At 33.9% G+C, this 55,000-nt stretch overlaps 1 protein-coding gene across 1 annotated transcript; it reads left to right on the top strand.

Moving 5' to 3' along the window:
* Positions 1 to 31,034: 31,034 nt before the first annotated feature.
* On the top strand, positions 31,035 to 35,849 carry LOC132733222 (uncharacterized). The gene is made up of 2 exons (XM_060719824.1): positions 31,035 to 33,191; positions 34,868 to 35,849. The coding sequence occupies exons 1-2, from the start codon at positions 33,061 to 33,063 to the stop codon at positions 35,583 to 35,585; spliced, it is 849 nt and encodes a 282-aa protein (XP_060575807.1). The 5' UTR covers positions 31,035 to 33,060; the 3' UTR covers positions 35,586 to 35,849.
* Positions 35,850 to 55,000: the final 19,151 nt, after the last annotated feature.

Here is a 55,000-nt window from a genome sequence, read left to right as displayed (position 1 = left end):
GCAACCCTAAGCAATAAGCTTTATTATATGCACAAGTACAAGTATCAGACCTGGGAAAAAAAAATTTGATTAGATTTTCTTCCCAGGTTCGATACTCGTGCATGTGATTATATGATGATGACTCAGGTATCCTTGTATCTGGTAAAATAAATCTTAAGATTGGTTAATTGACTATAAATTGTCTTTGCATCTTGGCAAGACAGTGTCTATTCTTTTTAGTTTAAGTTTCAACTTAAACTGGGCCTAGCCTCCAGGTCACATGAAATGGTACGGCTATAAAGTACACATCTTTTATTAAGTATTTAGGTCAAATTCTTTTGGCGTCGCCCTTTGATAACTCAGGTATCCTTGTATGTGGTAAAATAAATCTTAAGATTGGTTAATTGACTATAAATTGTCTTTGCATCTTGGCAAGACAGTGTCTATTCTTTTTGGTTTAAGTTTCAACTTAAACTGGGCCTAGCCTCCAGGTCACATGAAATGGTACAGCTATAAAGTACACATCTTTTGTTAAGTATTTAGGTTAAATTCTTTTGGCGTCTCCCTTTGATGCTTTGCATCAATGCTTTTCTTGTTGTCTTTTTTTGAATAATTTCATTTTCTTGCGCAATAAAACATTTTTTCCCTAAATGAGACTTGGTTTTCCTTTAGCTATAAGCTGGAAAATGTTTAATTATCCCCCGTCGAAAAGATGGTTGGGGATATAAAATTAGTCTCCGTCCGTCCGCCTGTCCTTCCGTCAGTCTGTCCTTCCGTCCTCATTTTAGTTCGGACCATATCTTAAAAAGTATTTGAGGTATCAACTTGAAGCTTCATAGGTGGATAAATCATAGGAGAAGTGCAGTGCACAACAATGATGATTCTACCCTACATAATTTTTCAGTTATTGCCCTTTGTTATCTTTCAAACTTAATTTTTGTCCAGAGCATAACTCAAAAAGCCATCTCACTCAGGAGGTGTGCAGTGCAAAAAAGTGATAACTCTACCCCTTCATAGTTTTTGAGTAATTGCCGGGCTTTGTAATTTTGCATACTTTATTTTTCACCTGAGTGGAGCATAACTAAAAAAAATCTTTGAGATGTCAACATGAACTTCATTGGTGGATTGATCTTATTGAGGAGGAATGTTGTGCGAAAGAATGATAACTGTACCGATTATAATTTTTTAGTTATTGACATTTGTTATTTTTCATACTTTTTGTCCGGAGCATATCTCAAAAAGTGTTAGAGGTAGATCTTACTCAGGAGGTGATAACTCTACCCTTCATATGATTTTTTGAGTTATTGCCCTTTGTTATTTTTCATACTAAATTTTTCACCTGAGTGGAGCACATCTCAAAAAGTGTTAGAGGTAACACCTTGAAACTTCATAGGTGGATAGACCTCATTGAGGAGGAGTGCTGCACACAAGAGTGATAACCGAGCGTGCATTATTTTTCAGTTATTGCCCTTTGTTATTTTTCATACTAAATTTTTGTTTGAGTATAACTACAAAAGCCTTTGATATATCAACATGAAACTTCATATATAGATAGATCTCACTCAGGAGGTGTTCAATGCATAAGGGTGATAACTCTACCCTTCATAATTTTTGAGTTATTGCCCTTTTTTATTTTTCATACTAAATTTTTCACCTGAGTGGAGCATATCTCTAAAAAAGCTTTTGAAATGTCAATATGAAACTTCATAGGTGGATATATCTTATTAACGAGGACTGTTGTGCACAAGAATGTTAACTCTACCCTTTATAATTTTTGAGTTATTGACATTTGTTATTTTTCATACTTTTTGTCCAGAGCTTATCTCAAAAGTGTTAGAGGGAATAACTTGAAACTTCATAGGTGGATAGATCTCATTGAGGAGGATTGCAGCACGCAAGAATGATAACCTACCGTGCATTGTTTTTCAGTTATTGCCCTTTGTTATTTTTCATACTTAATTTTTGTCCCAGAGTATAACTACAAAGGCTTTTGAGAACCATCATAGGTGGATAGATCTTACTCAGGAGGTGATAACTCTACCCTTCATATTTTTTGAGTTATTGCCCTTTGTTTTTTTTTCATAAAGTTTTTCACCTGAGTGGAGCATATTTCTAAAAAAGCTTGTGAAATGTCAACATGAAACTTCATAGGTGTATAGATCTTATTAAGGAGGAATGTTGTGCACAAAAATGATAACTTTACCTATTATAATTTTTGAGTTATTGACATTTGTTATTTTTCATACTTTTTGTCCGGAGCTTATTTCAAAAATTGTTAGAGGTTACAACTTTATCACTACAAAAGCCATTGAAATATCAACATGAAACTTCATAGGTAGATAGATCTCACTCAGGAGGTGTGCAGTGCAAAAGAGTGATGACTCTATCCTTCATAGTTTTTGAGTAATTGCCCTTTGTACTTTTTCATACTTAATTTTTCACCTGAGTGGAGCATAACTCAAAAGGTCTTTGAGATGTCAACATGAAACTTCATTGGTGGATTGATCTTATTGAGGAGGAATGTTGTGCGCAAGAATGATACCCTTTATAATTTTTTGAGTTATTGCCCTTTGTTATTTTTCAAACTTTTTGTCCGGAGCTTATCTCAAACAGTGTTAGAGGTATTAACGTGAAAACTTCATAGGTGGATAAATCTCATTGAGGAGGAGTGCGGCACACACCTTCCGTGCATTATTTTTCAGGTATTGCCCTTTGTTACTTTTCATACTTAATTTCGTCCAGAGCATAACTACAAAAGCCTTTGAGATATCAACATGAAACTTCATATGTGGATAGATCTCACTCAAGAAGTATGTACACAAGAATGATAAATTATTCTGCTCTACTACATATGCATGGCTCTTGTAACAAGTTACATTACAATACTTAAAAACCTTCTTAACAAGTTAACCTGTCAATTAAACTCAATGCTATTTGTAGATACCTTAACATTATACTTAACTGTTTGTTTTTGTATTTTTTCTTTTTTTCGCCGTGACAATCACATTGCTGCATTTCCCAGCAATTTTTTACTTGTGTATAATGCTATTGATTTTTACTTACCGTTCACTGAATATAGACATTATTTTTGTAAAACAATTTAATAATGTAGATATATATCATATTGTCATGTTATAGTAATTATATTTAAAAGAAACGGAAAACTTATGAAAGAAAAACATAAATCACAAATTGGAAACAGTTCGCCATTACAATTGTAGTGAAAGCTTCCAGCATTAATTGTGCATTAGTTGTACCCCTTAGTTAATCAAACACCATTTATCTCCATCAGTAAAAAGTGTAGGCCTAATGATTGATTTTGGGCTTGTGTGATTAACTTGATTCAGCAATGTTTGCATGTCACAGTAACGGTATGAATTTGAGATTTTTTTGTAACATTTCATTAAATTTCCTCCATTTTATTATAAAAATGAACATTTTTACAACATCATTTGATATTTTGAAGTTTAAATAAATAACAACTAAAAGATGTATCTGAAATGTGGTACATCCGAAATCACATACTTTTTCATACATGACAATGATGACATTGTTGATTCAGCAAAATACAGTCAAGACTGTCATATGTGACTTTCCAAGGGACCTTCAAAAAAAAGGTCACATATGACAGGGAGTCTCTTAATACTGTCTCAAAGAAAATTAAAATACCATCTGTAACCAATTGCAAATAAACATAGGTACTTTAAATATTTGATGTAAATATAATAAGAATCCATGTAAAACAAATATAATTAATTGCATATATATCATGTAAGATTACATTTTTATTAGCTCACCAGAGCCGAAGGCTCAGTGTGAGCTATCAGTATCAAAGGGGGATACTCCGGCGTCCGTCTTCCGTCATCATGTGTCAACAATCGTCTTCTTCTCTAAAACTGCTGGGCAAATTTACTTCAAATTTGGTCTGTAGCATCCTTTTGACAGTCACACTTGAATTTGCTCATGTCATTTCAATTGGCCCCTTTTAGGGGTCAGCAGAGCTAAAAATAGAAATACTTTAGGGGTCTCTAGGGCTAAAAATAGAAAAACCTTAATAAACATCTTCTTCTACAGAACCAATGGATGGATGATCACCAAACTTTGTCTGTAGCATTCTTGGGTAGTCTTTTATCAAGTTTGCTCATATTAATTTGATTGGCCCATTTTAGGGGCTGCTAAAGCTAAAAATAGAAATACCTTTAAACGTTTCTTTCTACAAAGCTAATGGATGGATGATCACCAAACTTTGTCTGTAGCATTCTTGGGTAGTCTTTTATCAAGTTTGCTCATATGAATTTGATTGGCCCCTTTTAGGGGCCACTTAAGATAAAAAAAGAAAATCGTTTAAACACCTTCTTCTACTAAAGTAAATGATGGATCATCACCAAACTTTGTCTGTAGCATTCATAGGTAGCCTTTTAATAAGTTTGCTAATATTAATTTGATTGGCCCCTTTTAGGGGCCGCTATAGCTAAAATTAGAAAAACCTTTAAAGGTCTCTTTCTACAAAACTAATGGATGGATGATAACCAAATTTTGTCTTTAGCATTCTTAGGTAGTCTTTTATCAAGTTTGCCCATATTAATTTGATTGGACCCTAATAGGGGCTGCTAAAGCTAAAGATAGAAAAAACTTTAATAGTCATCTCCTACAGAACTAATGGATGGATGATCACCAAACTATGTACCGGTAGCATTTATAGGCAGAGCTGCATTACTGGTACTGGTACTGCAGTATGTACTGCAGCGATTTTGCAAGTACTGGTACTGATACTGAATTACTCTTACAAAATTTTGCTACTACAGGTACTGGTACTGCATTACTGTTTTAAAAAGTGCTACTGCATTACCCAGTACTTTTGGTTTTGATAAATATTAAAAATAGCATCAATTTTTCTCATAAAATAAAGCTGTAAATTACATTAACTATATTTTACTTTTGTGAAAAAGCAAGTTATCAAATCTAAAGATAATTTGCTGCAATATTCCTTCAAATGTTAACATAGTATTCATCATAAAAAGCACCAAAGACTTTAAGTAAAAAATTGAATTAAGATAAACATACTCAATAACTCTTAACCCTAAAATATCCTTATTAAAATCTGTTATTACTTTGTATTTACTATTAAAAGAGCAAAATGAACACTAATTAATTTCTTCTATTCTAAATAATCCCATTTCAAGTGAAAAAAGTGATATTGTTAGCACCATAAAAAGTTGTTATTTACTTTGGTATAAATTGAACAGAGGTATGAAGTTGTGAAAGGCAACAAAAGACTGCTGTGTTTTAAATGAAAGATGTTTGCATTGTATTTATACAGTTGACTGGTTACTAAACAATAGATATGACATGAATATATGTTGTAAATATTGTTTGTAAAAAGTATGTTAAAACTATAAAGTTGTAAATATGTTATGTTAACTTTAAAGTAAATTATGATTTTATTTCTTTGCTGAATAATACTTGCAATTATTTGTTTGACACTGTATTTATTCCAACTTTGATGAATATATAAAAGTAATGGTACTGATACTTAATTACTTCACCAAAAAAAGTACTGGTACTGCAGTACCGAGCTAAAATCTAGTACTGGTACTGGTAATGGTACTGCATAATTTGCCAAGTACTGGTACTGGTACTTAAGTACTACACCCTGAGTACTGATGCAGCTCTGTTCATAGGTAGCCTTGTATCAAGTTAACTAATATAATTTAATTTGCCCCTTTTAGGGGCTCCTAGAGCTAAAAATAAAAAAATACCTTTGAACATCTCCTCCTACAGACCTGATAGATAGATGATCACCAAACTTTGTCTGTTGCTTTAATCAAATTTGCTCATATTAATTTGATTTGCCCCTTTTAAGGGCTTCTAGAGCTAAAAATAGATAAGTCTTTATTTTATAGCCTCTGATCCCCTTTCAACTTGGGGACCATACGCCGCTTTTCATGGAATGGTACGGAAGTGTCACATTGAAGGTTCCATGATAACCGCCGTATGAACACATCTGCGGATGTTTCTAAATTCAAAAATTTACTATTCCATGTTTAAATGTTGAATTCTGAAGCCGGTGCTAGGGGGCGTGGACGGTAACTTGCACTTTCCAGTACCGTCCATGAACAGGCTCTGAATCAAACCGAGCCTGCAACATTTTCGATTTTGCCGTGTTGGGCTTTCTTTAGGGATTCTGTATTTATCTATTTTATGATCATATCCGTGTTATTTGTGCCGTGTGGTGGCTGTAAAAAGTCTCCCCGTACATGTAATCAATGATGTTATATTTTCGATCCTTGAAGATCGTTCAGCACGACATTATTGTTGTGCTTGTGGTATTTTTAGTTTCAACTTTTCGGCATTTTCTAGTTGGGTGGTTCCAGTATTCCTACTTGAATAATGTTGAATCACCCTTGGGATATGTTGCCTGCTTTTTAAATTTGTCTTTTGACGTCTTATCTGTGATATGCAGGCTTCATAGCCTCTGATCCTCTTTCAAAATTCCATTTTAATTAGTCTGCCCATTGTTTTCTCGTTTAGGGCACACGCTTTTTATTACTTGGGGACCATACACCGCTTTTCATGGAATGGCACGGAAGTGTCACATTGAAGATTCCATGATAACCACCGTATGAACACGTCTGCGGATGTTTCTAAATTCAAAATTTTACTATTCCATGTTTAAATGTTGAATTCTGCTTAAGCTGGTGCTAGGGGGACTGGACGATAACTTGCACTTTCCAGTACCGTCCAAGAACAGGCTCAATCAAACCGAGCCTGCAACATTTTCAATTTTGCCGTGTTTGGCTTTCTTTAGGGATTCTGTATTTATCTATTTTATGATCACATCCGTGTTATTTGTGCCGTGTGGTGGCTGTAAAAAGTCTCCCCGTACATGTAATCAATGATGTTATATTTTCGATCCTTGAAGATCGTTCAGCACGACATTATTGTTGTGCTTGTGGTATTTTTAGTTTCAACTTTTCGGCATTTTCTAGTTGGGTGAATCCAGTATTCCTACTTGAATTATGTTGAATCACACTTAGGATATGTTGCCTGCTTTTTAAATTTGTCTTTTGACGTCTTATCTGTGATATGCAGGCTTCATAGCCTCTGATCCCCTTTCAAAATTCCATTTTAATTAGTTCTGCCCATTGTTTTCTCGTTTAGGACACGCGCTTTTTATTACTTGGGGACCATACACCGCTTTTCATGGAATGGCATGGAAGTGTCACATTGAAGGTTCCATGATAACTGCCGTATGAATACATCTGCGGATGTTTCTAAATTCAAAATTTTACTATTCCATGTTTAAATGTTAAATTCTGCTTAAGCTGGTGCTAGGGGGCGTGGACGATAACTTGCACTTTCCAGTACCGTCCATGAACAAGCTCAATCAAACCGAGCCTGCAACATTTTCAATTTTGCCGTGTTGGGCTTTCTTTAGGAATCCTTATTTATCTATTTTTTAAAGATTATCTTGTACAGAAGTAAAAGATTGATGATCGGCAAACTTTGTCTGTTGTGAGTTTATGTTGTCTTCTATCAAATTTTCTCATATTAATTAGATTAGCTAAAATGCCCCAGGCCATGGCATTTCGTAAAATTATAGTTTAAAGATATACTATGCTCATCATTGGGTAAAATATTTTTATCACATAACTTTATTGAAATGTATGTAATTTTTACCAAGTATTTCCAATTTAAACAAAAGAATGTATAATTATCTATTGGAAGCTGTGTGCCCTATTACCGGTCTAGTAAAATTGGTCTCTTTATAAAAAATAAGTGCCAGTTTTTTAATGACACTATATATTTATATTGTAACCTCCTATAGTTTGTAGAATTTAAAACACAGCTTTGTGTGAAGTTGAAACATGTTTATTTTATATTTACAAAGAGACTGTGTAGCAATTTTAAAAATGATCAAATATGAAATTTGATGAAAGGAAAACAACTTATGTTGGATTGTCTTTCATAAATGTGATCTGTTATGCAATTATTCTAAGCTGGGAGTAATGACCTGTTTGCTGATGAAATTATTTGAGGTCATGACCAATGGGAAGAGAAAAATTGATATTTACAAAATCACTTGAACATAATGATTAACAACAAACTTTGTAGTGATGATTTATCATAAATGTTTTCAGAAATAGGTAATACTTAATTGAAAAGGTAGTATACATGCAGCTATGTAATACAGTAAATGCTTTTTTTTCAAGTTTGAACACTTTCACATTGAATCAATTATTATGCTTTGTATCTGAACTGTAAACATATCTGCACATAGTTTTTCATTTTACATGCTAAAATAAAACCCTGATCCCAAAACTCACTAGACATGCACTATGGCAAAGTTCAATGGTATGGAAAAAATAAAGTTCTGATTTTTAGCTCACCTTGCACAAAGTGCAGGTGAGCTTTTAGGATGGCCAACCAAATGGCGTCCGTCGTCTGTCGTCCGTCCACATTTTAAATATTCTAAGGACATCTTCTATGATACCGCAAGGCCAATGTTAATGAAACTTGGCAGGAATACTCTTTGTATGAAGCTCTATCAGATTGTTCAAAGAATTTCCATTTCATGCAGAACTCTGGTTTGCCATGGCAACCGAAAGAAAATTCTTTAAATATCTTCTTTTAAAGAAACTGTAAGAGCTAGAGCTTAGATATTTGGCATGAAACATCTTCTAAATGAGTGTCTACCAAGTTTGTTCAAATAAAAGCCCTAGGGTCAAAATTGGCCCCGCCCCAGGGGGTCATTGATTTTCCCTATATGCATATAGTAAAAAACTTAAAAAAATCTTCTTTTAAAGAACCCAAAGAGCTAGAGCTAAGATATTTAGCAATGAAAATCTCTAATGGGTGTCTACCAAGTTTGTTCAAAATAAAAGCCCTGGGGTCAAAATTGGCCCGCCCCAGGGGGTCATTGATTTTCCCTATATGCATATAGTAAAAACTTAAAAAATCTTCTTTTAAAGAACTCAAAGAGCTAGAGCTAAGATATTTAGCATGAAAACATGTTCTAATGGGTGTCTACCAAGTATGTTCAAATAAAAGCCCTGGGGTCAAAACTGCCCCCGCCCCGGGGTCATTGATTTTCCTTATATGTGTATTAGCAAAAACTTAAAAATCTTCTTTTGAAAAAAACCCAAATAGCTTGAGTTTAGATATTATACATGAAACATCTTTAAGTAAATATCTACAAAGTTTTGTTCAAATAAAAGCCCTGGGGGTCAAAACTGGCCCTGCCCCAGGGGTGTCATTGTTTTTAACTATATGTGTATAGTAAAAACTTAAAAAATCTTCTTTTAAAAAACCCAATGAGCTAGAACTTAGATGTTTAGCATGAAACATCTTCTTATGGGTGTCTACCAAGTCTGTTCAAATAAAAGCCCTTGGGTAAAAATTGGCCCGGGGGGGGGGGGGGGGCTATATACAGGTGAGCGACCTCAGGGCCATCATGGCCCTCTTGTTTTCACAAAGCATAAAATCTGCTCTAGATATTGGATCATAACACTGATTGCATCAGAAACTGTCTATAGGGTCATTGGTAGGTCAGTGACCCAGGAAATAAAATTAGGCCAAAAGAAAGATTTTGTTTTCTGCACTTTAATAACAAAGATGAGTTTTATGCTCATTTTTTTTATATTAAATTCTGTTAAAAATTGTTTTAATTTTTTCAATCTTTATTGAATTGGATTCAAACTTGGAGAAAGCACATTTCAATTAATTTTGGGAGACATTGTTGAACCTGATATTTCATGTGCATAGTTGAAAGTTGATATCAGTTGAGATATCAGATATCACTTATGTGATTTTTTAGCTCGACTATTCGAAGAATATGAGAGCTATTGTAGTCGCCCCGGCGCCGGCGTCGGCGTCAGCGTCCGCGTCGGCGTCTGCGTTGGTTAAAGTTTTTTGTAAAGTCAAATATCTCAATTATTACTTGAGATATTCAATTGAAACTTACAATACTTATTTATAGTAACAAGGTACATCAGATTGACAAGTTGGATAACTCTGCCTACAATATTGACAGAATTATGCCCCTTTTTAACTTAGAAATTTTGGTTAAATTTTTTTTGTAAAGTCAAATATCTCAATTACTGCTTGAGATATTCAATTGAAACTTACAATACTTATTTATAGTAACAAGGTACATCAGATTGACAAGTTGGATAACTCTGCCTACAATATTGACAGAATTATGCCCCTTTTTAACTTAGAAATGTTGGTTAAAGTTTTTTGTAAAGTCAAATATCTCAATTATTGCTTGAGATATTCAATTGAAACTTACAATACTTATATTTATAGTAATAAGGTACATCAGATTGACAAGTTGGATAACTCTGCCTACAATATTGACAGAATTATGCCCCTTTGGAACTTAGAAATTTTGGTTAAAGTTTTTTTGTAAAGTCAAATATCTCAATTATTGCTTGAGATATTCAATTGAAATTTAAAATACTTTTTTATAGTAACGATGTACATCACTTTGCAAAATTGCATAACTCTTCCTGCAATTATTTGCCCCTTTGAAACTTAGAAAATTTGGTTAAAAGTTAAAGGTCTTCAAAGATATTTACTTGAAACTTTACACATGCACTTAGGGTCATAATTGGAGGGTCATAATTGTATGTCACTGACCAAGTTCCATATCTCTATCTTGCATTAAGGCTGATTCATATCCCCTTTTCTACTTAGTCTCTTGGTTAATGTTTACATGCAAGTTTTACATATCTCAATAACTATTAAAGATATTTATTTAAAACTTAACATATGCATTTAGGGTCATAATTGTAGGTCACTGACAAAGATCCATAATTCTATCTCGCATTTAGGCTGATTTTTCTCCCCTTTTTCAACTTAGAAATTCATGGTAAAGTTTTGCTTGTAAGCTGTTATCTCAATAACTACTGAAGGGTTTGTGCCTGTTTTGGGACAATTTTATGCATTCATAATAATAAATCAGTGATTTACTTGATAAAACATCTTAATAACAAGCCTTTGTACCTTTTCTGTCAAATTTATGTATTCATAGGTAATAAGTATTATTATACTCAATAAAACACCCTTGTGACATTACCTTCCGAATAGTCAAGCCAAGACTCTCTCTAAGGCCTATAACATGAATTTATAAAAAAAAATAGCCCTTTTGTGAACTTAAAAAATTTAACATTATCAAGGCTCCTTTACTATCAAGCACTTAGAATAGTCAAGCGTGCTGTCCTACCGACAGCTCTTGTTTATGTATAGACTTGATATTTGGACAAGGGGTGTAATTTCTGAATTGAATTTTCATATCGGCTGACCTGCTTTAGTGCTCGCCAATTTTTTTAAGCCAATCACCAACGAGGATTTTTCAAATTTTCAGGTTTCAAATCTTAATAGAACAGATTTGATATAAACTGGACGTTTTATATTATAAAACACAAGTGGGCGGAGCACTAAGCCGGTTAGAGTGCATATTGGATGTTCTTCGTAAATAAGAAAGCTACAGTCGCTTCGCAAGCTTCGCTCCTTTTTAGCTTTCTTATTTACGAAGAACACCCAATATGCACTCTAACCTATACTTGATTTCTTTGATATCATTTGACCTACTTTCTTGTTTATTGACATACAGACTTGTTATTTGGACAAGGGGTGTAATTTGTGATGCTGAATTGAATTTTGATATCAGCTGACCTTCTTTTGATATTTTTTACATTGTTTTACCTATTGTCATTTTTAGGTACAGTTATATTAACATATAGAATGTATAAAAACATTGTTACTTCAAACATCTTCACCTTACATATTTTGCATGTGACATTTTGTGTATTCATTCACAAAAGTTATGAAAAAAAGTACCCCTGCTCTATTGATCAATTATTCTGCATTTATTTTACATAGTCTCATAGGAATACACTTACAACATAAATATTTTTAATAAAGCCTTTCCAAAATACTACAAAATATTTCAGTTTATAAAGTGGACAGTGAATGGTGGGCCATATGAGTGATCTAGGGTCATCTTGGCCATATGGTTTATTATGAAGGAAAAAAACAATCAATGTTGTGAAAGTATATAGCTACATGGGCAAGTTAAAGTTGAGCTTTCTAACACTAAAAAACAGTTGTTTCTGGTGAGCGACTAAGGGCCATCATGGCCCTCTTGTTTTTATATAAGATTTATATTGAATCATTTTAGTACAAATAAACTTGCATTTAATCCATTCAAAATCCTTAAAATAAATATCATACTTTAACAGCCAAAGTTTTTTCTCTTTAAATGGAAGGTGTCATCATTTTCACTGAGAATTTATGTAGCCATAGAAAGGTGAAATAAAAATATGCTGCCTTAAAAATCTTCCGTTGGCACTCCATGAACAGTAAAAAAAGTCTGACACAAATCTTAATCCAGTTTGCTCAGGTCATAATGTACTTCACACCTCAATTTGTAAACACACATCGATTGCATCATGCTTACCATATTTGGCAGTACAACTCCAGATGCTACATCACTTGATACCTGTATACATGTTAACTGTGTAACTGATGGAAAGTTGTGTAGAGGTTGTTTGAAGTGTACTGACAACTGGATAATAATTGGACCTAATTATTTTGGCCCTTTGGGTGTTAAAACAGGTATTATTTATCTGGTTGAAACTGATTTTTACCTCTTTCAAAGCTAGTTTCAAACATTGCAAATCTGTGATTCTTTGAGTTTCTATTGCCTAATAATTTTTTTTTTATCTGCATCATTGCTTACTTTTTATCAAATTCAAAGACCCAATGCCGACAACAAACTCAAGGCGGGGTTACATGTCCCAACAAAAATTGATATGTCACACATTCAGTATCGAACGCTGTCATTGGTTAAGCACCTGCAATACTGACACTGATTGACAGGTTTATCAAAGGAGAATTGTCATACATTGATTTGTTTATTCCAAAGGCAGCTGAAGTGTGTCGTAGTAACTATCAATACAATTATCCGTTAGACCCCTGCTGTTTAATGGGGAGATATTACTTCAGGCATATATAGTTGTAAAAGTTGTTTAAGTCTATTGTTTAATTATGTATTTTGGTAAAAATGATGCATTAATTTTTTTGTTGGTTGAATTTTTGAAAATCGGGGGATTTCGATCCCACGACGGGAGATGAGACATGGTCGAAAATCGGGGTTTTTTGCCCCGGCGGGGGATATGGCATGTATGCAATATGATGCCTGACTGATTAAAACAACAAAAGAATGGAACGATTTCCTGTGCTCTTTTCACACTTTTTCTGCTTCTAAGCACAGTTATAAATCTACATGAAAAAAAATCATCAAAAATACTATATGATATATTGTTAGGTTTTAACAGGGGGCCATAAAACAGGGTGGCAGTTAAGTTTGTATTTGTTGCCATCTTTGTTGTTATCTTATAGAAACTGTTAAAGTGTGCTGTAGTTTCAACAAAAAATGACTTTTTAATCCATATTGTTTAAACATTGTGTAGGATATAGACGCAACAAATTGTGCTTGAAAAATGGAAAAACGTGCTTAAAAAGTGCTTAAAAAGTCCTTAAATTTTGATACTGGATGTCTGTACGAACCCTGTTTACTGTATTATGAGCTTACCTTTTTAAATCATCATTATACCCACACACAACAAAGTTGAAAGGGGGTATACTGGAATCAGCTTGTCAGTCTGGCCGTTAGGCGTCCGTCGGTTTTTCTTTGTCTGCCCAATAACTTAAGATTCCTTTGACCCACAGTCTTCATATTTAGATTGGTCATGATTAGTAAATGACCCCTTTTGATTTTGAGGTCACCAGGTCAAAGGCCAAGGTCACAGGGATCTTGACTTAAAAAAAAACAACTTGTCTGCCCATTTACTTAAGAATCCTTTGACCCACAGTCTTCATATTTGGTATTGAGGTTAATCATGACCTTAAGATGACCCCTATCAATTTTGAGGTCACTTGGTCAAAGATCAAGGTCACAGAGGCATTGACTTAAAAATCTTTTCCGCCCAATAACTTGTGAATCCTTAGACCCACAGTATACATATTTGGTATTGAGATTGGTCATGATTAGTAGATGACCTCTATTGATTTTGAGGTCACTGGGTCAAAGGTCACGGTCAAAGGGGCCATGACTAGAAAAAGCTTTTATACCTAATAACTTTAGATTCCTTTGACCACAGTCTTCATATTCAGCATGGACATTGGTTTTGACAAGTAGATGACCAGTATTGATTTTTAGGTCACTGGGTTAAATGTCAAGGTCACAGGGACCTTGACTTCAAAAAAATTGTCTGCCCAATAACCTAAGAATCCTTTGACCCACAGTCTTCATATTTGGCATGGAGGTTAGTTATGATCATTAGATGACCCCTATTGATTTTGATGTCACTGGGGCAAAGGTCAAGGTTACATGGGCCTTTAGTTTTCTAAAAGCTTGTCTGCTCCATTGCTTAATAATGCCTGTCCATGGTGTATTGATTTTGAGGTTTCACATTTGAAGCATAATTATGTTCTCATATATTCATCATAAAATGCCCCCAGACAAAGCTGCATGAATGATGGGCTATTCAAGTCATGCAGTGGCAGTTTCAGTTTTGTGGTCAGTAGGTCAAAGGTAAAGGTCACTTTGATCTTTGTCACTAAAAGCATGTAGAATACATAACTTAGCAATGCACTGGCTTACTACCCTCAGATTTGGCAGGGAGGTTGTCTTTGAGCTCTTAATGACCTCTGTTGATTCTGACAAAGTGGTATGAGGCGGTATTCACACCATGACATTGGCAGTTCTATTTTCAAAAAATAACATATTAATTGTTTTACGTGGGGGTGTCCGTGGCCGAGTGGTTAAGGTCGTTGACTTCAAACCACTTGCCCCTCACCGCTGTGGGTTCGAATCCCTACATGTACTTTGGATTCTTTCATGTAAGGAAGTCATCCAGCTAGCTTACGGAATGTCGGTGGTTCTACTCAGGTGGCCGTTCGTGCCTGAAATAATGCACGGAGAGGCACCTAAGGTCTTCCTCCACCAGTAAAGCTGAAACGTCGCAATATGACCTATACTGTGTCGATGTGATGTAAAACCCAATCAAAACAACAACAAAAATTGTTGTACTCTTCATCAAACATATTTTTGGAGGTTTATGATAATTCCCTCATCGCACATGGTAGAGGGTGGGGTTCTATATATTAGTCACTTTGTTTGGTCCCATCCAATCAGTAAACAAGGTTGAGATTTGACTGGTACATTATTCCTGAATACAGAGCCCAACAGTGTAATAACAGTTAATGTCATAACTTCAAATATACATGTAGATCATATATTTACTCATGTCTTTTTATTTTTAGGTATATGGGTGTCTCTGATTTTAAAAGTGTACTGTTTTCCAGATAGATGTGGTAAGGTCCTTTTTATATTTCATCTGAGATTATGGTATTTTTATATGCTCCCTGAAATATGTGAAGGATAGTCACTAGTTTGTTCTGCTTTCCATTTTTATGCCCCCGCCATGTAATGGCCGGGGCATATAGTGTTACCCTGTTCCGTCATTCCGTCCTCCGTCATTCTGTCATCATCAGTTTCCGTTCATTATCTTAAGAACGGTTGGGCATATTCAACTCAAATTTGACATATGGATATGTCATGAGAAAATACAGGTCAAGTTCGAATTTGGTCATGGTTCGATGATTTTTGGCAGAGTTATGCCCCTTTTACTTTAAAAATAATATGAAATTTCAGTTTCCGTTCATTATCTTAAGAACGGTTGGACACATTCAATTCAAACTTGACATATGGATATGTCATGAGAAAATACAGGTCAAGTTCGAATTTGGTTATGGTTCGATGATTTTTGGCAGAGTTATGCCCCTTTTACTTTGAAAAAAATATGAAATTTTCAGTTTCCGTTCATTATCTCCCCAATGGTACAACACAATCAACTCAAACTTGACATATTGATATGTCATGAAAAAATACAGGTCAAGTTCGAATTTGGTCATGGTTCGATGATTTTTGGCAGAGTTATGCCCCTTTTACTTTGAAAATAATATGAAATTTTCAGTTTCCATTCATTATCTCCCTCAAGGTACAACACATTCAACTCAAACGTGACATATGGATGCGTCAAAGGAATGCGCAGGTCAAGTTCAAATTTGGTCATGGTTCAATGATTTTTGGCAGAGTTATGCCCCTTTCACTTTGAAAGTAATATGAAATTTTCAGTTTCCGTTTATTATCTTCCCAATGGTACAACACATTCAACTCAAATTTGACATATGGATATGTTTTTGAAATGCTCAGGCCAAGTTCGAATTCGGTCATGGTTCAATGATTTTTGGCAGAGTAATGCCCCTTTTACTTTGAAAATAATATGAAATCTACAGTTTCTGTTCATTATCTACCCAACAGTGTCACATATTCAACTTTAATTTGACATATGGATATGTCAAAGGAATGGGCAGGTCAAGTTGGAATTTGGTCATGGTTTGATGATTTTTTGGCAGAGTTTGTCTCTTTCACTTTGAAAATAATATAGATACATCTTAGGAATAAGCAGTTTAAGTTGGAATTTGGTCATGGTTCAATGATTTTAGACAAACTTATCTTTCCTGAATGTTGGAAAAATTTTGAACTTTCAGTTTCACCACTCATTCTTTTAGCCATTATTTTGGCTACAAATATGCAATATGCTATTTCTAAAAGGTTAAGACTGAATAATTTCAGTGCCTTGAACATTGTATGGAAATGGTTTGTGTTAACATTGAAAAGTTTTAAGGGCTTTGAACTTAAAATGAAAAAAATAATTAATGCACCATCTGAAATTTTGGCTGCATCCGTGGCATGATGACACATTTCTAGTTCCATCTGTCCTGTCATCAGTGTCTCTTAGCAACTTTATTATTTTTCAGATTTTTATGCCCACCCCCCCCCCCCCCCCCCCCCCCCTTTAAAATTGTTTTTGCATTTGTCTGTCTATTGGTCAATTCATCAGTCCATAGACCAGTTTCGGTTCATTATCTTAGTAATGGTTGCGCACATTCAACTCAAATTTGACATATGGATATGTCATAAGAAACTACAGGTTAAGTTCGAATTTGGTCATGGTTCTATGATGTTTGGCAGAGTTATGCCCCTTTCACTTTGAAAATAATATGAAATTTTCAGTTTCCGTTCATTATCTTTTCAACGGTACAACACATTCAACTCAAACTTTACATATGGATAGGTCAAAAGAATGCACAGGTCAAGTTGAAATTTGGTCATGGTTTGATGATTTTTGGCAGAGTTATGCCCCTTTCACTTTGAAAATAATATGAAATTTTCAGTTTCTGTTCATTATCTACCAAACAGACTGTTACATATTCAACTCAAATTTGACATATGGATATGTCAAAGGAATAGGCAGGTCAAGTTGGAATTTGGTCATGGTTCGATGTTTTTTTGGCAGATTTATGTCCCTTTCACTTTGAAAATAATATAGATACATCTTAGGAATAAGCAGTTTAAGTTTGAATTTGGTCGTGGTTCAATGATTTTGGACAAACTTATCTTTCTTGAATGTTGGAAAAATTTTGAACTTTCAGTTTCAGCAATCATACTTTTGTTGAAATGTATGTAGCCATTATTTTGGCTACAAATATGAAACATGCTATTTTCAAAAGGTTAAGACTGAATAATTTCAGTGCCTTGAACATTGTATGAAAATGGTTTGTGTTGACATTGAAAAGTTTTAAGGGCTTTGAACTTAAAATGAAAAAAATAATTTGTGCAAACAAATTTGGAACTAAATATTATAACATCTGAAATTTTGGCTGCTTGCGGGGGCATCCGTGGCATGATGACACATTTCTAGTTTCTTAATTATTAAAAAATTTTGCTTATATTTTTCAATTATTGATAGAATGTCAAGCTCCTGTGATAGATCTTACTCTCAGAATGGATATCTAACGAAAAAATCTTTTTATTACGTCAACAATAATTTACATAGCATAAATCTATCGCGCTTTTATCCCCCGCCGAAAGGTGGCGGGGGATATAGAAATAGTCTCTGTCCATCCGACCTTCCGTCCGACATTTTTGTCCGAAGCATATCTCAAAAAGTATTTGAGGTATCAACTTGAAACTTCATAGGTGGATAGACCTCATTGAGGAGGAGTGCAGTGCACAAGAATGATAACTCTATTTGCATAATTTTTGAGTTATTACCCTTTGTTATTTTTTCAAAATTAATTTTTGTCCAGAGCATAACTCAAAAAGCCTTTGAGATATCAACATGAAACTACATAGGTGCATAGATCTTACTCAGCAGGTGTGCAGTGCACGAGAATAATAACTATACCTTTCATAATTTTTGAGTAATTGCCCTTTGTTAGTTTTCATACTTAATTTTTCACCTGAGTGGAGCATAACTCAAAAAGTGTTTGAGATCTCAACATCAAATGTCATAGGTTGATAGATCTTATTGAGGAGGAATGCTATGCGCAAGAATGATAACATTTTGCTATATAATTATTGAGTTATTGCCCTTTGTTATTTTTCAAAATTAATTTTTGTCTAGAGCATAACTCAAAAAGCCTTTGAGATATCAACATGAAACTTCATAGGTGGATAGATCTCACTCAGGAGGTGTGCACTGCACAAGAATGATAACTCAACCTTTCATAATTTTTGAGTTATTGCCCTTTGTTATTTTTAGCTCACCTGTCACAAAGTGACAGGGTGAGCTTTTGTGATCACTTTTCGTCCGGCATCCCTCCGGCGTCCGTCCGTCCGTAAACTTTTGCTTTAAATGACATCTCCTCATAAACCACTAAGCCAATTTCATCCAAACTTCACAGGTATGTTCCTTTGGTGGTCACCTTTAAAAATTGTTCAAAGAATTTAATTCCATGCAGAACTCTGGTTGCCATGGCAACCGAAAGAAAAAACTTTAAATATCTTCTTTTAAAAAACCCAAAGAGCTAGAGCTTAGATATTTAGCATGAAACATCTTCTAGTGAGTGTCTACAAATTTTGTTCAAATAAAAGCCCTGGGGTCAAAATTGGCCCTGCCCCAGGGGGTCATTGATTTTCCCTATATGCATATAGTAAAAACTTAAAAATCTTCTTTTAAAGAACCCAAAGAGCTAGAGCTAAGATATTTGGCATGAAACATCTTTTAATGAGTGTCTACCAAGTTTGTTCAAATAAAAGCCCTGGGGTCAAAATTGGCCTCGCCCCAGGGGGTCATTGATTTTCCCTATATGCATATAGTAAAAACTTAAAAAATCTTCTGTTAAAGAACCCAAAGAGCTAGAGCTAAGATATTTAGCATGAAACATCTTCTAATGATTGTCTACCAAGTTTGGTCAAATAAAAGCCCTGGGGTCAAAATTGGCCCCGCCCCGGGGGTCATTGATTTTGCCCTATATGCATATAGTAAAAACTTAAAAAACTTCTTTTAAAGAACCCAAAGAGCTAGAGCTAAGATATTTAGCATGAAACATGTTCTAATGGGTGTCTACAAAGTTTGTTCAAATAAAAGCCCTGGGGTCAAAATTGGCCCCGCCCCGGGGGTCATTGATTTTCCTAAATATGTGTATGGCAAAAACTTAAAAATCTTCTTTGAAAAAACCCAAATAGCTAGAGTTTAGATATTAAGCATGAAACATCTTATAGTAAGTGTCTACAAAGTTTGTTCAAATGAAAGCCCTGGGGTCAAATTGGCCCTGCCTCAGAGGTGTCATTGTTTTTAACTATATGTGTATAGTAAAAACTTAAAAAATCTTCTTTTAAAAAACCCAATGAGCTAGAGGTTAGATGTGTAGCATGAAACATCTTCTTGTGGGTGTCTACAAAGTTTGTTCAAATAAAAGCTGTTGGGTTAAAATTGGCCCTGTTGGGGGGGGGGGGGGCACAGGTCATTGTTTTTCATTATATGTATATGTAGTAAAAACTTAACATCATGAAACATCTTCAAATGGGTGTCTTCCAAGTTTGTTCAAATAAAAGCCCTGGGGTTTAAACTCGCCCCGCTCCGTGGGCCTATATACAGGTGAGCGACCTCAGGGCCATCATGGCCCTCTTGTTTATACTTAATTTTTCACCTGAGTGGAGCATAACTCAAAAGTGTTTGAGATGTCAACATGAAATGTCATAGGTGGAAAGATCTTATTGAGGAGGAATGCTGTGCACAAGAATGATAACTCTTCCCTATACAATTTTTGAGTTATTGCCCTTTGTTCTTTTTCATACTACTTTGTCGGGAGATTATCTCAAAAAGTATTTGAGGTATCAGCTTGAAACTTCATAGGTGGATGGATCTCATTGAGGAGGAGTGCAATGCACAAGAATGATAACTCTACCCTGTATTATTTTTGAGTTATTGCCCTTTGTTATTTTTCAAAATAAATTTTTGTCCAGAGCATAACTCAAAAGGCCTTTGAGATATCAACATGAAACTTCATGGGTGGATAGATCTCACTCAGGTGTGCACTGCACAAGAATGATAACTCTACCTTTCATAATTTTTGAGTTATTGCCCTTTGTTATTTTTCATATTTAATTTTTCACCTGAGTGGAGCATAACTCAAAAAGTGTTTGAGATGTCAACATGAAATGTCATTGGTGGATAGATCTTTTTGAGGAGGAATGCTGTGCGCAAGAATGATAACTCTTCCCTATATATTTTTTGAGTTATTGCCCTTGTTCTTTTTCATACTATTTTGTCCAGAGCTTATCTCAAAAAGTATTAGAGATATCAACTTGAAATTTCATAGGTGGATAGACTTTTCTAAGGAGGGGTGCAGCACACATGAATGATCACCTACCCTGCATTATTTTTTCAGTTATTGCCCTTTTTTAGCTCGACTTTTTTTTTTTAAAGTAGAGGTATTGTTATAGTCAGGTCGGCGTTGCCGTTGCCTTTGCCGTTGCCGTTGCCATCCGAAAACTTGTACCTGGATCATAACTTTTTTATTTCTTGGTGTATTGTCTTCATACTTGGCCACAACAACCCTTGGGACAAGACCTTTCAGTAGACCACACTAACCTTGACCTTCATCCATAAATGACCTTGACCTTCAAGGTTAAAAGTCCAATTTTTGCTTGTTCATGCTGTTATTGGCTGTTACTTTGTTATTTTTGAATGGATTGTCTTCAAGCTTGAACATAATAATCTTCAAGGATATCTCTTAAAAATAACCAGTCAGACCTTGACATTCACTCATCAATGACCTTGACTTTGAAGGTCGAATTATTGAAATTTTCATTTTTTTGGCTATTATTGGCTGTAACTTTGTTATTTTTGAATGGATTGTCTTCAAACTTGAACATAATAAGCTTCAAAGATAACTGTTAAAAATATACCGAAAGACCTTGACCTTCACTCATTAATGACATTGCCTTTGAAGGTCAAATTATTGAAATTTTCATTGTTTTCATTGCGTAATTTTTTTCTATTTTTGAGATTGCGTCATTTTTTCTATTTTTAGAAATTGCGTCATTGTTGCTATTTTTAGAAATTGCGTCATTTTTTTCTATTTTTAGAAATTGCGTCATTTTTTTTTCTATTTTTAGAAATTGCGTCATTGTTTCTATTTTTAGAAATTACGTCATTTTTTTCTATTTTTAGAAATTGCGTCATTTTTGTCTATTTTTTGATATTGCGTCATTGTTGCTATTTTTAGAAATTGCGTCATTTTTTTCTATTTTTAGAAATTGCGTCATTTTTTCTATTTTTAGAAATTGCGTCATTTTTTTTCTATTTTTAGAAATTGCGTCATTGTTGCTATTTTTAGAAATTGCGTCATTGTTGCTATTTTTAAAAATTGCATCAATTTTTCTATTTTTAGAAATTGCATCATTGTTGCTATTTTTAGAAATTGCGTCATTTTTTTATTTTTAGAAATTATGTCATTTTTTTCTATTTTTAGAAATTGCGACATTTTTTTCTATTTTTAGAAATTGCGTCATGTTGCTATTTTAAGAAATTGCGTACTGTTGCTATTTTTAGAAATATGCTTAATGTTTCTATTCATATATATACAAAATATATAAACAAAACTAATGTGACAAGACAGACCAACTTAATTTATAAAAAGGAAACGTCAATATATGTTCAAACCTTTCTATGTTTGCGTTTAGAAAAAGTAAAAAGTCGAGCGTTGCCCCCGCCCGGCGGTGGCTCTTGTTATTTTCAGCCATCAGTATTCACATAGGTTTCAAATCTGTAATCACTTCAGCCATCAGTTTTCATTTCCGAAAGACCTCTTAATATTGAATTATTCTGATATTTGGCATGAAACATCTCCTAGTGAGTGTCTACCAAGTTTGTTCAAATAAAAGCCCTGGGGTCAAAATTGGCCCCGCCCCGGGGTCATTGATTTTCCTATATGCATATAGTAAAAAACTTAAAAAAATCTTCTTTAAAGAACCCAAAGAGCTAGAGCTAAGATATTTTAGCATGAAACATGTTCTAAATGGTGTCTACCAAGTTTGTTTTAAATAAAAGCCCTGGGTCAAATTTGGCCCCGCCCCGGGGGTCATTGATTTTCCCTATATGCATATAGTAAAAACTTAAAAAATCTTCTTTTAAAGAACTCAAAGAGCTATGGCTAAGATATTGAGAATCAAACATGTTCTAATAGGTGTCTACCAAGTTTGTTCAAATAAAAGCCCTGGGGTCAAAATTGGCACTGCCCCGGGGTCATTGATTTTCCTTTATATGTGTATAGCAAAAACTTAAAAAAATCTTCTTTGAAAAACCCAAATAGCTAGAGTTAAGATATTAAGCATGAAACATCTTTTAGTGAGTGTCTACAAAGTTTGTTCAAAAAAAAGACCTGGGATCAAAATTGGCCCCCCCCGGGGGTCAATGATTTTCTTTATATGTGTTTAGCAAAAACTTTAAATCTTCTTTGAAAAAACCAAATAGCTAGAGTTTAGATATTAAGCATGAAACATCTTCTAGTAGGTGTCTACAAAGTTTGTTCAAATAAAAGCCCTGGGGTCAAAACTGGCCCGGCCTCAGGGGTGTCATTGTTTTTAACTATATGTGTATAGTAAAAACTGAAAAAAAATCTTCTTTTAAAAAGCCCAATGAACTAGAGCTTAGATGTTTAGCATGAAACATCTTCTTATCGGTGTCTACCAAGTTTGTGCAAATAAAAGCCCTTGGGTTAAATTGGCCCTGCATGTTTGGGGGGGGGGGGGGGTTGGGGGCCTATGTACAGGTGAGCGACCTCAGGGCCATCATGGCCCTCTTGTTACTTTTTTTCACAACAACCTGTTGTCCCTCGCCAAAAGGCTGCAGGGAATATAGAAATAGCCTCCATCCTTCCATCTGTCCGTCTCCGACAAAAATGTCCGGAGCATATCTCAAAAAGTATTTGAGGTATCAACTTGAAACTTCATAGGTGGAAAGGAGTGCAGTGCACAAGAATGATAACTCTACCCTACATAATTTTTCAGTTATTGGCCTTTGTTATTTTTCAAACTTAATTTTTGTCCAGAGCATAACTCAAAAAGCTTATGAGATATCAACATTTAACTTCATAGGTGGATAGATCTCACTCAGTAGGTGTGCAGTGCACAAGAATGATAACTCTACCGTTCATAATTTTTGAGTTATTGCCCTTTGTTATTTTTCATACTTCATTTTTCACCCCAGTTAAGCATAACTCAAAAAGTGTTTGAGATGTCAACATGAAACTTCATAGGTGGATACATCTTATTGGGGAGGAATGCTGTGCACAAGAAAGATAACTCTTCCCATTATAATTTTTAGTTATTGCCCTTTGTTATTTTTCATACTTTTTGTCTGGAGCATATCTCAAAAAGTGTTGTGAGTTATCAACTTGAAACTTCATAGGTGGATAGATCATAATTATTGAGCACAAGAATGATAACTCTATCCTGCATTATTTTTTAGTTATTGCCCTTTGTTATTTTTCATACTTTATAACAACCTGAGTGGAGCATAACTCAGAGTCTTTGAGATGTCAACATGAAACTTCATAGGTGGAAAGATCTTATTGAGAAGGAATGCTGTGCACAAGAACAATGACTCTTCCTATTATAATTTTTGAGTTATTGCCATTTGTTATTTTTCATACTTTTTGTCAGGAGCTTATCTCAAAAAGTGTTTGAGGTATCAACTTGAAACTTCATAGGTGGATAGATCTCATTGAGGAGTAGTGCAGCACACAAGAATGATAACATTACCCTGTATAATTTTTGAGTTATTGCCCTTTGTTATTTTTCATGCTTAATTTTTGTCCAGAGCATTACTAAAAAAGCCTTTGAGATATCAACATGAAACTTAATAGGTGGATAGGTCTCATTGAGGAGGAGTGCAGCACACAAGAATGATAACTCTTCCCTGCATAATTTTTCAGTTATTGCCCTTTATATTTTTTCATGCTTAATTTTTGTCCAGAGCATAGCTATAAAAGCCTTTGAGAAATCAACTTGAAACTTCATAGGTGGATAGGTCTCATTGAGGAGTAGTGCTGCACACAAGAATGATAACTCTTCCCTGCATAATTTTTCAGTTATTGCCCTTTATATTTTTTCATGCTTAATTTTTGTCCAGAGCATAGCTATAAAAGCCTTTGAGAAATCAACTTGAAACTTCATAGGTGGATAGATCTCATTGAGGAGTAGTGCAGCACACAAGAATGATAACTCTACCCTGCATAATTTTTCAGTTATTGCCCTTTAAATTTTTTCATGCTTAATTTTTGTCCAGAGCATAGCTATAAAAGCCTTTGAGAAATCAACTTGAAACTTCATAGGTGGATAGGTCTCATTGAGGAGTAGTGCAGCACACAAGAATGATAACTTACCCTGCATTATTTTTCAGTTATTGCCCTTTGTTATTTTCAGCCATCAGTATTCACATAGGTTTCAAATCTGTAATCACTTCAGCCATCAGTTTTCATTACCAAAAAATCTCTTAAAATTGAATTATTCTGCTCTACTACATATATATTCTTCCAATGAGCAAACACATTCGGCAAGGGATGGCCATGTTGACATGACTCTTGTTATATCTTTCTTACCAGGTTTGCAGGAATATAATAGTTTTTGCGTGTGATTTCTAACGTCAGTTTCTGTTGTTAAAGTTGAACTTATAGAATAGTTTTAGCGCATGAACATCACACCCTAAATAAGAAAGATAACATATTGTATACCATCGGACCTTTTAAATATTTTTGAATAGACTTGATATATATTAATGGACACAATTCAGAAAACTCCAGAATTAAGTAAATTAAACATAAGCAATTAATAGGTTATTGTATTATTTTTCTTTAATATACATGGTCTTGATCATTCTTTCCTTGTATGATATATTTATGATAGTGTTATTAGTCCCCTACCGGTTTACTAGAGGGGACTTTAGGTTTACCCTTTGTCCATCTGTCCGTCAGTCCGTACAAACCCAGAGATACTTTTGTGACTTGGAGAACAATTGGTAACAGTAAATTCTCTTTGATCCTATTCATTCTGTTTTACTTGTGTGTCTTTCTTTAAGCCTTGTGTGACTAAAAATGACTAAAAATATCAAAGGAAAAGTCACATAAGTACCATTTTGTAAGTATGTCCGTCTGTCCGCACTACCGAATAGGGATAGGCTCAGGCCATCTAACTGTAAACAGAACAAAAAAGAACGATAGAATTCATTCCGCAACAATAGAATAAGGGGCCATGGCCCTCTATTAAACAAAAGAAAATAACAATAGAAATGGCCCTTTATCCTTATTCGGTCGGTCGGTCGGTGGATCCTATGATAACGCAAAAAGTACTGAAAATATTTTTATGAAACTTGAAATATGGGTAGATAGCAGTCTGAAGATTATGCTCGTCTTTTTCTTTGCTTCCTATGTTGAAAAAAATGGTTGCAATCATTATGACATCAAATAGGCTTAAAACATAGCAAAATAACAATATTTGTGTTTAGTCAAAAAGAGCTGGAAAATGTTATGAAACTTAAAATATGGATAGGTGGCAGTATGAAAATTATACACATCATTTAATCTTGACTATAGGGAGTTTTATTTACCCTAACAAACATTGGCAACCTCGTCAAGATTTCTGATTCTTGTTTTTATTTTAGGCTTTTACACTATATGTTTTTTATTTCTTAAGGTATTTATTTCAAACTTCAAATATAAGTTGTCATCAACCACATCATATGTGACAAGGTTTACAACTCTAGCACAAAAATTGTCATAATTGCCTTCTTTGAACTTAAAATTTTCATGAAAAAAGTGTTTTTTTAAAATAACTTCTTTATTATGTAAAATGTATCTTCTTCAAACTTCATATATATGTTTCTTATTATCAATCAAATCATTTGTGAGAAGGTTCAATATTCTAGCATACTCTATTTCCAGAATAAGGTACACCTTGAACTTAGATTTTTTTTTTCGAGAAATTGGTATATTTTACTCCAACTTCTTCATTACTTATAGGATTTACTTCAAACTCCCACATCATGATAATATGACAAGGTTTATAAATCTAGCATCCATATTTCCAGAATTATGTCCTCCTTTAACTTCAATTTTTCTTATTCATTCTATCAACTTTCTTTTACTTCAAATTCAAAATAAACATTCATTATCAACACCTTCATTACTAATTGTTCTTTGTTACACTCACATCATGTATGATGTCTTGCATCTTTATTTCAAGAGTTATCTCCTTTTTAAGAATTTTGCTTTTAAAAATGTTATATTTTGGTAACAGGGATGTTTAAAAAATTGTCATTCAGTCTGTCTGTCTGTCTGTCTGTCTGTTCATTAAATCTGTTTCCTGTGATCACTTTTCCAACAAATTTACTTAAAATAGAAACATTAGTGAATGGCCAACGGCCCTTCAAAATGTTGCTGGATTCTAACCAGTAGGGGACATATGGATTGCTTGCAATACTATGATAATTGCTTGTTCCGTTCAATTTACTTACATACGAAGGAAGGTCATAGAAGAATATTGTTTTAGTCTTGTAGTGTTCAGGTTCTGTCCTTTATGACGTATTGTGTAAGTCAAGATACACGCTTAATTGATAAGTCACTTCATTGATCTTTTTCTCTTAAAATGAATATAAAATACGACAGAATATGAACATACTAGTAATTAAATGTAAACCTATTTAAGTCTGCTGTTTGTTTTAAATTATGAAGTTGTATTTTACTTCAAATGTTTTCAATTGGTGATTATTTTAAAACGCAATATTTAGTTTGCTAGTAAAATTAACCTTTAGACACAATCTTTGTTCACCTTTTTGTGCCCCCATGTTAGTGGCGGGCATTTAGATTTACCCTTGTCCGTCCGTCCGTCCGTCCGTCCGCACTCACAGGAGAGTAATTATGTGGCTAGAGGGACAATAGGTAACTGTTCTTTCTCCTTGATGTCATTCATTCCGTAATGCTTATATGTGGCTATTTTCTTTTGCGTGGCTAAAAAGAACAATAGAGAGAACAAAGGAGTAGCCACATAATTACTCTCCTGTTAGAACGTCCGTCTGTCCGTCCGTCCTTCCGTCCGTCCGTCCGTCCGTTCACTTTTGTGTCGCACGTAACTCAAAAAGTATTTGACCTAGAGTCATGAAACTTTACAGGAATGTTAATCAGCATGTGTAGTTGTGCACCTGGGTATTTTTGTCTTGATATTATTAGTATTTTCAGAGTTATTGCCCCTGACTTAGTAAAATTTTGCAATTTTCAACTTGTGTCGCATATAACTCAAAAAGTATTTGACTTAGAGTCATGTAACTTTACAGGAATATTGATCAGCATGTGCAGTTGTGCACCAGGTATTTTCGTCTGGATTTATTTTGTATTTTTAGAGTTATTGCCCTTCACTTAGAAAATTCTTGCAATTTTCAACTTGTGTCGCAAGTTACTCAAAAAGGATTTAAACATAGTCATTAAACCTTATGGTCAGGTTGCTCAGCATATTTAGATTTGCACCTGGGGTTTCGCTTGTGGATTTATCCAGTATTTGTAGAGTTATTTCCCTTGACTTAATAAAAAGATTGACAGAACAGTGGTGCGGTGGGGGCACCCGTGTCCTATGGACACATCTCTAGTTCATGTTAATGATACATGTAACATTTAGATATTGATCAGTAAGTGAATAACAAAAATAAAATTTTTGTAATTACTGAAAACTTTTCATGCTTATTGTGAGACGAACCTAAATGACGTTAGTATGGGCGCCGCCATTTTGAAATGGATGTCACGTCAGGTTACAACTTAAGTCAACGGGAAAAAGTGTTATTTTAACATTTTGACCTACTGACTTTATGAAAAAAATGAAAAACATGCCTAGAGATATTGACATCAGGGTTAACATGACATTTATTTAAATGACTTTACTATTATATTTAACAAAAAATGGAATATTCAAATTTGGTGGGACAGACTATAGTAACTTAACTATAAATGTCTTTTTTTGACAAATACCGTTTATGTATAAGTCCTCTGAAGGAAGTTGAATGTTTTTATGTTTGCTAACTCTCATTTTTCATAGACTTTAACAGTGTTAAAATGTTTTCGACAAAAGGAATCTTCATATGAAAAGTTTGCGTCTCTATCTGACTTAAAGTTTTTATATTCTATTAAAGAAGCCTTAGAAGTAGCCGGACATTGACATATTTCCTCCCTCAGGTTGAAAATTCCCTAAAAGTTCAAAACTTTCCTACCAAAATTGATTTAATTAAACAGAAATCAAAAGGAGCAATTGATGCTGTCATATTGGGTAATTGTGATAGGTGAGAAATGCCGAGTATAACCACATGAGCAATATTTGCATATTTTTTTACTGCAAGCATTTTGCACCTAAATAAATATTATCTATAAAAGTATTTAATTGTTGATAACACGTGGTTTTAAAGAGTTTATTGTAATTAATTGTTTATACTCCCCTGAGCAAAAATAACGCAAAGTTGCTGTTTGTGTGCTATTTTTCCTCTAAAAAAGAGATATGGCAGCATCACATAGTCGTACCAAAAAAAAAAACCACCCTGATAAACATAATAATGTCAATGGTTAAAAACTAGGTTCTCCGCGAAACCCCTTCCACCACCCTGTTTTGTCCTTGAAATGGTGTCTGGGTATTCTTCAGATTTATATAGTTTGTTATGGCCGAAAACAAAATCAGTAGTGTTAGATAACTATTTTCTTTAGACACAAGTGTTAATTATATTGTATTCTATGAATTATTTAATTTAAACAATATTCATTAGATTTATTATGCTCCCCGAAAAATTTCGGGGGAGCATATAGTCGTCGGGTTGTCCGTCCGTCAGTCCGTCCATACGTACGTCCCGAATTCGTTCCCGGCCCATAACTTTGTTATTTGAAGTCCGATTATAAAACACAGAAATGATCATTATATTGAGACGACGTGTCGCGCGCAACATTTGGCTCGCTACCTTGAAGGTCAAGGTCACAGCATGACCTTGCAGCAAAATCGTGTCCGGTCCATAATTTCATTATTTGAAGTCGGATTTTAAAAATTTTTCACAGAAATGATAACCATATTAAGGTGACGTGTCGCGCGCAACATTTGGGTTGCTACCTTGAAGGTCAATGTCACAGCATGACCTTGCAGCAAAATAGTGTCCGGCCCAGAACTTTGTTATTTGAAGTCGGATTTTAAAACTTTTTCACAGAAATGATCACCATATTGAGACGACGTGTCGCGCGCAACATTTGGCTTGCTACCTTGAAGGTCAAGGTCACAGCATGACCTTGCAGCAAAATCGTGTCTGGCCTATAACTTTGTTATTTGAAAATGGATTTTAAAAATATTTCACAGAAATGATCACCATATTGAGACGACGTGTCGCGCGCAACATTTGGGTCACTTCCTTGAAGGTCAAGGTCACAGCATGACCTTGCAGCAAAATTGTATCCGGCCCATAACTTCGTTATTTGAAGTCCGATTTTAAAAATATTTCACAGAAATGATCATCATATTGAGATGACGTGTCATGCACAACATTTGGGTCGCTACCTTGAAGGTCAAGGTCACAGCATGACCTTGCAGCAAATTCGTGTCCGGCCCATAACTTTGTTATTTGAAGATAGATTTTAAAACTATTTCACAGAAATGATCACTATATTGAGATGACGTGTCGTGCGCAACAATTTGGGTTTCTACCTTGAAGGTCAAGGTCACAGCATGACCTTGCAGCAAAATCATGTCCGGCCCATAACTTCGTTATTTGAAGTTGGATTTTACAACTATTTCACAAAAATGATCACCATATTGAGACAATGTGTAGTGCACAACATTTGTGTTATTTTTACACTTTGAACTTTTTCTGTGACATAACTGACACTACAAGAGGTATACCTTCCTGTGTCCAAAACCTATTCGGGGAGCATCACCCGGTTCAACCGGCTCTTGTTTGCAGTGGCAATTGGTTGTAACAGGTTAAAAGTTTGTAAGCAATCTTGTTGCAGATGCTGTAAAAGATCTCTGTTTTTGATTGTATTGTGTTGAGTAATAAAAAAACAGACTATTTGGTTTTGTCAGTCTGTCAGGGAAATTTGTATATGCAATTTTAAAAGGACAAAATGCAATTGACATAATGTTATTATTGGTCATCAGAGTTCTGTCACTTACTTGAAGTTACCTGCCATTGTTGGATTTTGAACCTGACAGGAACTTTGCATTCTTTCAAGCTACAGTACTTACACAGCTTTTCCAGTTAAATGATTTTTGGCTGAGTTGTGGCCCTTGAATTAAAAAAGGCGTTTTGGCATGTTAATGATTTTTGTGTTGCCAGCTACACAGTAGCTGATAAATGCTTCAAAGTTGTCACAACTTCTGTGTCATGTGTCTGTCCCTTCGTCTGTTTGTCCAACACAAACTTGTCCGGACCACTCCTCAACAACATTTGGGGGAATTTCATCCAAACTGCAGGACTGACCAGTACCAAATTTTCAAGTTTTATGATTTTTGTCAGAGTTATAGCCCTTTGATATTTTTTTGTTTTTTAATGTTTTGTCTAGATTTATTCTCTTTATAAACTACTAATGCAAGTAGAATGAACTTTACTGGATTGATTAATATCTCAAGAACTTATGCATTTATGCAGAGTTTTCTAGTTGAATGATTTTGGGCGCTGTTATGACCCTTGAATAAAAAATGTGTTTTGACCTGTTAATAGTTTTAGCTCGACTATACGAAGTATATGGAGAACTGCCCTACTTGCCCTGTCGTGGCGTCTGCGTCCAGATTAAAGTTTTTGTGCAGTAAAATGATTTTTCATTATAACTTTAACATTTCTTAACCCTTTCCCCCATGAGCATATTGTGAAAAATGGCCATTTTCACTGAAAAGCCTCCTCTTACAAGTTCAAACTGCTATGAAACTATGAAACATGCTTCAATACTAATCAAACTTGGCACAAATGTTGACTGGACCATTGCCTTTGTAACGACATGCTCAGTCTGAAATTTCCTGTTACCATGGCAACGAGGGGACATTTCAAAATTGCCAAAAATCACTATTTTGCCTCGTTATTTTTTCCATCAAAATTTATTTCAAAGTGCTGCAACTTCTCAAGGGTTTGAGATAGAGTCAAAGGCTTTTCAGCGTTGGTCATTTTAAGCCTCTCACAAGTCCAAAATTTTCTTGGCGATGAGGAGGACTCCGCCCCCCTTTCAAACCACCAAACAGAAGGGGGCACACCCCCCTTCTGGTAACCTCCTGATGTATCTTTTGGATGGGGGGCCGCGCCAAAAAAGTGCTCACTATTTTAGCAACATTTCTCAAACGAAAACATGTGTTTGGGGCCCGAATAGGACATTTTTTCACTATTTTAGGCCTAAAAAAGGGAGGGGGGGTCGAAAGTGCGTTGTTTCGCGTATATATGTGGTAAAGGGTTAAGGTATCAACTTCAAACTTCAAATATATGTTCCTTATCATCAACCACATCTTATGTGACAAGGTTCATAACTCTAGCACCAATATTTTCAGATTTATCTCCCCACTCAGAATTTTCCTTACAAAATAGTATTTTTTACTGTTACTTTATTTCTTAAGGGATCAACCTCATACTTCAAATATATGTACATTATCATCATCCCCGTCTTATGTGACAAGGTTCATAACTCTAGCACCAATATATTTAGATTTATCTCCCCTTGAACTTAGAATTTTCCTTAAACAATAATATTTTTTATTATTACCCCTCACTTTTTTCGTAATGTTAATTTCCCATAGGCCTCTGGGAGTTATTCTTACTGTTAATGCAAGTGTACCATGTGACTAAGAATTTTGTACTGTTACATAGGTAACAGTATTTTTTAACAGTATAAAATCTGGTCACGTGGTCTATTTTCTAAATATTGAAATGGCCGCCATCTTCTTTCCTCGATTTAAGGTTTTATTTTTAAATTTTAATACGTAGTGCCATTACAACAGTAAATCAGGAGGGACCATGAACCACCGAAATTAGTTGTTTGTAACCTAAAATGCTTTTCGTGTCTAAAACCGCTTTGGGTTGAATGATAAAATTGCAAGTCGTGTCTGGTTAGCAGCAGAAAACAAAATCGCATGGATTGCCTGCACAAAAATGGAACAAGCAAATAAACAGTTTAAATCTACAACAAAGAATATTTACAAAAATTATTAGTTGCAGCTGATTCAGTGAGCACCAAACGAGTTATTGATCGTTCCAAAAAGCTCTTCAATGATTTTCTGGTGAGCGCATCGATTGATATTCCTATCAATGAAAGAATTTCTTAATGAACATGTTGAACTTTTCCTTGCTTCCATTAGAAAATTAGATGGAGATGATATGAACAAGAAATCATTGGACAGTGTGAAATATGGACTTTCAAAGTTTCTGATGATTGACTTCAAAATTGACTTGAGCAGTTCAGATTTCAGTGGCACAAAAAGAACCTACACAGCAAAAGTAAAACAACTGAAAATGATGGTAAAGGATCTGTACAACATAAAAGTCTTATAGAAATTGCTGACTTAAAGAAGCTGAATGATGTTGACTGTGCACAAGAACCGTAACTCTGTCTTGCCTAATTTTTTATTTATCCCCCTGTGGACTTCAGAGCCATGTCTGGTTCTTTCTTATGTGGTATCTAATCAGATGTGGCCAAGAAAATCTACGCTCTATGACAAAGTCTACATTCTCTATTGGTGCCACTGGTTCGGGTCGAAGATACATTGAACAAGTTATTGATGAGGCTGACAAAAATCACAGGTAGATTTTAATTTTAATATAAAGTCTAAGTTGATTTTACTTCAAGAATTGATATCTTAATCTGGATCAAATTATTTAGAGAAAATATATATCCTCATCTGCCCATGATTCGACACCCTAAGCATTCAAATGTTATATAAACGATTGAAAAGAAAATAAATCACAATAAAAATGTCTTGTTAATTTATTTATTATCCGTTCACATTGATTCAGTATTAATTTTCTAATAAAAGGCTTAAGTATAAGCTATAAATCGTAGTAAGTAAAGGTTATTGACCTTTCCCATCCGACATTTTCAATGGTCCTTGTTTCGTCACCACGCACCTGCAACGCACTTTACTTAAAATATACATTTCCGGTAGCATGTTTCTAAGAAATTTCTTACTCATTAAAATGTAAACAAAGCAGACGAAGTTAAAAACTTTTGATAACAGTCCGATAAAAATGAAATGATGATAAAAAATTTATTTATACCGTAAGTATTTTATCCTTAATTTCTGTCTAAAAATTGTTGCTAAATGAAAATTGCCGATACATGTAATGTACACATTAATTGATTTTCTCACTATTTTGGTACCTCCGAAATGATTGGGTGATAAAATAAAACAGTGACAAATCAAGGGCAGGTCAAATTTAGGGCACTCAACGGTATGTTCGATCATTATAAAAATGTAGTAAGACGAGCAAGTTACTGACTTCATCATTGCATTTATATATTATTGAAAAAATGCACTACGGCTAGCCTCAACAGTGCGTATAGCCTAGATATACCTGCCTACGACTACAACTTTCGGCTAGCAGTACGGACCTGTATGGCTAGCCACTTCCTTATTACTATACATGTATATAGATACATACATTTTGTAGTACAAATATAACATTAATAAATCACTGACAGAAAAGTATACTTTATGATTTTATATCAAAACAATTTTGTTTTGTTTGTTTTCTGTGTTTATACACAGGGATGTCATGGTTAGAAAAAGTATTCACCATTAAATGGCGATGTAATAACCAACCATACTAATAGAATACTTGGGTTTTCAACTTTAACTTTTTTTTCTTTCTTTTTTTTATGACAACATACAAATGTATGCCATTTTGTTGTACTCAAAATGATTTAGCTTACAATACATATCCGAATACGGAGTAACTATTTTCTGCTAGGGTGGTACTGTATTCTATCAGATCAGAAAAAATACATTGTTGAGTGTAACAACTCAGATACAAACAATTGTCATATCTTGTCATAAAAAAACTTAGGTAATATTTAGAATCAATTTAAAACTTTTCCGCCTTTTAGTCAGATACTTATTATTATTGAATTTTTTAACCAGTTTTTAGCTAAAAACCGACTGAACCCGTTAAACAGATAAACCTGACACATCTAGTTTCACCCAGCATTCGATCGGATTTATTAGCTTTCCGGAATAGCTTACAAATTACTATTAATTACCAATTTCTCTAAATTTGACAACTATCATTCCAACTCAATTTCTATAATTAAAACATCATTCTAAATTTTTCTGTTTGTAAAATTTTGCGAAAAAGCAAAAATTGTGTTTTGATAAAGACTGTCGCAATTAAACAATAAATTAAAATCACTTTAAATATATTGCTAGTTTATAAAGAAATATTTATTTATTTAGGCTAATTTTTATATTTTTATTTTTCAGTGGAGATGTACACCCAGACCAAACAATTGGTGAAGGGAAATTGTATGATTGGGGTGAAAATCCAAACTGCCCAGTGAGAATGTTCGAAAAGTACATGTCTAAACTAAATCCAAAGTGTGAAGCACTAAGGCAAGGGCCTCTTGAATCATTTAATGAAAATGATAAAGTGTGGTTTTATAACGCTCCACTGGGGAAAAGTATACTTGCAAATTTAATGCCAAAAATCTCTACACAGGCAAACTTGTCTCGAATCTACACTAATCACTGCCTAAGGGCTACAGCAATCAAAGCACTTGATGACGCCGGAGTTGAAGCCCGTCACATTATGAGAGTATCTGGACATCAGTCAATGTTGTCCATAGATTTGTATGCAAAACGCCTTTCTGAATCGAAGAAAGAAGAAATTAATGACATTCTCTCAGCACCGTTTGTTGCAAAGCCATTAAAAGAACCAGCTTCATGTACTACTTCTATACAGAAAACAACTACAAGTTCAACCTCCAAAAGAAAAAGCTTAGTCCCTACAGCAACTGTAAGTTCTGTGCCGCTAGATGACCTTGATTCTATTGACTATGAAGACTTATTCAATAAGGAAAATGATTTTTCTGAAATGAATCAAATTCCTATCTGCACCAGTATTTCTCAAGTGAAAAACACAGCTTCTATTCAGTCTGGTGGTGTCTCTGAGAACAAACCTCGGCACCAATATTCAATATAAGCAATTGTGTTGTACACTTCAATTATGGTAGCAAATAACTCAGATAACTTTGTTGTTACATATTGACATACATTCAGATTTTTAGTTGTAAAGTTCATTTGAGATATAACAGTTAAAAAAGAATTTTAACTGTCTTAGGTGATTAAGTACACAAGTTTCAGGTTGTCAAATATGTTTATGATTTTGCAGTTAAATATTCATATTGACAGTTTTCTGATAATTCTATATAATGTCTTAAATGTTATATTTGCTGTTAATTTTCTTGTAAAGGCAGTACTTTACAATAAAAGTTTTATGTTGATGTTGTTATATAGTTTTTTTAATCTGAGAAAAGTTACCGTATATCGACCAAGGATGATAGTCCGAGGTCAATATAACTTTTCATTATGTCTGAAAAGTATATTATTGATATATCGTATAAAACTATCTGTAACACTTTTTGCGTTAATTTTTGAAAGATCAAATTCACTTTCATTATTGAAATTATGACTGTTAAATAGGTTGACTATAAGAAGTATCTGAAGAGCTCTTCTACTCAATCTGGTGTCCGCACCCAGATTTCAGATTAAAGTTTTTGTGCAGTAAAATACTTTCTATATTTTTTTTTCAATTCTTATGGTATCAACTTCAAACTTAAAATAAATGTTCCTTATCATCAACCACATCTTATGTGACAAGGTCCATAACTCAAGAAGCAATATTTTTAAAATTATCCCCTTCTTTATTTCTTAAAGTCAACTTCAAATATATGTCCCTTATCATCAAACACATCAAATGTGACAAGGTTCATAACTCTAGAAGAAGAATTATCTCCCCATGAACATACATTTTTTCCCTTAAAAATGTATTTTTAGTATAACTTCTTTTTATGCCACCGCAGCATCTGCGATGCGGTGGCATATAGCGATTCACCTGTGTGTGTGTGTGTGTGTGCGTGTGTGTGTGTGTGTGTGTTTGTTTGTTTGTGTGTGTGTGTGTGTGTGTGTGTTATATAGATTATATAGTGAACTTAAAAAATCTTCTTGTGAAAAACCACTAGTCCAATTTCAATCAAACTTGGCAGGATTGATCCTTGGGTGAAGGGGTTCCAAAGTTGTTCAAAGAATTTCATTCCATGCAGAAATCTGGTTGCCATGGCAACCAAAAGGAATTAAAAGAATAAATTTAAAAAATCTTCTTGTAAAGACCCAAAAGGCCTAGAGCTTAGATATTTTGCATAAGGCATTGTCTGGTAGACCTCTACCAAGATTGTTCAAATTATAGCCCTGGGGTCAAAATCGGCCCCGCCCCGGGGGTCATTGATTTTCACTATATGTACATATAGTTAAAACTTAAAATACCTTCTTGTAAAGACTGAAAAGGTCTAGAGCTTAGATATTTTGCATAAGGCATTGTCTGGTAGACCTCTACCAAGATTGTTCAAATTATAGCCCATTGGGTCAAAATTGGCCCGGCCCGGGGGGTCATTGATTTTCACTATATGTACATATAGTAAAAACTTAAAATACCTTCGTGTAAAGACCCAAAAGGCCTAGAGCTTAGATATTTTGCATAAGGCATTGTCTGGTAGACCTCTACCAAGATTGTTCAAAATTATAGCCCTAGGGTCAAAATTGCCCCTGCCCCGGGGGTCATTGACTTTCACTATATGTACATATAGTAAAAACTTAAAATACCTTCTTGTAAAGACCCAAAAGGCCTAGAGCTTAGATATTTTGCATAAGGCATTGTCTGGTAGACCCTTACCAAGATTGTTCAAATTATAGCCCTGGGGTCAAAATCGGCCCCGCCCCGAGTGTCATTGATTTTCACTATATGTAAATATAGTAAAAACTTAAAATACCTTCTTAATTGTAAAGACCCAAAAGGCCTAGAGCTTAGATATTTTGCATAAGGCATTGTCTGGTAGACCCTTACCAAGATTGTTCAAATTATAGCCCTGGGGTCAAATTCGGCCCGCCCGGGGGGTCATTGGTTTTCCTTTTATGTATATAGTAAAAACTTATAGTAAAAACTTTTAAAAAATTTCTTCTAGCAATTGACAAATGCTAGAGGTTAGATATTTTGCATGAAACATTGTGAAGTGAACTTCTAGCAAGATTGTTGTTGAATTTTAGCCCTGCCAGTGTCAAAATTGCCCCCGCCCCAGGGGTCATTGATTTTAAATATATATATAGTAAAAAATCTTATTGTCTGAAGGTACAAGGCTTAGAGCTTAAATATTTGTTAAATGATATCATCTATAGGAACTCTACCAAAGTTGTTCAAATTTTGCCTCTATAGTGTCAAAATCTAGTGTCAAAATTAGGTTTTCCTTATATGTATAAAGTAAAAACTAAAAAATCATCTTCTTTAAATTTACAAAGACTAGAGTTAAGATATTTTGCATGAAACATCATATGTAGTGAACCTCTAGCAAGATTGTTCAAATTATAGCCCTGGGGTCAAAATTGGCCCCACCCCCAGGGGTCATTGATTTTCACTATGTACACATAGTAAAAAAATAAAAAATATTTTTGTCTGAAGGAACAAGGGATAGAGCTTTGATGTTTGCTATATAATATCATCTATTCTCATTATGTACACATAGTAAAAACAGAAAATAAAACAAATGTTTTCTGAATGGGAGAAAGCTACAGCTTAGATATTTGACTTGAAATGTTGTTTGGTGGACCTGTATCAAGATTGTTTTGAATTAAACCCTTGGGTCCAAAATTTTGCCTTGCCCAAGTTGACAGTGACCTACTTTCTTGTCCTTTGATGTACAGCAATGAAATTTTGACCATGTGCACAGTTTTAGTTGTAAAGTTGAACTTTGATATCAGGTGACCTAGATTTTGTTGATGTGACCTACTTTCTTGTCCTTTGATGTACAGCTATGAAATTTGAACCCTGTGCACAGATTAAGATGTAAAGTGAACTTTGATTTCAGCTGACCTAGATTTTGACAAAGTGTCTTACTGTGTTGTCCTTTTGATGTAGTCATGAAATTTAGGCTGTGTGAAATATGACCTTCACCACCAAATTTTCTAGACTCGAGTGCATTGATATATTCCTACTCTGATCTTTTATTGAGTTAACATTAAATTTAACCACTTATCTGATAATAAGAGTAAGATAGGTCAGGGATCTATGCTTTATGACAATCTTCAAAATTGTAAAGAAACAAAAAAAATCTGTTCCTACACTACTATTTAGTGTTGTATTATTGCGGTGGCAAAGCATTTTTCTCAAATGCAATCTTGTTTTTAAAGGTATCTTCTTCAAACTTCAAATATATGTTCCTTATCATTACCCACATACTGAATGACAAGATTCAGAAGTGTAGATCACTTTTTTTAGTCCCCCCCCCCTCCCATTATAAAAATTGTTATAAAAATTGTTATATTTTGCTTGTAATTTAAGTTTCATATCAACTCCGTTATAATAATAATATGAAAGGTTCATAACTCAAGAGTCAATATTTTCAGAATAACTCCCAGTAAACTTATAATTTTCCTTATTTTTTTCTGTAATTTCTTTATTTCTTCAAAGATTTAATTCAGACTTCAAAAGTATGTTTGTTATCAACAACTTTGTAATATGGGATAGGATTTATAATGCTAGGTCCTGTTTTTCTAGATTTATCTCCATTTAATTGTTGAACTTGGAATTTATTTCAAAATTATATTTTTTTAAGTGTTTTTTTTGTGATTTTAAATGGTATATACTCTAAGTTCTTCTTCATTACTCACATCATACATGGCAAGGTTCATAACTCTAGCATCTTTATTTCAAAAGTTATTTCCTCTTAAGTTATAATGTTACTTTAAATACTTGACAGACTTTTTGCTCTTATCATTTTTGTTACTGAAGGCATTGAATTCAGTTTCAAATTGTTGTCTTTTACATTAAGGCATAGAAATGCCTGTTTCACTTTTATTGACATGGTCACATTTATAATTATTATGTGATGCAAAAATATAGAACATCTGAGTGCTTTCACTCAAACAGAAATATATAAAAATCATATATCATACACAGGCACGAGTATCGGACCTGGGAAGAAAAAATATGACCAGATTGATAATAAAACCTGTGTTCATCTTAAAAGTGTCAAAAACCAAAAAAAAAAAACTTTAAATAATGACCTCCTTTAAAAATATACTATACGTTAAGAGAAGGTCGGAAACTCCAGATTCGAGCCTACGAGCAAGGGATTCATTTCCCGGGCCGCTGTGAAAACAATTGGCCAGAGAATTAAAAAAAACCTTTATCACTATTTCACGTTTGTATTAAGCTTCAAAATGAGACCAACCCCAAGTCTCTAGCCCTACCCGTTCATGAAATATCTATCAGGAAACGAGCGAATTCGTGCTAAAAATCCTTGGTAGACAGAATTGCGGCACAACGATTCGGTGGGGGGGGGGGGAAATCCCGGGATCGCCTACAGAAAAGCCGGGATCCGGGATCGTATTAAACATATAGTAATCCCGGGAATTGACCACCAGTTCTCGGTGTCGACGATAAATTATCGATTATCTCATGCATTTCGTCAAAGATATGCTTGTGATATGCTTGTTGACAATTTTAATGATGTTTTTTTTATTGTTGATGGCTATGATATAGTTTTATATTTGAATGTTTTTCGGTACTGTATACATGTTTCTTGGTTGGTTATTTAATGAAAACGTTTTATTAATAACAGCCGTACTACAAATACTACAATTTGTACGGAAATAAAGTTTAGATTATTATTATTATTATTATTATTATTATTATTATTATTATTATTTGAATGTTTTTGTAGAGCTTTTTGAATAAGTTTGATTTGTAGTAGGTATGAAAAAATATCTGCTAACGTATTTTTTCACACATGAGAGAGTTAATTGACATCAGAATGTCACACACCTAAAATCTTATTTTGGAAGTACATGTACTGGCAGTGGAAGTCGCTGTGTATTGGTTATCAAGACTGCGGGGCCCCTTATTGAACACGTGACTGTTGGTGTGTCCTTTATAAACATCATGATAAAAGTTTAATATACATGTATACATACATGTATATTCTTAAATGTATTTACCAAACTTTAATCATAATATGATAATATATAATAAGAAAAAGTAAATATAAGTTGTCAATCAATTCATTTATTGATATATATATATATGTATTTTCATAAATCATTAATGCAGGTGTCATTGGTAAAATATCGATTTGATAATTAACCCCTACATTTGTTTACAGATGTGTAATGTTATGTCAGTGTTCTTAAAGAAATTATGAAGTAGACTTGTGTATCTTTTTTCTGACGGAGTTGGTTTTGATGGTTTCGAGATATTGACGCAAATGACACGTGCCCTTTTATAATATTAGAGTACAGACACCTGTCTGATGAACCAAAGTGTGATTGCTACGTAAAGTAAGATTAAGCCGGGTTTTTATTTTTATTTTATTTAAATACATTTTGTTTGATTCGTCACGGAAAAAGATGACCTTTTATATAAATCTTTTGATTTTCCTACTTAGATATAAATCTTTTAATTTTATAGTGATTTCCACTTGTCAAACAGAATCAGACTTGTAATGTTCAAATCATTTTACTCCTATCAATAAATTAGTATATTGTACCTTTAAAAAATCACAACAAACGAATTATCATTTTCTCTATTAAATCATTGCGATACTTGTACAATATTTTTAGAATATCTTTGATATACCATATTACATTTAGAAAAGCCGGGATTGTATTTTATATTTATAAAGATCCCGGGATTTAACCACTGCCGTGTCATATTCAGAAAAGCCGGGATCGTATTTAACAAAGAGAGATACCGGGAATTGACCGTCTGCCATATCACATTTAGAAAAGCCGGGATTGTATTAGATATATAGAGATCCCGGGATTTAACCACTGCCATGTCACATTCAGAAAAGCCGGGATCGTATTTAACAAAGAGAGATACCGGGAATTGACCGTCTGCCAAATTACATTCAGAAAAGCCGGGATCGTATTAGATTTATAGAGATCCCGGGATTTGACCACTGCCATGTCACATTCAGAAAAGCCGGGATCGTATTAAACAAAGAGAGATACCGGGAATTGACCGTCTGCCAAATTACATTCAGAAAAGCCGGGATCGTATTAGATTTATAAAGATCCCGGGATTTAACCACTGCCATGTCACATTCAGAAAAGCCGGGATCGTATTTAACAAAGAGAGATACCGGGAATTGACCGTCTGCCAAATTACATTCAGAAAAGCCGGGATCGTATTAGATTTATAGAGATCCCGGGATTTGACCACTGCCATGTCACATTCAGAAAAGCCGGGATCGTATTAAACAAAGAGAGATACCGGGAATTGACTGTCTGCCATATCACATTTAGAAAAGCCGGGATTGTATTAGATATATAGAGATCCAAGCTGGATCACATTTATAAAAGCCGGGATCGTTTTAGACAAGCAGTGTCTATCATCACCATCATCATCGTCGTCATCACCATTATCGTCATCACTAATAAATCAAGTTATTATAATAAAGGGGAAATTATTATTGAGTGGCATGCGGCCTAGTTTAAATATATATAATAATGGGTATATAACGAAGGTCAATACAAGTTGGCAATCTATTAATTCTATGATAATATACATGTATCTAAATCATATATCAGTAAGGTAGAAGTAGCTAGTTCATTTTGAACAAACACAAAACAGAACAGAACTTTTATTTCGGATTTATACATAGTACATCATCACATACATAATAATATTCAAGTAACATGTCTTTTCAGTGCAATCAATGTAAATAAATCATGATATAAATAATATAAAGAAATCAATAATTTAAATGAAACTTACGTTGATTGTTATTAAGCCTCAGTTAAGTGAGGATGAACATATTTAAGTAAGAAAATCAATATCAAAACTTTAAAATAAAAAATTTTGATCTATCATTGAATATTATTTAATAGTGAAGTTCTACCAGTCATAACATTTTTGTAATAAAATGCTAATTTACATAGTTCATTTCTATTATTACTTTGCACCAATGCAATAAATTTGTACATACTTGGGTTAACAAAATAATATCTTTTAATATAAAGGTTACGAATATTTGTATAACATGGGCATATAAGATCAAAATGAAATTCGTCTTCTAAGTCTCTTAAAGCAGCACGCCTCCAGATTCATGCTTATTTTCATAAAAAATTTGAAAATGTTTTTGAATGTTTTATATTGTGAAATAACCGAAAGGAAGCCATTTATACATTATCAATGGCACTTACAAGCCATGTGAATTACCAAAAAGTGGTCAAAATATGCATAAATAGACCATACTGCGTTAGTAACGCAGTAGAAATATAGTTGTACATCAAAAAAAAAAATCAGTCATTAACTGCACATAACATTTAAATTATTACTTGAATCTTGAACCATTTTATGTTTCCTTAAGTCGTAGTACATATTTCTCAAGTTTGATTTTATCAAAGCACATTGAGAGGAAGTGCAGTGCACAAGAACCATAACTCTATCTTGACTAATTACAGAGTTATTGCCCTTTGTTACATTTCCTTGTCCGGGGCATAACTTGAAAACTACTGGTTGGAATACAAAACAACTTCATACAATTGTCAAACACAATAAGGGGAAGTGCAGTGCACAAGAACCATAACTCTATCTAAAGTAATTAAAGAGTTATTGCCCTTTGTCTCTTTTCCATTGCCTTTTTTGTCCGGACCATAACTTGAAGACTAATGGTTGGAATTCAATATAACTTCATACCATGGTCAAGCACATCGAGAGAAAGTGCAATGCACAAGAACCATAACTCCATCTTGACTAATTACAGAGTAATTGCCCTTGTTACTTTTCCTTGTCCAGAGCATAACTTGAAAACTACTGTTTGGAATTCAATACAACTTCATACAGTTGTCAAGGACATTAAAAGGAAGTGCAGTGCACAAGAGCCATAACTCCATTTTGACAAAATACAGAGTTACTGCCCTTTGATACTTTTCCTTGTCAGGAGCATAACTTAAAACGTACTGGTTGGAATTCAAAACAACTTCATACAATGGTCAAGCACAATAAGAGGAAGTGCAGTGCACAAGAACTATAACTCTATCTTGAGTATTTATAGAGTTATTGCCCTTTGTTCCTTTTTTTGTCTATCTGGACTTATTACAGACTAATTCAATTAAACTTCATCAATGGCCAACCACATTGAAAGGAAATGCAACATATAAGAACCACAACTATCTTTAATTGCCCACAACCATAACTATATTTCAATTCTTTTACAAGGTATTCTGTTACTAGAAACATCCTCATTTCCGAAGCAGTCTTGTGGGGGTATTAATCACATTTAGTGATAGTTCTAGTTCATTTTAAAGCTGCATACCTCCAGATAAACCAAAATATTTAAAGAAAACCAAACTCGCGAAAAATGTACCAAGATTTTAAGAAAAATAAAAAAAAGATAGAAGTTTCAGGTAATAATTTACATGATATACGCGATTTATGCCTGATTTTGTCGTATTTATAACGTTAATATACGTACCTGTTATAACCATACATGTATATTGATTGTATTTCATTATGTATAGAAATCTTACAAAGAAAGAGGGATGTATATTATATATAAACGTTCCTGAAATATATGATTATGACACAAATTAACAAGGAAGAACATGTACCGTGGTAATAGTAAAACGTAAAAGTATTATACAAGTAAAATACTTTGCCTAGTACATACAGTTTCACAATTTTAATTAAAAATGCACGTGGTTAATCTGTGCTTTGTAATTAATTTCTAAATATATATTATATATGTATAATTGACTCAAAGAGATTTTGCAAATGTGATTAAGAGTAATATGTAAATTAATATAATCTTTACTGTCACAGAAATTATTTCATTAATACAAAGATTTGTATCTGTAAGCGACGCTGGGCCAATCAACAGAGTGCATATGTTGTAATTACAATTAAGCAACACAGGGCCGTGATATCATAAATCAACAGGGTGCATAACATTACATCAGATAACGTCACTCATGCCAGTTATTTAATTATGATCCGACTTTACCTTAATGATCATCCTAGGGGCTTTATGACATTGGCCATGTCTCACTGATTTGATCCCAAAGAATGACTTCCAACTGGTATTAATAAACACAGTTGTTTCAGAAATAAATATTTTTCAATTATTAACGAAATTTCTGTGTACGTTTGTCACCTTGTTTATAAATACGTTAAATGAAGAAAAATATTTTCTTTACATTATCCAATAAGCAGAATATGAAAAATATAAAAATATTAAGTTGAAAATATCACAATATAATTCATTGTACCTTTCATAAAATATGCAGTGCATTAAACTGGCGTAAAGAATAATTTTATGATAATGCTTTTTTATCTTTTCTCAATTAATTCGTTTTGTGACACAATATTTTGATGTTGCAAGACTCAAACTTGTTTTGATTGGCAAAAGCATTTTACAGTGTCAAGTTACCGGTATTTGGTCTTTCTTTTAAAATTGCCTTTTAAGGACCGTGTTTCACACTGTTTTTACTGATATCGTGTGTAAAGATAAAATATCTTACATGTGTGCACTAACATATGTTTAATTTACATTCAGAAAGAGAAATTATCAGTATTATAAAATATCAATTTTAAGTAATCTTTAATGCAATAGCTATTAAATTCGAATTAAGGTGTTGAATTTTTTAATTGGTTCATCATTATATTTTTCATTTACCATGATCCTTCACATATAAATTTTCATCAAGTTATGTAAAGTGAATTACTATTTTCAATGTTATACGAACCGCAGCCAGAAAAGCCGGGATCGTATTAAAACATATAGGGATCCCGGGAATTGACCAGTCCAAGAATATATTTTTTCAGATAAGCCGGGATCGTATTAAACATATAGGGATCCCGGGAATTGACCAGTCCAAGAAGATCTTTTTCAGATAACTTAAAGCCGAGATCGTATTAAAACACATAGGGATCCCGGGTATTGACCAGTTCAAGAATATGGTTTTCAGAAAAACCGGGATCGTATTAGACGTACAGATAAAGAGTAAATTATCATTCGGTCTATTGGCCATAATCGGAAGTGTCACTAAACACCTTTAATACACTAATGTTAATTAACACCAGGGACGATACGTTTTGGGTCCTGTACTGGACATATTTTTTTAAGGAAAATGAGGTCCGCTACAGTTTTTTTTTCATTTTATATTAAAAATTGACAAATAATTTGTTTTTCTTTTAAAAATATTCATTTTAGACATTCATATCTGTTTATAAGTGAAACATGTTATTTTTATACGATCCATGGAACTGGATTACTCGTTAAATACCTGTAATATATACCTTATGTTTTACAATTGTATTCTTTTCTTTTTTTTCTTCAACGTGAAAGCCTTCTGGTATAGTATATATCATTAGAAAAACAACAAGACATTTGTTAATTTGCAGATAAATCAGCATTTTTGTATAGTATTTTACACACCTTTTATGTAAAATAAGCGTGCCAATTATGTCGAACTTGTATTTACAATAATGTATAAATACTCAACAATAATGGTCACGAAAAATAGTTGATTTTCCTTATTAGATATAAGAGATCCCGGATAATCGCATTAAGAAAAGCCGGGATCGTGTAAGATATATTAGAATTTAGCAATATTTTCTACTTGCAGATTTTTGCAAGTGATCAATTGTTTAACTGGCAATATGAGGCAGTCAACTGGCATTTCAATGATAATGTATCTTATCATAATTATTATTATACTACACAATGACAATGCATTTTGAACATCTGGTATGACAAAAAATAATAAGCTTGAATGTCAGAAACATCTTTGTCACTAGTAAACACAGATCTCTTCTTGTAACGATACAAAAACATTTCAACACATTAATTTATAAATAATAAACAATTGTTTAGGGATCAGTTAGATATACCAGAGGAACATGTACAGTTATAAATTGTTCATGTAATGTAATTTCTTAGGACCTTCATTAGGTTTAGCATATTTTGTGCTTGATTACACCAACAGTCTGAAAACTAGAGGTACTGATCTACTTAAATAAATATATCATTGTCACAGTAAAAATAAATAGAGCAACTAAAAATTGATTTTTAAGTTTCCAAGGTAAACATCATCAGTTTCTGCAGTGGACAGTTGCCAAGCATCATCATCAGCGCAGAAGATAACAATTTTTTAAACGTCCAAAATGAAAAGTCACTTGCAAAATAAGTAATTTTTACTGGCATTATAAGATTTTAACTGGCATTTTGCCAGTATGCCAGCTTAAATTCGAACCCTGAATTATCCCGGGAAATTGACCATTACCATCTTGCTTTCAGAAAAGCCGAAATCTATTAAACAGTACAGAGATCCCGGGAATTGACCACCTGTCATACATGACAAAAGTTTTTGTTTTGTTATCAATTATGTTAAGTATATCTTCTGATCTTTTCTAAAAATAATGTTTAAATACATGAACATAAAATTAAGCCAAATATTGTATTAACAAAAACTTTGATTTTTCCAATTATACTATAATTACAAGTATTGTGATTTCCGCATTTTAAGTTTGTTAATAAATAACTCGAAATATATTTAAATCTTAAGTTAAATTCATTTACTGTTCATAACATACAATTAAAGAAATAAATAGTTAACATTTAATCGCCTCTCATTACGACAATAATCAACACAAATATAGTTTATAAATTTTCCCTATATATCTAATACGATCCCGGATCCCCACCCGATTCGGTACGTAAACATAGACTAATACATGTATGCCAGCTAAGTACGGGTCAAAATCACTTGAAATTATTACATAATATTACTAAATACATTGAATGAGACCACTCACAACTGTCAGTAGCATCTGATACACACGAGATTCGAGTTTCAAACATTTTCACGGTCTTTCAATCGCTTTCTACGCCATTAGGCATCCTTGTGTGAAACGTTGCGGTTTTCGTTGCTATTGGCCAATCAGAAGACTCGTTACAAAATATCGAACAGCTGATTGACAATGGCGTAGAAAGGAATCTAAAGACCGTGGAAAGGTTTGAAATTCGAATTTTGCATGTATCAGATGCTAATGACGGTTGTGTGTGGTCCAAGTTAATGTATTTAGTAATATTATTTAGTAAATTCAAGTGATTTTGACCCGTACTTAGCTGGCATAGATGTATTAGTCTATGTTTACGTACCGAATCGTTGTGCAGCAATTCTGTCTAGCAAGGATTTTTAAGCACGAATTCGCTCGTTTCCTGAGAGATATTTCATGAACGGGTAGGGCTAGATACTTGGGGTTGGTCTCATTTTGAAGCTTAATACAAACGTGAAATAGTGATAAAGGTTTTTTTTAATTGTCTGGCCAATTGTTTTCACAACGGCCCGGGAAATGAATCCCTTGCTCGTAGACTCGAATCTGGAGTTTCCGGCCTTCTCTTAACTTATAGTATATTTTTAAAGGAGGTCATTTTTTTTTTTTGGTTTTTGACACTTTTAAGATGAACACAGGTTTTATTATCAATCTGGTCATATTTTTTCTTCCCAGGTCCGATACTCGTGCCTGTGATATCATATTGATTTTTCGCCATTCCAAATAGTTTTGTCTTCCTTTATACTGCATCCACTATTTAGTTAGTCGAGTGTTGCCGACTCCTCTGACAGCTCTTGTTTTCTTGTGTAGTCAAATTTTGAAAACTAGATATAGAACATTATTTCATTGATATTAATAAATGAAATTGAATAATTTGCAAATTTGTCTTATGCTTAATCTTGCTTGAGTTGTCAATTTGCCATTTGAAAATATGTGTGACTTTGCAGTAACTAATTGACACAATTTGCCTATGATTCAATATAATGTGTATGAAAGTGTAAGTTTCCTGTTAATTTTCTTGTACTGGCAAGTTATAATCATGTAATACAGGCAATGATTTGGGATTTTGACTTCTGCTGCTAAATGAGGGTACATGATAGTTTTCTTGTACAAGCAATGATTTGGGATCTTGTCTTATGCTGCTTAACTAGGGTATATGATAATTTTCTTGTACACGCAATGATTTGGGATTTTGTCTTATGCTGCTTAACTAGGGTATATGATAATTTTCTTGTACGGGCAATGATTTGGGATTTTGTCTTATGCTGCTAAACTAGGGTAAATGATAATTTTCTTGTACGGGCAATGATTTGGGATTTTGTCTTATGCTGCTAAACTAGGGTACATGATAATTTTATTGTACAAGCAATGATTTGGGATTTTGTCTTATGCTGCTTAACTCGGGTATACGATAATTTTCTTGTACGGGCAATGATTTGGGATTTTGTCATATGCTGCTAAACTAGGGTGCATGATAATTTTCTTGTACACGCAATGATTTGGGATTTTGTCTTATGCTGCTAAACTAGGGTACATGGTAATTTTCTTTTACGGGCAATGATTTGGGAGTATGTTTTATGCTGCTAAACTAGGGTACATGATAATTTTCTTGTACACACAATGATTTGAAATTTTGACTTGTGCTGCTTAACTAGGGTACATGATAATTTTCTTGTACACGCAATGATTTGGAATTTTGACTTGTGCTGCTTAACTAAGGTACATGATAATTTTCTTGTACGGGCAATGATTTGGGATTTTGTCTTATGCTGCTATTTATAACTAGGGTACATGATAATTTTTTGTACGGGCAATGATTTGGGATTTTGTCTTATGCTGCTAAACTAGGGTACATGATAATTTTTTACTACGAGCAGTGATTTTGGATTTTGTCTTATGCTGCTCAACTAGGGTACATGATAATTTTCTTGTACGGGCAATGATTTGGGATTTTGTCTTAATATTGCTGCTAAACTAGGGTACATGATAATTGTCTTGTACGGGCAATGATTTGGGATTTTGTCTTATGCTGCTATACTAGGGTACATGATAATTTTCTTGTACGGGCAATATTTGGGATTTTGTCTTATGCTGCTAAACGAGGGTAAATGATAATTTTCTTGTACACGCAATGATTACGGATTTTGTCTTATGCTGCTATACTAGGGTACATGATAATTTTCTTGTACGGGAAATGATTTGGGATTTTGTCTTATGCTGCTAAACTAGGGTACATGATAATTTTCTTGTACGAGCAATGATTTGAGATTTTGTCTTATGCTGCTAAACTAGGGTACATGATAATTTTTTGTACGAGCAATGATTTGGGATTTTGTCTTATGCTGCTAAACTAGGGTACATGATAATTTTTTTGTACGAGCAATGATTTGAGATTTTGTCTTATGCTGCTATTTAACTAGGGTACATGATAATTTTTTGTACGAGCAATGATTTGGGATTTTGTCTTATGCTGCTAAACAAGGGTACATGATAATTTTTTGTACGGGCAATGATTTGGGATTTTGTCTTATGCTGCTAAACTAGGGTACATGATAATTTTCTTGTACGGGCAATGATTTGGAATTTTGTCTTCTTCTGCTAAACTAGGGTGTAGATTTTAACTAACTACATGTGACACTTTGCAGTTTCACATTTACACATTTTTTTTATCATTGAATAGAAACGTGCCTTAAAGTGTAAGTTTCCTGTTCATTTTCTTGTACAGGCAAGTTTTAATCATGTAATACTGGCAATGATTTGGGATTTTGTCTTCTTTAACTAAACTACATGTAGAGAACATAATTATAACTCAGTAATTGTGTGACTTTGCAATTACTCACTGGCACAATTTCCTTATGATTCAATTTAATCATGTGTTATTATTGTTGTTTTAACTGTTGATTTTCTTATACTATTCTTATTAGGAAATGTGACATCAGAAGTGGATAGAGTGGCTGGGGAGGAATTTGCAAGCCCACACAGTAAAACCCTGACACAGCTTGATGTTAATGCGTTAGCTGAGTATATGAAATCTGTGGGGGCCCTGATTTACAACGGAGAAGTCATCGGAACTGTCTTCCGTGCAGGGGACGATTATCTTATTACAGCTTTCCATGTAATAAGAAGAATAATTGGTAGGTACTTAAATGTTGTGTGCATGAAATTAATGCACAGAAGTGCATACAATGCCTTTTTATACCCTTGAAGGGTGACATGCTGTTTTTATCTCGATTTTACAAAGAAATAATGTGGAGCTGTTTTCATGACCCTCTTATCAACATTGGCATTAGCATCGGTTAACTAACCTTTTTGTTAAGGTCCATTTTCGCCAAGTAAGCCATACACTTCAAACATGTTCATTGTTATAGAAGTGCTATGTATATTAAGGGCAGATAATCCTAAAATTAACTTTTGCAAACTTGTTCAGTGACCCCCCATTCTTTTTGTGTCGCCTCTATGGAGTAGTGGCGACATATAGGGATCACTTTTCCGTCGTCTGTCTGTCCGAGCGCACGAGAGGGTATATGTTGGGTACTAAATACCTAACAACTACCAATCCTACTCACTCCGTATGTATTGTTGGGTATTTTTAATGATTTTTGATGTATTGTTGGGTACTTTTTTTACACAGTAAAATACCCAACAAAAATACAAATGTAAGGACATCTGTCTGTCTGTCTGTCTGTCTGTCACAAAACTTGTCTGGACTACTCCTCATAAACTACTGGTGCAATTTCATCCAAACTTTACAGGAATGATCAGTACCAAGTCTAGTCTGCATATTGTCAGCATTTTTCGGTTCAAGGATTTTTGTCAAGAGTTATGGCCCTTTAATAAATTATATTTTTAAAGTTTGTCCGGACTACTTCTCTTATACCACTTTTACAATTTTAATGAAATTTTACAGGATTGATCTGTAGCTCAAGTCCTTGCGCATATTGCACGGGTTTTCCGGTTGAATGATTTTTGGCCAAGTTATGGCCCTTTGATAAAAAGGTGTTTTTTCTGTTTGTTGCCAGATACACAAAAGCTTGTCCGGACTACTCCTCATAAACTACTGGTGCAATTTCATCCAAACTTCCAAAATGATCAGTACCAAGTTTAGTTGTGCATATTGTCAGCATTTTCCGGTTCAATGATTTTTGTCAGAGTTATGGCCCTTTGATATAAAGGTGTTTTTATGCTCCCCGAAAAATTTCCGTTTATCGGTCTGTCCGTACGTTGCCTTGTCCGGAGCATAACTTGAAAACCCTTGGACATAATTTGTTGAAACTTCATACAGTGGTAGAGGGCATTGAGGGGGAGTGCAGTGTCAAAGAATCATTACTCTATTTTGCTCGGTTTTTAAATTATCTCCCCTTATAGAAAAATCTTGTCCGGGACATAACTCTAATACTATAAAAGATATCAACATGAAACTTATTAGGTGAATAGATCTCAATGGGTAGATGTGCAGTGCATAAGAACAATACCCATTTTTTCCTAATTTTGGAGTTATTGCCCTTTGTTAATTTTACCACTTTTAACTTTGTCCAGAACATAACTCTAAAACTATAAGATATATCAAGATGAATATTGTAGTGAGATAGATCTCATTGAGGGGGAGTGCAGTGTCAAAGAACCATAACTGTATTTTGCATGTTTTTTTAGCTCGACTATTCGCAGAATAATTGAGCTAATGCAGTCACCCATTTGTCGGCGTCGGTGTCCCTGTGGTTAAGTTTTTGCATGTAAGCTGGTATCTCCATAACTACTGAAGGGAATGGATTGAAACTTCACACACTTGTTCCCTATGATTATCTAAGATAAGATGATTGGCACAAGTCCCATAACTCTGATTTGCTTTTTTACATAATTATGCCCCTTTTTGGACTTAGAAAATCTTGGTTAAGTAATTGCGTGTAAGCTGGTATCTCCATGACTACTGAAGGGAATGGATTGAAACTTCACACACTTGATCCCTGTGATTATCTAAGATGATTGGCACAAGTCCCATAACTCTGATTTGCTTTTTTACATAATTATGCCCCTTTTTCAACTTAGAAATTCTTGGTTAAGTTTTTGCGTGTAAGCTGGTATCTCCATAACTACCGAAGGGAATGGATTGAAACTTCACACACTTGTTCTTTATGTTTATCTTAGATGATTGGCACAAGTCCCATAACTCTGATTTGCTTTTTTACATAAAAATGCCCCTTTTTCGACTTAGAAATTCTAGGTTAAGTTTTTGCATGTAAGCTGGTATCTCCATAACTAGTGAAGGGAATTGATTGAAACTTCACACACTTGTTCCCTGTGATTATATAAGATGATTGGCACAAGTCTCATATCTCTGATTTACTTTTTTTGCATAATTATGCCTTCTTTTCAACTAAGAAATTCTTTGTTAAGTTTTAGCGTCCAATCCTATAACTAATGAGGGGATTGGATTTAAACTTCACACATGTTCTCTGTGATCATTTAATTTCATTGGAACAAGTCTCATAACTCTGATTTGCTTTTTTGCATAAGTATGCCCCTTTTTCGACTTAGAAATTCTTGGTTAAGTTTTTGCATGCAAGTTGGTATCTCCAAAACTACTTAGAAAATAGGTTGACACTTCACACACTTGTTTTCTGTAATTATCTAAGATGATTGGCACAAGCCCCATAACTCTGATTTGCTTTTTTACATAATTATGCCCCTTTTTCGACTTAGAAATTCTTGGTTAAGTTTTTGCGTGTAAGCTGGTATCTCCATAACTACTGAAGGGAATGGATTGAAACTTCAAACATTTGTTGTCTGTGATTATCTAAGATGATTGGCACAAGTCCAATAACTCTGATTTACTTTTTTGCATAATTATGCCCCTTTTTTGATTCATAAATTCTTGGTTAAGTTTTTGCGTGTAAGCTGGTATCTCCATAACTACTGAAGGGAATGTATTGAAACTGCACACACTTGTTGTCTGTGATTATCTAAGATGATCGGCACAAGTCCCATAACTCTGATTTGCTTTTTTACATAATTATGCCCCTTTTTCGACTTAGAAATTCTTGGTTAAGTTTTTGTATGTAAGCTGGTATCTCCATAACTACTGAAGGGAATGGATTGAAACTTCACACACTTGTTCTCTGTTATTATCTAAGATGATTGGCACAAGTCCCATAACTCTGATTTACTTTTTTGCATAATTATGCCCCTTTTTCGACTTAGAAATTCTTGGTTAAGTTTTTGTATGTAAGCTGGTATTTCCATAACTATTGAAGGAAATGGATTGAAACTTCAAACTCTTGTTGTCTGTGATTATCTAAGATGATTGGCACAAGTCTCATAACTCTGATTTACTTTTTTGCATAATTATGCCCCTTTTTCGATTCATAAATTTTTGGTTAAGTTTTTGCGTGTAAGCTGGTATCTCCATAACTACTGAAGGGAATTATTGAAACTGCACACACTTGTTGTTTGTGATTATCTAAGATGATTGGCACAAGTCCCATAACTCTGATTGCTTTTTTGCATAATTATTCCCCTTTTTCGACTTAGAAATTCTAGGTTAAATTTTTGCTTGTAAGCTGGTATCTCAATAACTACTGAAGGGTTTGTACCTTTTCGGAAAATTATATGTATTCATATAGGTAAGCATTATTATACTCAATGAAACACCCTTGTGACAAATTTTCGAATAGTCGAGCGTTACTGTCCTCCGACAGTTCTTGTTGAATTATCTCCCCTTCCATAAAAATCTTGTCCGTAGCATAACCTCAAAACCCGTGGACATAATTTGTTTGAAATGCACACAGCGGTAGAGGGCATTGAGACGGAATGGAACATCATGATATTCCCGACAATTCAACTAAGATCATATCAAGAATGGTTTAGTAGTGATGTAGTCTATGCACTGCATAATTATATAATGTGAGTATATTTGAATTTCTTTCAAACATTTTCAGTTATTTGTTATTTTTAATTATCATATTACATTTTAGATAACATGGATTTTATAGATTATATCAAATACTATAGAATATTATATATATACATATATAGGTGATATTCAAATGAATGTTCTTGCAGTTTGCTTGTTTAAAAGGATGACCTTACTTTCAAAAAATACTTTTATGACAGTCTTTTATTTTCTTCAAAATTATTTACAAATTTTTCGTATTTGTAAGTAATAAATTTAGCATGCATTTCCTATTTTTTATTCTTTTGCCAATCATGTACAATGGCAAATTATGTCGAAAGCATTGTAATAGTTTTAAAACTATAGTAATTGAAATTCATGAATAAATTCTTATTTTTATTACATAAACATGTGTTGGGGGCCCAAATAGGACATTTTTTCACTTATTGGGGCCTTAAAAAGGGGGGGGGGCGAAAGTGCGTTGTTTCGCGTATATATGAGGTAAAGGGTTAAGACCAAAAATACATGTGGAATAAGTTAGATATTACCTTGACCTTTAATTCACCTTGACAGTCAAAAGATCGACTTTTAATTTATTTTCTTAACATTGTCCCTTTTTAAG

This window comes from Ruditapes philippinarum, unplaced genomic scaffold (genome assembly GCF_026571515.1).
Source record: "Ruditapes philippinarum isolate M1 unplaced genomic scaffold, ASM2657151v2 ctg4783_1_1_1_1, whole genome shotgun sequence".
Classification (NCBI taxonomy): domain Eukaryota; kingdom Metazoa; phylum Mollusca; class Bivalvia; order Venerida; family Veneridae; genus Ruditapes; species Ruditapes philippinarum.
Note: the sequence above shows the minus strand (reverse complement) of the source record. Positions and strands in the feature narration are given on the sequence as shown.

Coding starts and splice junctions, on each gene's coding strand:
- LOC132733222 (XM_060719824.1), top strand. CDS start 33,061: ATGTGGTATCTAATCAGATGTGGCCAAGAAAATCTACGCTCTATGACA. Junction 33,192..34,867: donor GAGGCTGACAAAAATCACAG/GTAGATTTTAAT, acceptor TTTATTTTTCAG/TGGAGATGTACACCCAGACC.